The sequence below is a fragment of the Scomber scombrus genome, chromosome 2, assembly GCF_963691925.1.
Source record: "Scomber scombrus chromosome 2, fScoSco1.1, whole genome shotgun sequence".
Classification (NCBI taxonomy): Eukaryota; Metazoa; Chordata; class Actinopteri; order Scombriformes; family Scombridae; genus Scomber; species Scomber scombrus.
In genome coordinates this window covers 11,179,897-11,250,898 of record NC_084971.1, presented here as the reverse complement: position 1 = coordinate 11,250,898, position 71,002 = coordinate 11,179,897, and the positions used below count along the sequence as shown (strand labels likewise).

The 71,002-nt window shown below is 40.1% G+C and overlaps 6 protein-coding genes across 10 annotated transcripts in view; 3 read left to right on the top strand and 3 right to left on the bottom strand.

The window, feature by feature from the left end:
- LOC133988086 (adhesion G protein-coupled receptor L1-like) overlaps positions 1-3,806 on the top strand; it is a 15,327-nt gene extending 11,521 nt beyond the window's left edge. Inside the window, exons 20-25 of the mRNA XM_062427630.1 lie at positions 32-200; positions 293-442; positions 531-627; positions 725-835; positions 1,458-1,478; positions 1,819-3,806. Of these exons, the coding sequence (XP_062283614.1) occupies positions 32-200; positions 293-442; positions 531-627; positions 725-835; positions 1,458-1,478; positions 1,819-3,806 (2,536 nt within the window). The remainder of the gene's footprint in view (positions 1-31; positions 201-292; positions 443-530; positions 628-724; positions 836-1,457; positions 1,479-1,818) is intronic.
- A 2,344-nt stretch (positions 3,807-6,150) lies between these two features.
- Positions 6,151-13,316, bottom strand: LOC133994095 (phospholipid phosphatase 3-like). Its single transcript, XM_062433294.1, has 6 exons — positions 12,862-13,316; positions 10,219-10,376; positions 9,282-9,568; positions 9,126-9,183; positions 7,127-7,303; positions 6,151-7,032 (listed from the first exon to the last, which is right to left on the bottom strand). Exons 1-6 carry the CDS (start codon positions 13,067-13,069, stop codon positions 6,934-6,936), a joined length of 987 nt encoding a protein of 328 aa, XP_062289278.1. The 5' UTR covers positions 13,070-13,316; the 3' UTR covers positions 6,151-6,933.
- Positions 13,317-23,233: 9,917 nt separating this feature from the next.
- LOC134001765 (uncharacterized) lies at positions 23,234-24,815 on the top strand. The gene is made up of 3 exons (XM_062441077.1): positions 23,234-23,476; positions 23,607-23,640; positions 24,011-24,815. Exons 1-3 carry the CDS (start codon positions 23,234-23,236, stop codon positions 24,394-24,396), a joined length of 663 nt encoding a protein of 220 aa, XP_062297061.1. The 3' UTR covers positions 24,397-24,815.
- A 2,953-nt stretch (positions 24,816-27,768) lies between these two features.
- Positions 27,769-30,982, bottom strand: LOC133997556 (lymphotoxin-alpha-like). The gene is made up of 7 exons (XM_062437197.1): positions 30,867-30,982; positions 30,105-30,351; positions 29,104-29,136; positions 28,977-29,010; positions 28,680-28,730; positions 28,355-28,586; positions 27,769-28,176 (listed from the first exon to the last, which is right to left on the bottom strand). The coding sequence occupies exons 2-7, from the start codon at positions 30,300-30,302 to the stop codon at positions 27,987-27,989; spliced, it is 738 nt and encodes a 245-aa protein (XP_062293181.1). The 5' UTR covers positions 30,303-30,351; positions 30,867-30,982; the 3' UTR covers positions 27,769-27,986.
- A 5,731-nt stretch (positions 30,983-36,713) lies between these two features.
- On the top strand, positions 36,714-42,014 carry tmed1b (transmembrane p24 trafficking protein 1b). The gene is made up of 5 exons (XM_062430785.1): positions 36,714-36,973; positions 39,296-39,393; positions 39,485-39,674; positions 40,655-40,822; positions 41,001-42,014. The coding sequence occupies exons 1-5, from the start codon at positions 36,719-36,721 to the stop codon at positions 41,049-41,051; spliced, it is 762 nt and encodes a 253-aa protein (XP_062286769.1). The 5' UTR covers positions 36,714-36,718; the 3' UTR covers positions 41,052-42,014.
- An 813-nt stretch (positions 42,015-42,827) lies between these two features.
- Positions 42,828-67,725, bottom strand: LOC133988010 (dynamin-2-like). Of its 5 annotated transcripts, none has more exons than XM_062427547.1 (20): positions 67,311-67,725; positions 64,857-64,930; positions 63,810-63,959; positions 62,108-62,311; positions 60,862-60,960; positions 60,518-60,678; positions 59,459-59,601; positions 59,234-59,369; positions 53,969-54,036; positions 53,401-53,539; positions 51,135-51,221; positions 50,929-50,999; positions 49,868-49,922; positions 48,858-48,968; positions 48,256-48,365; positions 48,009-48,120; positions 47,174-47,341; positions 46,273-46,499; positions 45,083-45,331; positions 42,828-43,330 (listed from the first exon to the last, which is right to left on the bottom strand). In XM_062427547.1, the coding sequence occupies exons 1-20, from the start codon at positions 67,469-67,471 to the stop codon at positions 43,291-43,293; spliced, it is 2,565 nt and encodes an 854-aa protein (XP_062283531.1). In that variant the 5' UTR covers positions 67,472-67,725; the 3' UTR covers positions 42,828-43,290. The 5 variants fall into 5 exon arrangements, with proteins under 5 accessions (XP_062283531.1, XP_062283515.1, XP_062283523.1 ...); XM_062427531.1 differs by lacking the exon at positions 42,828-43,330 and adding an exon at positions 43,826-44,804; XM_062427539.1 differs by lacking the exon at positions 42,828-43,330 and adding an exon at positions 43,826-44,801.
- Positions 67,726-71,002: the final 3,277 nt, after the last annotated feature.

Here is a 71,002-nt window from a genome sequence, read left to right as displayed (position 1 = left end):
ATCTTTTGATCTCCTCCACTTGTGTCTCCAGAGCATGGGCGGTGGGCTCGCTGACACTGCTGTTCCTGCAGAGCGTCAACTGGTCCTCGGGCTTGATGTTCCTGTCTGCTCCATCCCTCCTCCTGGCGTATCTCTTCTCTTCCCTCAACACAGCCCAAGGCCTCCTCATCACCATACTGCACTGCACCCTCGCCAGGAAGGTCAGTCTCTGAGCACGTGTTGTTATGTAACTGCAAATGTCAGCCTGTAATCTCGCCATATGTGGCTAAACCTATGTATATATTTTGTGTAGGGCCAGAAGGACTATGGCCGATGCCTGCGTCTTTCGCAGTGCTGTGCAACCTCCTCATCCAGCTCTCCGGACTCGGTGAAGGGTGCAGCGCTGCGGTCCAACAGCCGCTACACCAGTAGCCAGAGTCGGAGGGCCACGGCTAACAGACAGGTACTCACATTATGCTGCATCTATATGTCTGTGTCTCTTTTCTTTCTTTGAGCCTGGTTTGACCTTGTTGGAAATATTTCTGCTCCAGAGTCGTATTAGGAGGATGTGGAATGACACTGTTCGCAGACAGACTGAATCATCTTTCATTGCTACAGATGTTAACAACACCCCCACTCTTAACCGAGGTGAAGATCACAGTTATTATTATTTATTTAATCATAGGGTTCTTTGTCTGTTGCTGTAAAATGTGACATTTATTTATCTCCCTCTTTCTGTCTACAGCTACTTTGGGGAACCATTTTCTTACCAATCAAGTGTTGCAGACCCACACAGGAGCCTCTCCTTATGACACAATGCTGACCCAGGGATACAATCAACCCTTCACCTCCACAGGTACACCTCATTACAGCTGATTGTGACTTTGTCTGTTCTAATCTACGCTGCTCATTTACTCTCCTCTGTTGCTATGCTTAGCTATGCTTTTATTTATGTGATCATACAAAAACATTCAAAAGTCTTACGCCACACTGAATACTTTATTTGAAGCAGCTTATTTATGCGCCAACTCCCTTTAGTTTAAAATGTGTTTTTGACGTAAAAGAAGTTTTATTATTTAGCAATTGCATTAACAGAAAACGTCCTGCAGTAAATTCCACCAGTTCTTTGTGTAAAAGATATACAGCATATGACTGGCAAGTGATGTGTTAAATTGTGACATAAATTTTGACAATTTTTAAAAACATTTTTCCATCACCCTTCTTTTGACTTTCTCTGCCTTGTTGTTGTTTCCCCTGCCTTGTAGCCCTGAATTGAATTTTCCCATGTGGCGTAAGACTTATGCACAGCACAGTTTGTCAGCTTTTGTTTCTGTAATGTATTGAGTGAATTGAGTGTTGTGAATTTGTTTTATACCCCTGTGGTGTTCTGCTTTTCATTTATGAGCTTGCAATGTTTGTTTTATAAATGCTTTTTTTGACAATTTCCCTCTCTGTCTCTCTGACTTAACGTGGACCAGTAGGAACCTTCAGAAACAAGAGTATGAGCTCTCCTTTGTTGTGCTCACTCAAATCATTTAGCGCCACTTCCTTGTGCACTGTGGTTCAATTCCTTGACTGTCTGTGCTATATTTACACACAGTAACTATGCATAGACCATGATGACATAATGTACATCTCTTCCATCTGGCAACATAACCAAACATTTCATTAAATTATACTGTTAATACCCAAATCTTTTTGTTAAAGCTAAACCCTCTTTAGGCACATGAACACTAAGCTCTGCTCATTTATTCATTCATTCATGTAAATCCCTTCATCTGAGTCTTTTATGGTATTTCTGTCCATCTGTTATATGGATTTTCCTGTTTCTTCCAACAGAGGTTGGTGTATCCCAGAGCCAGGAGTCCTGTGGGCTGGACAGTGTGTGTCTCAATGGAGGCTACACTCCCAACACCTTCACCCTGCATGGTCTAGGGGCCACGCCTGGGTCCCGAGCTGGAGTGGTAGGCAGCACTGACCTTCTGAGGGAGGGAGGGGTTGGGATAGTAGCGGATGACATTTCTCCAGCCCTCCTCACCCCCCATGGCACCACAGATCTGGGCAGTGCTGCTGGAATGCGCTGTAACCTTACTGACGCAGCAGCGCTTGAAAAGATGATCATCTCAGAGCTGGTGCAGAGCAACCTGAGGCCATCGGTCGCCATGCCCGTTCCTCCTGAGCGCTACGGAAGCTTGGCGAGACCTCACCACCACGACAGATCAGCTCTCACTCACACTGCCACACTAACTCGACATGCACAGCAGTCTCAGGACGGCTGGGCTGCCACCATGCAGCCGAACTCACGCCACAACGCCCAAGACGGCTGGGCGCACACGAGGCACCACACACAGGATACTGAGACACATTCCATAACACATGGACCAGATCACGCCACCACGCCACGCTTACAAGATGGCTGGTCACACTCACGTGTTCCTGGAGATTCTGAGTCCCGTGAACTGCTTAAAGATGGGGAGAGATCGCAGCTGCAAGGCACTCTGGGTCGTCGCGGGCTCCAGGACAGGCAGCAAGCACGTCCCCCTGATGTTCAAGCTCGACCCTACTCCACCCTCAGCCGCACCCCTGGTACTCTGTCCCGCCACCGCAGCACAGTGGAGGCGAGCCAGACAGACAGAGACAGGGACAGGGAGAGAGACCGGGATCGTTACCGGGACAGACCGCTCCCGCCTCCTCCTCCCCCTCCCCCACAGGAGTCTGAGCCACTGTACAAGGCTCTGGAGGAGCCGCTGCTGATGAAACAGAGGGAGGCAGGTGTAGAGTCATGGAGAGGCGGCCAGGACAGAGACAAGGATGAGACATTTCTCTTAAAAAGAGACGTAATGTTGGACGAATGGAGGGGAGGTGCAGACAGAGCAAGGGACGAGTCTTTTACCTCTCAGCAGAGAGATGGAGAGATGGACGAGTGGAGAGGTGGAATGGAGAGAGGGAGGGAGGAACCTCTTCTGCTGGAGAAGAGAGATGGGAGGATGGAGGTGTGGCGAGGAGGAGTGGAGACAGAGCAGGAAGAGACTTTTATAACTCAGAAGAAAGATTTTGCGATTGACGGATGGAGGGGCGGGAAGGAGAGAGAGAAGGAAGAATCCTTGTTTTTAAAGGACAGGGATGGTTGGAGAGCAGGGATTGAACGAGAGAATGAGAAGCAGAAGGATAGAGCACTGGATGTGTGGAGAGGGGGGATGGATATAGACAGGGAGGAATCTTTCCTGTTTGAGAGCAAAGATGGCGGTCTAGACGGGAGGAAAAGAGGAAAAGATAGAGGGTCTCTTCGGTATCATGGTGAACGAGAGGATTCTGACAGCTTTGCTCTGCCTTTGACCCCTGACCTTGACCTTGACCCTGACTCCTCACCTATCTACGCCCGAGATTCAAACCCTTCCCCGCTCTATCCCGGAGACCGACGCTCACCACCTCTTAGCATCTTCCCTCGAAGCTCTCCCCCAACGAATATCTTCGCTCCACGTGACACCAACTCGCCTCCCAACAATCTGTACTCCCGTCACTCCCCGCAGGTGTACAGCCGAAGCAGCTCCCCTCCTCGCTTCTACACCCGCACCTCCCCTCCGACCCTCTCTTACCCAGACAGCAGCCCTGAAGGCCAAGAGGAGGTTAGCCCCACTGGCCAGCCCCAGCGGCCTGCCCTGGAGCTGCCCTACAGCCTGGGGAGACCTCCGCTGGGCCCACGGCCCAATCACCTGCAGACCTTCTACCAGCCTCCACCGATGGCATCCAATGGAGAGGCAGCATACACATCAGAGCCCACCTCTGAGGGAGACGACGGACAGATGCAGCGAGTGACGAGCCTGTGACTAGGGCGGTGGTGATCGGGGCATAGAAACCAGGAAGGAGGAGGAAGAAGGCGACAAAAACAACATGATGATAATCGTACAGATGGAAATAATGATGATTTAGATGAGGAAGATAATCATGATGCATGATGAGGGTAGCGATGATGACAGTGACAGTGATGGCTCCTCCCTGCTTCTATCTCCCGATCACCACGAGACTTCCCCCTTTTCATGTTTTGTTACTTTTCTATAACTGTGATCCATTCATAACTCTTCCTCTCCCTCTTCTCTTTCTCCTCTCTTTCCTGAACCCTGCTGTGTCTTCCCGTCTCATCGGTGCTTATCCTTACTGGCCCATCGTCTAAGTTTCTATTGGTTCATCGGCTGGGTGTTGCCCCTCCCTGTAGCAAGCAAACAGTGTGTCAAAGAAGCACTTGTGTGTTGCCAAAAAATCCTTTCAAAGAACATGTGCATGACTTTCTAGTGGCTTTACAAGGCTACATACTGTAGGAGGAAAGTGCTCAAGTGTGTGTGTGTGTGTGTGTGTGTGTGTGTGGGAGTGTATGCGTGCGCGTGTGTGTATAGCTTGATGAGCATGCGTGTGTGTAAGGTGTGTGTGTGTGTGAGTAAGAGAGAGAGAGAATGTGCGCGTGTATATACATCATTCTTGTATAATTAATGTATCACAGTGAAGCATTTTATCAATATCAACGGGGGGCCTCTTACACATATCCCCTCCTTCTGATTTTGAACTCTTGACCAATCCCATTTCACATCAAGACCAAAACCTCTGAATCCCCTCTCCCACCACTAACTGTTGGTGATCGAATAAGTTGCCATGGAGTTTGCCATAGCAACAGAACTCTCGACTCAAGAGACGATCATGTAAAACCTCAGAACTTTTCTGCAACCCCCGAGATCCTTGTACATATCAACCTCAAGTGTTCTGATTGTCTTGTATTGCTATTGAAGTTCAAGTAAACATGTGAAATAAATGTTTCTCTTTGTGTTTGTGTGGATGTACGGAGAGATGGAGAGTTTCAGAAAAATGAGGAAATATATCTAAAAGGAGGATGTGGAAAGATTAATGACACATAATGAAAAGAAAAACTGTAATAGACAGAAAGTGTGGCTTCTGTGGTGCAACGTAACCACTGACATTTAGTCAAATACTTTATGAAAGGTACTTCCTTTGAGTATTTCCTTTTTTCTACTTTATTCTTCTATACTGCTGCATGTCAGAGAGAAATATAATATAACTAAATGCTAATGACTTTTTATATTAAAACATATTTAGCATATAAAAAAGCATTGTTGCAGACTAACTGTATATAAGGTAGCAAACTTAGTTCCACCTCACCTGGCTTCAACATTAACATGCTTCATACACATTTACGCATCAGTATTGGTGCTATGATATTACGCACAACAGACGGGCCACTCAGCTACATGATATTTTGAGTATATGTTGCTGATAGTTCTTCTTTCATTTTAGATGAATTGATAGTATGGTCTTTGTAATGATAACTAATACAAAAAACAACTTATTAATCGAAGAGCGTACACATTCAAAACAACAGAAAGTTCAGATGAGTCAACACAGGACTGAGAGATAAAAGTAAAGTCCACATATTTATTGAGTTATTAAACTTAATATTAATAAATCATTAGGAATGAACTGCAGTGTGGACAAAAACATGAGCTACATACGTAAAGTTGAACTACTCAATATGACAGCAGATAATGAGACTAAGTTGTGCAAGGGGTTACTCAGAGTTACAACCCTGCAGCGAATTATCAGCAGACTCCACATTTCCCCTCACATCTACACAGCGCTTTAATGTCAGTTGATTGTGTTTGGTTTCACTGCCCACAATTCTGCTCTTTTGGTTTTGTCTCACTTTTGTCATCAACCACTATGTTTCCAGCAGCAGCAGGCAGCTATTTATAGCAAAATAAAATCATGGTAGGCTACCAACAAACAGCAGACAGGACAAAGTTAGCTGGTAAACAAGGATTTCACGTTCAGGAGCATTTAGCAGGTTAAGAGACAAATATTTTCCTCAAGAGTTAAGGGGAAAACAAAACAGCTGAAAGAAGAGTAAAAATTGGACTTGAATTTAGTATGGTGGTCAAAGTATGTCAATAAAAGCTTGATGTTCAACCCCCAAAAGTGTCCAAGGCTTTAAAAAAAAGGTTTCAAACAGGATGTACATCTTTTAAAAGCAATAACATCTCTAATTTTTATCTTCAAAAAAATGAGAATACTAAGAATGTTAGTGTTTTTTTTTTTTTTAATTGTGACAAACTCTACTCAGATTATTATTATTTTTTTTTAAACAATGTTTTCTTTAATAATCTGTGTTCTTGGACGGGTAAGTAGTTTAGCAACATACATTGCATGCATTATAAAAAAACTAGTAACATCTCTTCTTCATGGATTATACCTACTGTATGGACATTCTCATAGTCATTCTCTGATCAATGAACTATGTATACAAAACACTGCACACAGGCAGACGGACACATTCGAACACATCTACTGGTACAACACATTAGGAAAATGAGCTGCTCTCTTGCTATTTCTTCTTTTTTCAACACCATTACAGTACATTCACTGGGTTTATGTAAAAAAAAACAAAAAAACTGCTACATGACATTTGTATAAAATATATTGCATCCTACAAGTCGTTACAAAGTGGTAATTAATAATACTAGCATGGACATCAAAAGTGCTTTTACAGTATCATTGGAGTTGTACAAAAATCTGTATATATTTACAGGTGATATATAGAGTGGTAGTGGTTTCTGTATTGTTCACAATTCAGTCGTCTCACAGGTAAGTATCACAAGCGAGGGTCAATCACAAAGGCAAAGGGTCGAGTGCACAAGCTGCTTACACAACATTCACACCGAGCAGCCAGTATCATTTTCAGCTGCCTCCCTCTTCATTTCTCTCGGTTCATTTGTTTTCTCTTTTGAGCCACATTCAGTATTACACAAGCTCTACTGCCCCCCTCCCCTCTCCCAAATACTGAGGTATGTGGTTTGACTTCACAGGAAATGGTCTCACATTGTTCAAATCTTTTGTCTATCCAAACCAGATTATAGGCAGGTGGATGCAGGCAGGGGTTGGTGGATGTGACGTTTAACAGACGGTATGGTGGGGTGACAAGGGGCTGTCCAAGGTATGAGTAGGAGACAGATCTGAGCTGGAGCTTTTAAACATGGACGAGATGTGGAAGGCCTGAGACACAGAGAGAGAAACACAGGCCCACCTTAAGATTTAAAAATACTTTGTCGTGGACATGCACAAAAAGGAGCAAGCAAGGTATACTGACCACCCAGTAGGCAGTGAGAGCTCCCTGTATGTAACCAGTTAGCACATCGGTCGGGTGGTGCCTGTAGTCTGAGATGCGGGTCAGGCCTGTGTAGACTGCCAGCAGAATCAGGAAGAACTGGATCACAGGCCTCAGCAGCCGAGCCCCACGCCATGTCAGCCGTGCCTGCAGATAAAACTACATGACAAAGACAAATATGGCATTAGACAATGCATAGATCTAAAGGGTCATCGGCGGTGAAATCATGACTAAGACATCTGCAAACAACCAAATTCATAAAATGATGATTTGAAACATTTGAGAGGAACATACTCTATCATGCACATTTCCAGGTCTATAGTTTTTAGTCTGGGTCTCTACAGGAATATCTTTTCATGATTTACACTTCAAAAAAGCTTCTCAGGCTGTTTTAGCTCCTGTCTCTTTAAGGACCCTTCCAAAAGAGCCCACTCTTTTCAGATTGGCCAGCTACAGAGTGATTTAACACCATTCAGAGGGTAATGGCTGCAACTGGTTGTGAGCTAATTGACAGTAAGTCTAGTGTTATTTAGGGACTGTAATTTCTTAAATAGTGGCTTGGACCTTTATTTAACTCTAAAATTAGATCTATTTTTATAAATACACTATATTTTATCATATTTAAAGGTGCAGTGAGTAGAATTTAGTGGCATCTAGTAGAATGGACTTGGGAGAAATGGAATATAAAATTCAAGTACAGTATGTTTTAATTAGTGTATGATCATGTGTTTTTGTTACCTTAGAATGAGGCTTTTATATCTACACAAGGAGCACTTACTCTTCCACAGAGCCTGCTATGTTGCACTACCATTTTTCTATAGTAGCCATGAATAGAAAAACCAAACACTGACTCTAGAAAGGGCTTTTCATGCTTTTCGCAGCCACCATAGGTTCTCCTAAATGCTTGGAAGATGGGATGGGAGGGGTATTCAGTTTGTTGCAATCTGCAACCTAACCACTTGATGCCACTAAATTCTACACACTGGTCCTTTAAGTAAGACATCTTTTTTAACGGTTAGATTTGTTCATGTTTTAAGTCCTACTGGTGCAAATTAAATTTATTGCATGTTTAATCATGAGTCATCTTATACTCACAACTCAGTTGCTCAGTTTATCTTTCTGACTTAAATATTGTTGACACTGAAAAATTAACTGTAGTAAGTTCAGCCAGTATTAGAATACAAACCAGGAGACTAAATGTATTAAAACTTTAAGAACTTTATATTGTAAAAGCATTACAATTCAATTACAGACACTATTTCACTTCAGATTCATTGGATCAAGTATCTCAGACATGCAGTACTCAGTACACTGATTTGCTCTTCTTTACTAATGCGGAACATGGTGACAGTTGGGAGAAGTAACAATGAAAAAGCCACGATCACACACATGCAAACACAAACATACACTGTACATATGCTGCATGCACACACACACAGGCTTTGATACACGCATAGCAATGCAGCTTACACACTCTCTCACACACACACTGTCAAACAATAGAGGAGAGCAGTGAGGCAGCAATGCGAGGTCACACTCCTCCCACAGCAGAACAAAGCTGTCTCTGTGTGTCCCACTTCTCCTTTCACTCCTTCTCTTTCTCCCCCTCTCCTTTCATTCTCTCACTTTTTGCTGCTTACAGGACTGATGATGGGTCCCTGTTTCTGCTCTCTCTGCACCTTACAGAGAGAGTGTAATTGGAAGGCAGTGGCTGTTGTTTACCAGTGTTAGTTAGATAGATAGATGGCTGGATGGATGGATGGATGGATGGATGAATAGATAGATAGATAGATAGATAGATAGATAGATAGATAGATAGATAGATAGATAGATAGATAGATAGATAGATAGATAGATAGATAGATAGATAGATAGATAGATAGATAGATAGATAGATAGATAGATAGATAGATAGATAGATAGATAGATAGATTTAGTTCATACATATATACTGTAGAGGTAATGGAAGTAATATACTCACAGCTAAATATAGCAGTGTGTACATCGCAAAGGAGGCATGGCCAGAGAAGAATGACTTCCTGAAAAATTGGAGAAGAATTTAAAACAATGGAACAAAATCCCAATACATAACGTGAATACATAACACACACACGCACGCACGCACACACACACACACCTGGCCTCCTCCTCTAACCGGTGGTCTGGCTGGCGGCAGCTCACTGTTGCAACATAGGTTCCTGGCGTGCAGTTGAGCGATGCATAAGTCACACCACACACAGAAAGGAAGTGTGGCCGCAGCCGGCCCACACTCAGCTTGGCCATGTTTGTCAATGATTGGCCGACACAGCACCCAAACAGGAAGCAGCCCAGTTCCTTGTACAGACAGGACACATACAGGTTCCTGACAAAGGACTTGGAGCTGACGGCTCGGAAACGCACCCGGTAACACTCCCCAAGGGCGATCTGGAACATAGATATGACATTACAAGCTGGAGTCAAAATGAACTTCAACTTTCAACTTTACTTGTCTCCGAAGGGCAACTGGAGTTGCAGCAAAACATAGATACAAGATGATAAAATATTGAATGTTGCAACATGGACACATAAATACAATCAACAACCTTCCATAAACAACATAGCCGACGGACAATGTCAACAATATGGATATAGTTAGCCAAGGTTGGCAGTATGGTGAAGCATGTTCACAACCATCATCATCATTGTCACCTTCACCACCAACAAAGAACAATACCATCACTACTATCTGCCATCATGGCCTGAGTTCAGAGGGGATATGGCGATGGGAATGAATGAATGCTTGCATCTATTGTTCTTGACGGGGGGAATTTGAATGGGGAGCAAGAAAGTAGCATCTGAAACTCAGAGTGAAGGGGGTGGGTGCTGACTGATAGGGTGGATTTAGGTCAGTGAGGTTACTTTGCTGGACAGCTAGGATTTCACTGATGACTTTCACTATTTTTGAATGAGCAGTTTTGGCCTTAATGCTAGGTTTGCAATATCAGCAGATTGCAGAAAATGTTAATTCAGATTTAATGTAGGAATAAAAATAGGGAAGTGAACTGACTGCTATTACAGCTATGATGAGTACTCACTGTGAGGCCGGTGATGATGATGCCACCAGCGATGAGTAGTTCGTCGGGTATGGCCTCGCTGTGCAGGTAGGGGTAGGTGATGCTGGGGTCCCCGCATATGAAGCCCCTTCTGTATGGACTCACTGCCTTTAGCTCACATGCAAAGAAAGGGATGGAAGCTGTAGGGGAGGACAAGGAGGAGAAGGAGTAGGGGGGAGATGATTGGAATTAGACCAAGAGAGAATTTATTATTTAATATTGCAGTAATCCCCAATGGAAGTATGTTATTCCTCTAGAGATGACTGGAGGTTGAGAAAGGGCAATGGGAGAGGAAAACTAAAACCTAAAACATGCTTGTCTGTGCTCCCAGCTTGTAGTCATGTGATATTTGGTGTTATATTTATGTTCAAAGAAGGACTACAAATCATTCACAATTTTCTGAAACAGTGCCAGGCATTACCTGTGGTTCTATACCAAAACGCTCACCCTAACCCAGACTTTGCCAGACTTTGCCAGAGGTGGCAAAGTTTGTTGTTTGGTTGGTCCACCACTTTGGCACAGGAAGCCAACTTTCATTGAAGAACTTTGTCTAAATAAAATACTACCTTATTACCATTACATTACAAAATAAATGTATTTTGTTGTGTTGTAAAGAAAAGACTGCTCCAAATATTAACTTTTTCCTGGATCAAACATCTTATTTTCTTCCCCTTGAGAAGTTGTCATTGAAAAACAAAAGGTGTGGACATACTGTCTATCATTTTTGGTTACCTTTATTTTTTGTATTTGATAAGCGCAATAATAAAAAATATATATGTTAAAAAAATAACAAACAAACATAAACCGAATGCTGCCAAAAAATAGCGAAAATACTCTGACCCATGACTATTTATCCCTGTCACACACCAAGAGACACAGACTAAGTGCCCCCTTAAACACAGATTAAAGTAATGAGGTGTAAACTTAAAAATTGATCAGGAGAGAACAGAAAAGAAATCTGACAGGGAATTTGACAGGGGGAACTGGAGAAAAGGTCAAACGAAGAGTAGTTCCACAGAAAAAATAAATGTGGGAACCCTGACTTTTTCTCTGGAGAACCTAACTGGTTAGACAACTGTTAGGAATGTGAGGGTCACAACACTGCTCCACAGGGACCAAAGAAACCCATGGAAGCAACAGCAGCTCGCATTTCCTGGCTGAATACGAGCTGAATCCATTGAGACTAGAAATAGAAGAGTAAAGCTAAACAGAGACCCAGTTTGAACTGCGCATGTGTGTGCCTGTGGTGTGTGTGTGTGTGTGTGTGTGTGTGTGGTTGCATTTCTGTTGATTAGGAGAGAAAGGAGGGTTGTTTGTGACTTCAGTTCAACTCTTCCCTGCAAAACAAAGAGCGAATGCCGCAGCAGACCCGAGCCAGAACCAGCCTCACACTGTCTCTGTTTGTCTCTTTCCCTCTCCCTCTCTCTGTGTCTTGCATGCCTGCACACACAAAGTAGATAGAGAGACTTCTTGAAGGGCTCCCTTCCCTTTGCACTTATCCAATATGTTGTTAATGCAGGCTACCTCTCCATCCAGCTTTTTCCAATTAGCCAGCATTACATAACCCCCCCCCCCCCCCCCCCCCCCCCCCCCCCCCCATCATAAATAAGGACAATTGGAGGAAGGGTCAACCATTACACACACACACACACACACACACACACACACACACACACAAAGTACTCATGGATCGTGCATTTATTTATTTATACCAAATACAATTCCCCCCGGCCTAGCTCTACCCTGAGAACTGGAGGTTGTCATGGAAACTGTAGAATTCCCTGGGCAATGCACGAGCCAGCTGGCACGGAGAGCTCGAGAGCGCGCATGGGTGGAGAAAGAGAGCTGGAGACACACATGCAGATGAAGACAGCAAGAACTTGAAAAACTTTCTTTTTGTTTGTTTTTTTTTCTTTCTGTTTACAAAGTTATATTACTGTAATTTGCTGAGAGAGAGCCTGAACAGGAAGGAATATGTTTGTATTGGACCTCACCAGTAATCTTGTTAGATAGATATTGTTTGAAAAAATAAACAGCTGCAATTAACAATCATTGTCAGTTAATCTGCCAATTATATTTCAATTCATAGATTAACAGTTTGGCCCATAGAATGTAAAAAGACAGTGAGAAATAGCCCTCACTTTATCATCATATTAGACAAAGAAAAGCAGCAAATCTTCACAACTAAGAAGTTATTACTATAGAGCATAGTTGGTAATTTATATATATATATAAAAACTAAAGGGTTGATTTAATAGCTGGCAATCGACTAATAGACAGTACATTTTTTTAAACTGACAGATTCATTTGTAAAAAGTACCAGAGTTACTTTTCAGGGCTGAATCAGCATCGGTAGCCCTTCAGCTACACCTCACACTATAATGAATTTGAGTGCAAACAAGGTCCTATAACACCACATGACCTCAAATTTGGCCTTTAATACTACACGAATGCAAACTTCACTGACCCCCTATTCATTTATTGCAGGGCTACTTTGCTGGATATTTTACAGGTGCTTGATTAAGTCCACTCCTCACCCACATGTCAGTAAAGTATGCATACTCTCTACAAAACAATATATTAAACAGCTGAAATAACACAATTATTGTTGATTTAGATATTCACCAAGGAAGAGGCACAGGAGGTCTAAGCCGACCAGAAGCTTTCTTTTGGATAAAGCAGGTCCAGTTATCTCTATGAATTTCTTCCCAGTGCCGTTGTCCATCCCCATCCCTGTTGCGGCCAGGCTGCTCTTGTTGTCCGTCAGTTTTAACTGAAGGTCCGCGCTGGAGACGACCACACCGGCACTCTGCGGCCCAAATGTATCCAACATGACGTTTGGCTGCGGGTGAAGGCTCGGAGAAAAGAACTTGTTGGCATCAGAAACTTGAGAGCGCCCTAGTAGTTGAGTGGTTCAACTCATGTACAGAGCTTCGGATAGACTGGAGGAACATCCACAAGTTGCCACAGTATTTAATATGTTCCCCGCGGCATGTGTTGCTCACCGTCAAAGCAAGGTGTCTTTTTTACGCATTGTAAGTGTCATCACACTGTCTGCAGGATCTGTCCTGACTGGTAGCAGAAGCTCATTCACCTGGAAGAAATGCACCACGGTGAAACGGAAAACTCCAGAGTGGTTGCGAAATATACACTGGGAATAAGAGCGCTCTCTCTCTCTCTCTCTCTCTCTCTCTCTCTCTCTCTCTCTCTCTCTCTCTCTCTCTCTCTCTCCCTCACTCACTCTCTCGCTCGCTTTCATTCACCCTCATCTGTGATTAAGGTGTAACTACAGTCTCCATAAACTTCATCATCAGACATGTGTCATGGTGACGGTGGTTGACCCGCATGGATGTAACATTTCACCATAACTGTGATTCAACTTTGACACTGTGATAACCTTTTTTTCTGTTTTAGTCATTTATTTATTTATTTTGCGTTTGGTTTGTGTCACTTTTCAATAGAATTGGATATGTGGGATATGGGAACCATTGTCCATATAGCTGTATATCTACATAGTAACCATTTTCACTTCCACCCTGGTTATCTTTGAATCATTTGTTAAACAACTTGCATAAGCATCTGGATGTAGTACCAATTTCTGATAGGCTACTGCCAGGGACCTTTTATAAAGGGTTTATATGTTGGAACTAACAGGTTTTTTTTTTACTGGTTACTGAAAATGACAAATATAAATAGCATTTACAAAACCAAATCTTAGGATGCCATGTTGTGAAAAATTCATTAGCATAATTACTTCCTTGCAAGAGTAGCTAAATGAGAAGGTCTATACCACTCTCATGCCTGTATTATAAATATGAGGCTATACAGCAAGCAGCCTGTTAACTTAGCTCAGCACAAAAGAAACAGGTTTATTGCCATGTAGGTTTGCACTAACATGCAATTTACCTTGGTGTTGTGGTGCATAACAGAACCCCCCCCCCCCCCACACACACACACACACACAAAATAACCCCCCACCATCAATAAAAATTTACTATTAAAATGTGAAATATCATAAATATACTACAAATATATTTTAATCCCCACCAAAGATGAGCACAATGAGGGTGGTGTCAGCTGTGAAGAGTCAGAGATGTGTGCTCCCAACTTCACATGTTTCTGTCAGACAGGAAGTCAATGATCTACTTGCAGGTGGCGTCAGGTACATTCAGCTGGGAGAGATGGTCCTGCAGGAGAACCGGGATGATCACGTTGAAGGTTGAGCTGAAGTCCACGAATAGGATCCTGGTATAGGTTCTTGAAGAGTCCAAGTACTGGAAGCGGAGGGCCAAGTTGAATGCATCATCTACAGACCTGTTGACACTGTAAGCTAGGGTCCAGAAGTGGGTCAGCTTTGAGGAGGGGCAGCACGAGGCCCTCAAACGACTTCATTATCACAGAGGCCAAAGTGACGGGACCGTCGTCATATAGCTCTTGGCTCTGTATTATAGTAAAAAAAACAGTGTAAATATGAGAAGGTGTGTTTTTTTACCCTTGGTTAAGTTATGTGCCAGTTTCTTATATGGGTGCAGTGACTTCAACTGGTTGCCTGTCAATCATCAATTACTATGAAATGCTCACTCCTCCTGCTCTATTTAATGCATGCTATCCAAGACTTACTCACTCAACAAGTTACCATGGAGGGAGCTGATGTAGCAATTTGCCTCACAGGAGGAGGAGAATTAAGCAAGTAGGCTATACGGCCACCTTGCTGTGATTACTTGATTACAGATTGCTGTTTAGTATGAACCTGTTGACTATAAAGATCTGTGCTTTTTCTTTTCTTTTTTCTATTCAATTAATTTCTTCCCTTGTTTTTCAATTTCTTATATGTTGAAGTTTGGAGGTGGGGAGGGATGTACAGGATAAGTAAGGGATGCTTTTGTTTATACTGTATGTTTTCATAAACAATGTGGGAAAAGAGTTTCAAAAGTAAAAGAAATGTTCACGTCATATAGGATCTGTAAATGTTTTTTTTACTCAGCAGAGCAGTGCAGTAAAACAAAGCAACATGAATAAAGGCTTTGTAATTTCACTCTTACTACAAGTGTGTTTGCTGTATTGAGGGTGGAACTGCAGTTGCAGCACAAAGCATTTAGAATAAATAGGCTCTCTGCAGTAGGTGGCAGCAAAAGCACTGCTAGGGTAGCTTTCATTTGTCTTCTCTGCTGACGGTTAGCAATTCTTGTTCTCATTTCTGCTTCTATATGAAAATAGAAAGACAGCAGCATGACAGCGAGAGACAAAGAGAGAGTGAGACAGAGAGCGAGAGAAAGAGCACATGAACTTTTCTAAATGTGAAGTGAAAACAGAGATTTCCCTTATGTGAGAAAACCCATCACACGATGGTATTTTCTTTTTTTTTTTTCTTCTTTCAAAAAGGCCACTACGTAATCATGACCACAGAAAGTCCAGTTATGCATATGAAAACTACATCCACCCACAAGAGCGTGGGTGTTGTTATGTGTGTTTGTGTTAGTAAATTTCATCATTAGAGTTGCAGTTAATAATGATAATAACATTTAGTTCATAACAAATGCTTCCGTTCAGCTTTCACCAGCATTTCATCATCTGCGGTAAGGAAGATTGAGTACCGGTGACTAATTGATATCATCCTTCCATTATGACATATTACAATACTGCTGCCGTCGTATATGTCGTATACTTCTTCTGATGAAAGGTGGAAAAGCAAAGGTCTGTTAAAACACTTACCACGTTTACCATCAGGATCATAAATTACATCAGACCGATACACATGTAAGTTATCTATACAGACAAACTAAACAGTTGTACCACAGCACGCACGCACACACACACACACACACACACACACACACACACACACACACACACACACACACACACACACACTCACACACACACACACACACACACACACACACAGAGCAGGTTTTTGTTATTACACATTACCTTAATCATTAAGACTGGAAGTACCTCCTAATAGTCAGGTAAGCTGTTGTTTTTTTTGTAAGATTACCTTTCTTGAACAAATGTGGAAACTTTTGAGGAATGTTGTGTGTGGGTGTGTGGACGTGTGTGTGTGTGGTTATGCTTATGTTTGCACAGTTTGGTTAGTTTCATTAGGGAACAGAAGACATGGGTTTTTGCTTTGCATGAGCATATGACCTTACACTGACTGACTGTCATACTCGTAACACTAAATTTCTCATTTTCTATGTTTAACACTGACTTCCCCATTAAGTTTACCACTCCCCCACAGAAACAGTCCCAGCGTTTTTCCCATCACATTTACTGTTTTTATTCTCAGTTGTCATTCCTCATGATGTTTTAATAACTGAAGTGCTTAGTTTAACATTCGTGTCACAGCGTGTCATAAAATCAGATTATGTCATATGGGAACACCAACATGTGGAGGAAGTCAGTGCAAAATTAAACACCTGCAAAAGAAAGAAGGTTCCTGATGCAGCTCAAGCTTTCTAACATATGAAAATGACAAAAAACCCCACCCCACCCCCCACCCCCAACCAAAACTGGGGAAAACATCCTTGAACCCAGAGAGGAAATTCAAAGAAGCCCCCTCTCTCCCTCAGACAGCACCAGGAGCAATACTGGAAAATGGAAATAACTCTTAACAGAATAATTAGAGAACAGATCGCAATCAAACTGTAAATACTTCAATAATAAAGTCCAACATGAGTTCTTTTCATTTTCCCAGTTCAAGGGACTAGGTAATGCAAGTGAGGTAAACACTAAGGTAAAGAGTAGTGGGTACAGGGTACCCGAGAGGTTGTATGAACGTACTATTCATGCAAACAAGGTTGAGTGATGAAGGATTGGGCTAACCTATTACTGATTTCCTTAAATGTTATGTTTGGATTGTAGATTGTAGAAGGTTGATCAAAATATGATATATTATTGTTGTCAAGCAATTTTTAAGATAAATTAATTGAACTAGAAAGTTCACCATTCACCTTGGACCGAGTAAAACACAAGTCCACAGACAAGTAAAATGGCAAGAGTGCTCTTATAGACTTATTTTTCTTTTAAAGCTTTTTAAGAGGACAAACTTCTTCTACATCACTCATCAAAAACTGGAATAGCTAGATCCTAAAATTAAAATTCTAGAAAGACAGAACTTTGGATGGGTCAGAAAACTCACATCAGGAACTACTTAGGTTTCAATACAACAGCATGCAAATAGCTTGCTGAGTCATAAACATTCCAGGGAGAAAAACAGTTTAGCAAACAGCTACAGAGTGATGTTACGGGTGATGTAACTGTGGACAATAAAGAGTAAAATGAAACCACCAGACCTCTTGACCGTGTGTGTGTGTGTGTGTGTGTGTGTGTGTGTGCATGTGTGTGTGTGTGTGTGTGTGTGTGTGTGTGTGTGTGTGTGTGTCTGTGTGTCTGTGTGTGTGTGTGTGTGTGTGTGTGTGTATGTGTGTGTGTATACAAAAAACTAAATTCATACTGCTTAATTGGGGGCAGCTTGTCCAATTGAGGACAAAAGATGTGTCCCCAATTTGGAAAAAGATGCTTTTTGGGTCAGTGGTTAAGGTTAGGTTTGGGGGAGGTGGTGCATGGGATCATGTTCGCTGTGTGCGACCACTCTACAATTGGATTTAAGTCAATACCCTTTCCTGGCATGAAACATCTAAACTTGAAAATGGATCAAATTTGACCTAAACACAACAGTAGGGTTAAAATTTCACTCTTAAACTTGGACATTAAAATTCTCCGCAAGCGATTAGCATGTAGATTGGCATCAGGCTTTCATGATGTACAACAAGTGTTGAATATATTACATGCCAGGATGGATGCACCAGATATGGCTCTGATATTGGTCGATGCCAAATAAACATATGACAGAATTAAATGCCCTTTACTGTTTGCAACACTAGACCGATTTGAATTTGCAACTGCTTTCTGTAAATGGGTAGGATACTGTTTAATCAATCTGACTAACAATAACATTGTGACTAACAATGTTATTTCTTAACCATGTAATATCTATAGGTAGATCTGACAAGGGTGTCCTTTGTCAGGCCTCATATTTACAATAGCACCAGAATCCTTCACCATAGCAGTCAGGACACATAAGACGATCTCTGCAGTCAGGTAAGGAGAGATAGATCATCGCATAACATTATTCGAAGATGACTTATCAAACTCAATTGAAAACTGGCCCTTGGGGATGTAATTAAGACTTTTGAATTATTTTCAGGTTATAAGGTAAATAATGCAAAATCCTCTTTAATATTACTGAATGAAAAAGAGAGATATAGTTCTATGAGTTGTCCTCCTTTAATTTAATAAATAGGTATATGCATAGTTCTTGAAGATGTGGGAAGAAGTGTTCAAACCAATTACAATCCTATTTTTGAATCAATTTATGAATTAATTGAAAGATGGTATTATATGATTAATCAGTCACTGAGTTTTGGAAATTATAAAATGTGATCAACTACAAATGTATTTCTGCCTAAATGCTGCAACAAGTGATGTAAAGAATATTGTGATGACAGCAGTAGTTGTTCAATGATTTTCTTCGTCACAGCAGCATTGCAACATTGATTGCAACATTGATTCTCGAAAGCATTGATATTTATACAACAGGCTAATGAAAAACAGGTTGAACTGAAGATAGGAAATAAACATGAAGAGACAACATACAGTATTTATTCACACTAAGAGGTTTAGAATGACTTATCAGCTACAGAGTTGTTAAATATAGTACGCATGTACTGGTTTTTGGGTATTTTTTCTGATTTCCAATTGAGATTTTCAATTGAGAGTTTTGAATTTAGTACCGTTAACTGACTGCCTACACATATGTTTGAACTTTTGTCAGTGACAGTCATTTCCTGTCTCATGGCTGTCTGTATATAGCACTTCTCTTTCGGTAAACAACCACAAATATTCCCTTAATAATTTCTCTCTTTGCAAACTGTGCAGATATGATCAGCTGACCATGCTTTGATTAGCAAGAGAACGTGTTTGAGTTTGATTACCAAAATCCCAGTGTAAACTCTCCTGCTGGAGATCAGATAACCACTTGGTGCTGAAGTGCTGGAGGGAAAGCCCTCATCAGTAATTACATCAGTTACATATTGACACTAATTGATAGATTCATGTTGACTTCTTAAAGCAAAAAATCACTAAGGCCTAAAAACACAGTTGATATGTACTGTAAGCCCTGCTCACCTACAACAAAGTTACAAACATAATATGCAATTATTCAGTTCTGCATTTGCAACAGGGACATTATAGGTAATTTAATGTACTCTCTATATGCTGCCTGCACTGCTCCAAACTCAGATGAATACCGGTCCACAGCCATGTGTAAAGAAATGTGGACAGGGCATAAATATGCATAAAAAAGACATTCAAACTTATTGGGACCATCGTACAGTTCATAATGGGACTACGGTATGGTTCATTGCTAAAATAATGAGTTAAAATATAAACACCCATATATTTTTTATTTAATCATGTACTAAATAGGGATAAAATGACAGTTTTTTTGTACACTACTTGCTAACATGTCAGCGCGATACTCAGTCAGGTGACTAGATGGTGTATAGCACTTCAGAGAAACCTTAAACCCCTGTGTGGCAACTGCTACAGAATACATCTTGTAGTTAAGCTGATAACTCAAGCTAAAGTTTTCTGCCTTGGATTACGTGCTGAAATAGAGATACTTAGCTATACACCACCATACTAGGCTAAGAGACCTGTTGCAAATGGGTATGGTAACATACTCAGTACAATGGAAATGGAAATTAGACACTTGGAGATTTGTTTTGTGCAATATGTAAGAATTACGTAAGAGCTTTGGTTTTCAAAAAAATTACAAAAACTATTAATAAAATGTGAAGAAATAATACAATGAGACCTCCCCTGACTTCTCTGACTGGTTTCTATGTAAATAACTCAGGAGGGTTTTTGCCTGGAAAATCCAAAGGATGTGACATTTATTTGTGCTCCCGAATGCCTTGACTCTCTCACTATACAGCACAGACAGGGTGCAACACTAGCTAAAGTTAGTTTAGAACTGGAGTTCGATTCTTGTTGCTGTCTGTCTCAGTCAAGTTCTGGAGTTCAAGTTCAAGTTCAAGTTCAAGTTCAAGATCAACTTTATTATCCCCGAGGGGCAAACCGTGGTACAGCTGAGCAGCAATCACATATAACATCAAATAAACAATGAAGATTTCCACAAATAATAGACGAAACACACAGATCACTCATTGAGGACCTTGATGGCAGCAATAACAAAAGAGTTCTTAAGTCTATTTGTCCTGCACTGAGGTAATCTGTATCTGCAGCCAGACGGGAGCAACTCAAATTCCACAGCCAGAGGGTGAGACAGCTCAGCAAGGATTGTCCAGGCCTTGCTTTAAACCCTTGTAGAGCTGAGGGAGGTCATTTAAAGTGGTACCCACCACCTTACGACACACTTTGACCATACCCAGAAGTCTGTTTTTGTTTTTAACATTAAGAAGGTCAAACCAGCTAATAAAAGTTAAAGTTAAAACAGATTCGATGAAACATGTATAAAACATCCTCATTAACACATTAAAAAGGCGAAGATTGCGTAAGAAATGCAGGCGCTGGTGGGCTTTGTTACAAACAGAATCAATGTGGTGATCAAAAGTCAGTTTGTCGTCAATGACAGAATCTGTTTTAACTTTTATTTACAGGTTTGGCCAGCTAATAATTTCTCATGCTTTTTTCACCAGCAGAATAGATTATTATGACAATCACCCTAATCACTGGTCTCCCTATAAAAAACATCTAATGGCTCCTATCTGGTAAGTAAAACTTTAAGGCTAGGTAAGATATTTTCTCCTTAGCAAGAAGCACTTAATTGTCTGGCTCCACATTATATCTTTGACATGCTTCAAGTTTATCAACCGCACAAGTGGCTCAGATCATATGACCCTGAAGAAGGCTGCAAGCCAAAAGATGTTCTAACACTAAAGTTGCTCTGTATATTACAAGTTTTGTGGGAGCTTTTACCTTTTCAGGTCATACGACTACCATTTCCTCCGAATTTCAAGAGTGCAATCAAAAGCAGGCAGCAGAATTTGGAACAACCTAACTGCTGAACTGAGGTTTGCACCAACACTGTCTTCTTTTTTTTTTTTTTTTTTTTTTTTTTTAAAGCTGAAGACGTTTTTATTTGTTTTAGTTTTTAATTAGTTTTGTGTGTATGTGCTGTCTGTCTTATTTTCCACTATTCCATCACTGAGTAAAACACTTTCAGTTGCTTATTAATATTGTCCAATACAAATAAACTTGAACTTGAAACTCCAGCTTGAAGTTCCATCCCAAATGTGTTGGATGTGATTGAGGTCGAGCCTCTGGCATGTTATTAACGACAAAAGCATCCCTCAGACTTTTCTACGAAGATGGAAGGCACTATTATCAAAAATATGCCTCCACAAAAGCAGAGGAGCAAAGAATGTTAGTTTTAGCCATATACATAAACTACATTTACATTTAAATGTGCCACTACAAAACTGCAGTGCAGTGCAAAACAATGTATTTTTTTTACATCTCACTATAAACCCCTACTCAGCACTATTAGCATTCCTATGAAATGTAAAAGGGAAATGAAACATGTTTAGCAGATAATTTACCAAAAGCCACCACTAAATTAGAGATGTCCAGTATGTTAGACTTCATTTTGCTAATCCAGAGCACAATTTCCTTCCATGCCCTAATAATGAAAGTTGATCTTTTGTCACCCATATGAACATTTACTCATTCTTCCCTCTTCTACTTTTCCTCTCAGTCTCTCTTAGCCTCTTCCGTCTCACACATGATGTGGGGAATTACCGTAACCTATTCTTTTTTAGGGAATATCTACCCTTGCAACCTGTTCCAACCCGTCCCTCTATCCCCCCAATCCACCCACCCACCCACACACACACACACACACACACACACACACACACACACACACACACACACACACACACACACACACACACACACACGCAAAATGGGGCATTCCTGTATGTTTTACATAAACTCAGAATTACACTCCGATCTGATGGTCAGCGGCACGCATCCCATATTATTATTTTTTTGGGAATATCTTTTTTTTGGCAAACTGTTCCAACCCATCTCTCTCTCTCTCTCTCTCTCTCTCTCTCTCTCTCTCTCTCTCTCTCTCTCTCTCTCTCTCTCTCTCTCTCTTTCTCTCTCTCTCTCTCTCAGTCACACACACACACACACACACACACACACACACACACACACACACACACACACACACACACACACACACACACACACAATGGGGCATTCCCGTATGTTTTTCATAACCTCAGAATCACAATCTGATCTGATGGTCAGCCGCACGTTATTGGTGTGTGTATACCTGGTGGAATGACGCTGTGAGCTTTGTTTTAGTTTGATGATGAAATATACACATCACATGCCCCACCTTATGGCTCTATGGCCCTGTTTCCTCCTCAACATTTAGCTTCCATAAATAAAAGTTTCTGAAATGTGAGCAATGAAGTCCAAAAGTGCGTTTTCAGACTATCTCCATTGTGCTGTGAGTTTCAGCTTGAAGAGGGAAAGCTCAGCCTTTGTTTGACTGTGTCGGAACGTAGTGAAGCTGGAGTACGCGCAGTGTCTTTCTCTCTTTCGTTTTCCATCGGGCACGCTGCTTCGAGCGCACTTGCGCAATTGCAGGGAGCGCCTTTCGGAAAATCTGCGCCTCTCGTTTTCGCACCTCCTGTACATGCAGTAAAGGAGGGGGGCGTTTGCGAGGAGGCGAGAGGGAAACCCATGACTTCCGTGTTTTTCCTCCGTGTCTGAAACTGACAGCACGCTATAAAAACGAATCATGGTGTTCACATTGCGACATTCATCTCAGGAGCTGGACTCTGGTATTGTGATCTCAAGAGGACTATCTTGTGGAGGTTTACTCACTTAACAACTGGAGCTGTAAAACTTCCAAAGATTGCAAGGAAGCTTTTACTTCTACTGCCGACTAATGGACCATCAAAACACAGAAATGGACACAGAGTCTCTTCAGAAACGCGAGCGACGGCGTGGAAGCTGCCTGGACGTTTTTCTCGTCGTGTCCATTATTTTCCTGTTTGCAGCAGTGGTGGCTGTGGCTGCTGGTGGAGTGGTGGTTATGATGGAGCTGAGGTCCAAAGTGGATTCATCATTTCCCTCCTCAGAGTCTATGAGTTCAACGTTAACAGGAGACACACCATCCCCAGCATACAAGGTAACAAACGACTCTTAAAAAAAAGAAGAAGCATACAATCGTAATTGTTTGCCTTTATTTTTCTTTCAACCCATGTCCCCTTCATATATCTGACTTTTAATCCACTTCATCTTTTCTGTTTTGTCAACAGATGCAGGATTGTGCCTACCTGGATTTCACCTCAAGTAAGTCTACATTTACTTTCAAATTAAACACACTTTCCTGATTCATGCTGCATGTTTTAAAAACATAGGCTATGCAAAATAATAATAGTAATAATAGTTAAATAAATAATTAGGCTACAGTAGGTAGATGATGGAGTCCTCCTTTCGGCCCATATCATTAAGGTACCATGAAGTCATGTGCCATTTACCAAATTTAAAGATAAAACTCATCATCTGTATCATCAAATCACATCTAAAAGATTTCATGTGGTTGTCAGCTGGGCCAAATCAGTACATAATGAAGGCAAAACAACAACTGAGATGAAGTCTGATAAACTTGTGATAAACTTTGTAAACAAACTAAATTAAATGTTTTTGTCTCCCCCTACAGGTGAGTTGAAGAACTACACCATGTCCTTGCGAACAGTCAAGTACGGCTCAGGGGAATCTGTTGGAAGCAAATTCATTTTTGATTCTAACAAACAATCACTGCAGGTCAAACGGACAGGGACCTACTTCATTTACATTGATCTCAAACTCACCTGCACAGGCATATGCAACACAGGCCTCCTCAGTGTGCATCTGGGCAAGGAGCTCACCTGTGAGGTGGAGCTTTCAGCAGAAGACCCAACACCTAAGAGCAGGAAGTGCTGGACAGTGAGCCAGATGGAGGAGAAGACACAGCTGCTCGCTCAGATGACAATACCAAAGGAGGGACTGAAGAACTGGAAACTGGAGAGGAACAGCTCAAAATTTGGCGTGTTCCTTGTGGACTAATATGGACACTGTAGTGCCGCTTCTGTCATCAAAATGCAGGTCTGCCCGTGACTTTCAGGTCATAACTTAAGCAAAACACCAGTTTGTGTTTTCTTTAAGTCCCAAGTGGATAGAAACGGGCATGCGCTGGCCTCATTTTCAAAACTTTTAAGGGGAGTTTCTGGCAAACTAAAGATGTAAGACCATGAAGCTTAGTGGGGTGTGATGGTGGAATCTTAAGAGAAGTTGTGTGGTAGGATAATGCAGACTGGATGTGGGATAGACAAGACACTGACATCATTCTATGTAAATATTTGTATGTGTAACTGAGTATATGATATATTTATTTGATATATGTGTGGTATATGTGAAACTATTTATATTTATATTTATGATCATGTTGTTTGATATAATTTTATTTTAATGTAGACACCACTACATTAGTGTTGATGTGCAATACACTGCAAATTCAATCAGTCTACATCAGGTTAATGTGACTTTATGGTTCTCTTATCATTTTATAAATGTGTGTGAGCATAAAGTTGAGACTTACAAAAATGTGTGATTATAATTCAGTTCAACTGCAGTTAAGCTTAGTCATTTGATCATTCCTGACAAATGATGAGTAACCGTGATGAGAAACACTCTGTGCTTAAAATAACTTTTGCAGAGACAAGGTACTGTAAAAATGATTCTACTATAGCCAAAACATGACCAGATTTGCCAAAATGCTTAATAGGTGGACTTGCGAATTGAGAAAATGTTTAACTTTTGAAAAACTATGTCCTGTGGACATACTACACATTTATGAATGTATTTTCCTTGTAATCCATATTAAATATGGACATAAACATGGATATAGTGATTGCTGAGTTCATTTTTTTGTGATAAGTAGCGAATGACGACTGTGAAAGTGATTGTGAGCGGTTCGAGTGGAATATATGAAAAGTTTAGATGTAAGGGAAACTTCCTTGCTGTGTGCAGCCCATACCGGGAACTGGATGCACATCACTTCCTGTTTACTTACCATATACTGTGGTTCAGAAAAAAAAATTATGTGGGCCATGCAAACAAACATAATTACACCTCCGGTGTAAATCCAAGATGTCGTTGTCAACTTAAAGTAAATAGGCATGCTATTAGGATTTATAAGTTATTTCATTAATTTTGTGAGTGCAGACGTGAGTCTTTACAAATCCTTACTATGGATTAGAAGTCCACATTTTATGCATGTGACAAACCTGGATCTGGTTTTTAATCGATGCATTAATATGCACTAGTCATTGTGTGTGTCAGCACCTGCTTTCTCCTGCATTTATTTTCTTTATGGACACTGAGTCTGAAAACAAACTGATTCTGAAAATGAGAAAAATATGAACTAATTACAATGTGCAGTTTAGGTTCAAAGCCACAAATCAGGGGTGGAAAATGTATTTAGATCAGACCACAATGTGAAGAAAAAGTGCCTAAATACAAATACATCCTGCATTCAAAATGCTGCTTGTGAGAGTACAGAAGAAGCCTTTTATCACCTTTTATTAAAGTACACTTAAGTATCTCAAGTAATATATTGTACACTGTAGGATGGCCTTTTTGGACTAGTTTTTGTAATATCTTTTGTAAATGTCTTTTTTAAATATATCATTTGACATTAGATTTTTCTAAATCCATATTTCCCTACCGTCCAGATCCCCTTCTCTTCTGTTTCCGAAGGTTTTTACACAAAATCTACATTATTAATAACCAATTACTCTGATTGACTGGAGGCGTGGCCCCAACCTTCAACCCCAGACATTCAAAATACTACCTAAATAATGTAAACTCTATTACACTGCAGCTGCAAGACAGTAAATAACAATTTCTGAACCGGAGTCTGATCAGTCATGAATGTGTGGGATGTGAGGAGAAGACAGAACCTGCTGTTGCACAGTTGAGATTTGAAAAAGGATATTTCAGAATGAAATAAACAATATTTACAAGTGTGCATGTTTTAAAACTTCATCAACAGTGCAGAGCACACACACAACTACTTGCTGATAACAGAGGGAAAATGCAAAAATGAATGTCAGCCATTCTTTCCACCTTAATGATGCTCACTAATTTCAAATAACTTAAAAGACAGAAGATAGAATTGAGCAATTTAACAGCACAGGACGGCCCACACCATCATCCTCATCCAGCCCAAAGCCCATTTTTCTTGTTTTCATTACCAGCCTTTAATGTGTGTGCAGCCTTTCAATGGTGCAGCTTGGTCAGGTTGGACCTAATTTTAATTAATTTATACACTGATGGAAAGTTTAATCTAGAACAATGCATCATGTTTTATAATATCAGATGTTTTGTATAGAAAATATAAATATTTCAAGTAATCATTAACTACAGTAAATTGTCAAATTAAGGAAATGTATCTCCCTTATTTTACTTAAGCACAGTATTTGATTCAGTGAATCCTCTAAGCTGCCTTCCGACAGCAACACACACAAGCTAATTTTACAACATTTGCAAAGCCTTCATGTGTTGTTGGGCTGCAGAGGTATTAGTTTGTTCTGTGTTTGTTTCAAGTAGATGCATAGATGTTAATCTGTGCCTCAAAGCAGGAAATGACCCATATATCTCATTTTCATCTGAGGCCAGTCTCCTCACTCACATACATCTCCGTTCAAGTGGTGATTTGTGTTTCGACCTATCTTTATAGTTTCCTGCGGCTTCACATTATTCTCACACATTTTTACGGTTTTGCCTTTTACGTTTCTTTTTCCACCATAATTCCCTGGCCGCAGCCTGTACTCTCCTTTACCAAACGTATCTGTACCTCTGGGTGTCCTTTTTCCGTTCCACACTGTTACTGTCTGCAAAACGCTAGCAGTGTGGAACAGAGCTGAGTCAGCGACACCAACCACAGCACCTCAGCTCTCTTTCCCCCCTTGATCCTCCCTTCAGTTCATCCTTACTCAACCACATCCTGCTCTCCACACACACACACACACACACACACACACACACACACACACACACACACACACACACACACACACACACACACACACACACACACACACACACACACACACACACACACACACACACACACACACAAGCACTGCCTTGCAGGTGTTTGTATTTACTCTGTATCTATAGATCTGTAGCTGTGTTATGTGGGTTGCATGTCTGTGGTTTGTCTCGGTGCGCTAATGTTATCTAACCTAGTTCCAAACAGTGTGAGTGTTTGCACGGTTCAGTATATGAGCAGAAATGAACCACTGATTGCCTGTTGCATTTTTTTTTTCATTGGCCAGAGATATTACCTTATCAGAAACAGATGCCACAGCTCGGTTTGGTAAAAAACAAAACAAAAAAGCAATTTATTTACACAAAAAAATGGTAACAAATTATCTAGTACGATGCTATAGCCTGAATATCAGATACTTTTTATGATGTCACAACCATTTGTTGCTTTTTCGTAAGTGGTTCAAATACATTAATTGAGTACAGTATATATTAGATTGCATATATTACATATATTATATTACACACATTTGGTGTAAATGAAAACATAAAGATAAAGACATAGAATCTGAACAGAAAGTGGGACAGAATCTATGTCAGTGCCTCTAAGGAGATATCATAAAGGCCCCCATGAAGTTTTCAGTGGGTCCTGGATGCATCTTCTTTATATTATCCAGTGTGACATAAATTTCATCTTCACTGTCCAGTTTGAAGATCCCAGCCAGGAAACTCTGCAACAGATCCTGGCCATCTGAATCCTTCCCATTTGACGGTATGGGGTTCAAGCAGTGGAAACTAGAGGAAACATATCAAAGATGTAAAGCATATCAAGGCAAACTTACCAGTCCATAATGAAGATGGCACAGATTTTAATTTGCATGTAAATATGCACAAGTGAAGCTCCAAACAGGTTGCATTGTAAGCACATGTGCAACAGCAGAGGAAGGAAGTAAGGAGTGGTGCACTGACTAACCTTTTTGATTTCATAAGTTCTAGCTCTCTGCCATATGCCTTGGTTTTTCTTATGACCTTGTGCGTGATAAGCGAACACTTCTCTACAGCATTTAATTGCAGTGTGGAGTAGAGGTAGTAGTATCCCGCATTCTTGACTATCAACTTGCTATTGTTGTAGCTCATGTTGTAGATGATGGCATCACCCTCATTTACCCACTGCACAATGTTTGTGTTCCCTACAGTGTTGGGACCTGGGACAAAAATTGGAAAGAAAAGAGATCAGTTGAAATCAAACATTAAGGTCACATATAATATTTAGGTTTGAGTGTTGAGATGGTTCTTACCCATCAGGTGAGCAAAGGCCTTCTGTTGGATATGTTGCAGATGTGGTTGCACTGCGAGAATCACATTGGAGTTTGTTCTCAACCACAATAAATCAATCAATGTAAAACCCTGCATTTGATGAAGTTTTGCATGTGTTTTATAGTACAAAATACATTTTTGAGGGTGTGTCAACTCATCTCACATGTTGAGAGATGGTAAAGATGCAAGACATACTGTATTCATACATCACATTATATTTGTAGCTTTTCTTCCCATAGAATGTGAGCCATAATAAATTATGTTAACAGACACAGTACCTTCAGGTCCCACTTGACCCATCGTAGGTCCAGCCTGAAACAGGAAAAGAGCTGAAAGTCAAAAACTGTTGCAGTGCAACACTGTAACCTGACCCAGTACACACAAGAGCTTAAAACCTACGCTTACCTGCTGGGCAGATGTTTTGGGAGGGAACAATGCCTGCAGGGGAAAGGAGAAATAACAAAAAAGTGAGGAATAAAGAGGGCACACATTGGCAAGTATCAAAATTAATTGTGTTGGCAAGAAAGACATTTCAATACCAGGATCTGACCTGCCATGTGGAAACTAACAGGAATACACATACAGTGGTGTTAAAAGGTGAAAATATCTACACATACAAACATAGATGTATGCACATTGTGACTTTTAGTCAGTAACAAGCTCACACATACAAACAAAGGCACATACTGATTTGAAACAACTTTCCCCTAAAAAAATTGCTGTGGTGTTTGTTGTTTTAATTAACTTGGTCATATAATGCTGTGATTAAGACAGATTTCATTATTGATAAAACATAAAAATAAAATCATAATTATAACTTACATGATATATGCTAACTTTAACCTTCTTCGACTTGTCAAGTTATTTTTGGCTACAGAGAAATTTAGCAGCTGGTAGAGGATAAAAGGCAGTTTTGGTCTACTATAGCAAATACTGAGCAATGACATCGTAAGGATGGTTTCTGTACTACAGTGTATATTACATAACATGAAAAATGCAAAACAAACAGGTTTAACAAACCCCATTATGAAACTGTGACAGAAAAGTGAAGTTATATTGTGGGTTTGTACTTGAGGGACAAAAGAAAGGGAAGTAAAACTAAAGAAGGAGTCCATTTGACGTATTTGACATTATTTGGCCTGTGACTTCAAGACAAAAGACAACTAGTGTACAAGTGTGTTTAGCTCTTGTTAAAGTATGCAGTCATGACGCAGAGAAAAATAGGGAAATTCTTGAGAAAACGAATTTCCATGCCCTCCATACTCTGAGTATTCTATCTACACTCATACAGACAGACAGACAGACAGACAGACAGACAGACAGACAGACAGACAGACAGACAGACAGACAGACAGACAGACAGACAGACATACAGACACACACACACATGCATGTATTTGCCTCACCTCGTTTTTCTTGTATAGTTGGTAGATGAAAAATCCCTCGACAACAAGTCCCAACAGGGTCAGTCCCACCAGCGGGAGAATGCACTTTTGACGCACTCCTGCCCACCTCGGTTTCTTTGTGCTGGGTAATGACACAAAGTTGGCGTGACTGTCCACCACAAAAACTTGGGGGCCGGTACCCACACCATCCTCTGCCATCCCACCAAGGGCTCAGGGTCAAAGGGCACAGTGTGGAGATGGTGGGATACTGAAAGAGAAAGAACATTTAAGAGACAACAGACAAAAGACAGATGTGCAGTGGAAAGACAAGATAGAGAGGTCAGGAAACATACAGAAAGAAATTAAAATAGACAGTGAGAGAGACACACGTGTGACAGACAGACATACAGACATGAAAGGCCTCCTGTTTGTAACTAGTTTCTAGGAAACAAAACGATTTCTACATATGCTGACTACTGCAAGCGCACGAGGACCGCCAGCTGCAACAAGTCCCCTGAATTAGAAAGAATGTCTTCTTACATTTTATCAAGCTAGTTCAAAAAGGGATTAGCTTGAATACAAATATGCCCAAAAGGTTCCTCCACAGCTCAGTCACCCATCCACAAATAAAAGTTCTCATTAGTTTTCACACTCCTATGAATCTCCTTTGGCATATTGAATAACACAAATATTCCTTAATACCAATTCTTTAAAATAAGAATAAAAACATAACTGTTATGTTTAAGGTACCAGTAATGTACAATGAGATGTGAAATGCCTCACCTTACAGCCACCTCCTGTGGTGTCCTGTTCACTGACTACAGATTTTTGTCCTCTCTCTGCTTGTCTGCAGTGAACTACCACCAATATTGCCTTTCAAGCAAGCTCATGTAAGGAGGAAATGAAGATGACATGATTGAGGAAGAAGCAAATAGAGAGAGAGAAAGAGAGAGAATGAGTAGTGTGCATGTGCGTGGGACACTCCCTTATGAGGTCTGAATAAAGTTATCTCCCCTAAGCTGACACTTCCTTTTCTCTCTTCAGTTTCTCACTCCTTTTGTACATTTTCTCTGTTTTTTCAGTGTTTATAGTTATTGTTTTGACAGTTTCTGGGAAACTTGCACAATCTCTCATTGTGTAGCTGAGCTTGGCAGATTTTAAATCCTAATGAGCCGTGTGAGGTGACTGTGAATACAATCTTTTTTAAGAGCAGCGTTGTCTGTGGTTGTTGATTGTGAGGGCCAGGTTGAAAGGTTGGAAATCATAATTTACACACTTTACGCACCTCTGACCACTATGGATTGACGCTACCACAACTTTGCACCCACAGTCCACTGCACACGCTCTTTGTTGCAGTGTAATAAGCTGATGGTAGAGAAGCCTCTTCTCTGATCAGGTTACAGCTTTATTACATATGAATCCCTACAAATGTCCTGTGATGCTTTGCTTTGAGGAACATGATGCTCGTTTTGCTTTTTTTTTTAGAAACTATTTGTGGTTGCATATTTTCAAACAGCTTAGCAACCACTGATTGAAGATGACAAATGTGTTGGTGAGGCAAAACTAATATGGCAACACTTTTTTAAAATTTTATATTTCTCCAAAGTTTATGGTCACAGCTTTGTGTGAAAGTTGCTTCACCTTGAACAGTTTTGCCCCCCCCCCCCAGTTAGCATTATCAGTGATTTATCAATATTTGTTTACAACATTACACAACTCTATTACGTATGTGTGGAGAGCTGAGCAGACGTATAGGTATGTTGGCAATCTTATTATACAGGTTTCAAAGTTTTTGTCTTTCAATGTATGTTCCATCTCGTATTCTTTTTCTTCATATACCTTCATAAGAGTTCTGAAAAATACTTTTCCTTTCTTTACAAAACCTTCATCACAGGTGGTGTACATGATTATTGATATTGCATGTTTTTTGTCTTTTTACATGCTGTGTCATAATGTAACTGATGAAGATGCATCAAAGTATTTGAATTACCAAAAAAGAGCTGCTTTACACTTTGTACAGAGTGAATGAGTAGGTTGAACCCAATCTGTTTTATGTTGTAGGAGGGGGCAGTTTGACATGACATAATCCATATGTTGAAACTACACTAGACTACACACACACACACACACACACACACACACACACACACACACACACACACACACACACACACACACACACACACAACACACACACACACACACACACACACACACACACACACACACACACACACACACACAAATGTTGTGTTCAGGGGAGATAAAGATGTAGGGAGGACAGACGGAAGTCTACATTTGCAGCAGCCTGTAGCTCCATGTTAGACGTACAGTTATTGAGGAAGTACAAGAGGGACCACAACATGTGTAAAGCCCCAGAGTTGAGAGTTTCTGTGTTCTTTTAAGGATTTTTTATGGAATGCAAAAATAAAAAATCAGCATATTTATAGGAGATGAAAAACAAAGCTGAAATCCCCAGCACATGTTTAATATCATCATCAACTTCCTTTTTTTCAAACAATATTTCTCATTGTACTCTCAATTCCCATTTTACACCATTTTACAAGTTTAGTTATGATTTACTGGAGCTATGTCCAACATTTCTTCACTGCTACATATTTCACTACATTAGCCCTTCCCCATTTTATTTGAGAGTAAATTCTCAGTGTGATATTTTGCCCTCAAAACTTACAAAAACACACACACTCACATTTGATGGATGACATAATAACTAACAGTCTTATGACACACTTCATGTGTCAGTGATGACCCCGTGTCCGAAATATTTATTTACTGTTCACTATAGGTCTTTTCAGAAGACATTTTGAAATATCAGAGTAGGGAAAGCACAAGTGTTAAAAATAAAATTAAAGATTGCTAAATTAGCTTCTCCTGGTACATGGTGGATCACTGTAACAGCTCGCTGAGACACTTGAATAGCAGAGCCGTTGTTAATGTTATTAGTTTGTGCATGACAAATGGATATATTTGCTGTGAAAAAGGCCTATTTAGACTATAATGTACAGGGAATAGTAAATGAGGGAACACAGATTCCAGACTTGAAATCTTAATAACATGAGAGGCTCTTTGAACTCATACAGATGATAAAAGAAAGTTGACCCAATTGACCAGCAGACAACAACTGGTACAGATCATAACTGCAACATTACTGTCCTTACTATAATATTATAGTAATATATATTGATGCAGTGTGATTGTCATGGGATGTGTTTAAGGTTATTGACTTGAGGTGTCAATACAGCTTGAGGGGTCACATACCCCATCAAGTTGGATGGCTTTAAACTTTTTAAATTCTGTTTTCTCAGTAATTTTTTAAAATAATCATTGATAATAGGATATATAAAAGTTGTGTTTTTGTTAGTTTTTTATTCAGATTTCTTTCTGCCTGCTACATAGATTCCCCCCCAAACCATCCCAATCATCTAAAAAAAGAAACAAACAAAAAAAAACAATCTCAGTGAAGGCCATAAAAAACACATTTGAATTCATTTTTACCTCAGCATCAGTGGCTTTAACAATAACCCACAAATCATTTACATACAGTAATGTTTAGCTTGTTGTCCTTGGCTCAAAGTTACGCTCTATCTTTTGCAGAAAATTCTTTTTAAAAATCTTTTAACGTACAACATGACATGAAGTCAGAAGGAGCTGCGGCAGTAAAGACTGAATGCTGGAGAGTCTGTTAATGGTGAGATGGAAGCATTGGTGCTAGCATGCCTGTTGCACATTCACCATTCAGCCTCATCTTTTCAAAATCCCAAGACTGGGAAACATTGATACAGAGGTTTAAAAGATCCCAACTGGGATCATCTTAGATGTGAAGCTAACAGAGTGAACATGTTAATCTATTGCATGAGGGATGAAGCAGATGATGTGCACTCAAGCCTTATCTGATGCAGAGAGGCTATAGTAAAGTGCAAATGTATATACTAGAGTGCAAGATTTAACCAAATACTGCAGCAAGCTAATGAGACTGTAGACTTCTTCATTACTGCATTGTATGCACTAACTGAAAACTGCACTCCACCACAAGTTTATCAGTCTGTTGTAGTAGGACTGTGAGACACTAGGACAAGACACAGATACTCTTCTGTACTAGTGTACCAATGACAGCAAAAAACATGAGGGGAAATGAAAAATGACACTGATGCAGTGATAATAAAGAAGAGAAACCAAAAGCAAACCACAAGTAAGACCTCACATCAAACTAAAAATCAGCAAAGTCAAAAGCACCACTGCATTGAAAGACAGCTTACAGATTTGGAAAACCCCCTGGCCATGGAAAATGGCAGTTCTGAGCCAGAGATGTGACCTGCAACATATAGAGAAAAAGGACATTCCACTAAAGTTGCGAGTCAGCTAAAGCAGTGTGTGTAGTAGAAATGAGCAATGTCTGTAATGACATTGACTGTGGAATACAGGGTGTATTCCACAGTCAATGCATAGTATGGAGATTTGACTCTTAGAAATCACATATTCAGCTTCAAGATAGATATAGGTGCAGACATATTACATGTAGTACCTGTTAGGGAATTTTCCATCATTAATATGCATTGGGTCAAACTAGGCTTTATGGTCATAGCAAGGCCACACCAAATGTTGGGTTTAGACACTGTCTCCCCTTGAGATATTGGTATGCAGTGAGTCTGCTCCTTTTGGGGAAAACCGGAGGCATTCTAATTGTTGCTATAGCACCCAAGGTCAGATATGTGTTTGACTGTTTTCTGATGGTAGAGGTAACTGGAGTCAGAGGTTTGATAAAGGGTTGGATGTAGGACAAAGGTCCTGAGTGTCGTCTAAGCAATGTTTTGTCTATAGACCAGTAGACTAAATTCTGTATATTGTAGATGTGTTGGATCTGCCCATATTTGGGCATGGCTCAACCTGAGGCATTATCTGTGTGGTTAAAAGTCTATCCCCGGAGGAGAGAAACTTCAGAACTGAAGGGAGCATCAGAACATAAGGTGTGCTGAGCATTCATTCATTTCTCCTTGATCAAGTAAATAAACCTTTTCAATGCAAGACATCCTGGACTACCCTCTCCACTGACGTATGGGCTGCATAATTAAAATCTCTAACAGTACCACCTTGGCCCAGATGGTACACCACTTTTGGTGTAAAGAGAGACATGTAATAAAATACATATATATTGCATTACTAAGCAGATAAGCCAGTGTCAAACTCAACCTAGTTTTCAGGGCAGCATTGACAAAACTGTGGTGGAAGAGTCATACCCAAAGCTGTGTCGGGGTTTAGGAATGCTGCAGCAGCCACACTCCATCAAGTATATGCCAAATGCCACTATCTTTTCCCTTGCAACACCAAGACTGGATCCCATCCTTTTACTAAAAGGGTAAAGTGGAGGACAAGCTGGAATGCATGGAGAGAATTGGTGTCATCTCCCGGGTCGAAGTGCTGACGGACTGGTGTTAAGCCTATATAGCTACTCCTGCTAAACTTCTTATGGGACTGAACATTTGGCAAGGCAACTATAAACAAGTCACTGATTCCAATACATCATCAGAGGAATCTTGTGATTGTTTTGTTTGTCCCTGCAGTGTCACTGCTTTCATTCACAACACATCCCAGCATTTTCCATGAAATGTTACTAGGTCTTGAGTTGGGAAATGTAGTGTCCAGCGCAGCCTTCAAAAAACGAGTTAGGTTTGGCTGAGTTGTATTCAAGAATGAAAGACGGGACTGGTGAGATTCTAAAGAAAAGAGTCAGAGTTCTATTTGTGAGCTCAAGAAATGTTTAAGCATAAATGTGCAGGAATATTTTATAGTGTGTTTTTACATGTTATCACTTTTATGTTAATTGCATGTTGTCTAGGGAGATGTGGTGGTTTCAAAAGTATTGCAGTATGCTCTGATGTGTGAAGATTGCAGTGGTTCACACAGGAAGTAGTTTGAGCAGAGCTGTTTATAATGAATGTGGGAGCAGCTTATATGTGTTTGATTTGATATTAAGACTGCTCAAAGTCATGCTCTATTTATTGCAGTGAATCATACCACTAAGAATACTGAGGTCATGACCCCACTGAGCAATTTTTGTAGAAAATTGTCAATTTTACTTATGTGAAGAGCAATTTACATTTTACATTGATGTTACTTTTACCTATATTCAACCAAATATCTACTTTTAAAGGTAAATGCATGATTTGAAATCCAACATAACATATATTTTCATATTATACTTAATTTTGCTTAGGCCTACCATGCAAGTCTTTTTTTTAACGTTTTGGCTATTTTCCCAAATTAGGTTAAAAATATTTGACTAACTTGTTGAAATAGACAGCACATTATTGACCTTAGTACATCAACACTGTTAGAGTATAATTGTACTCGTGTTGTCATGTTTACTTTTAACTTTTCATGTACATTAGTCACTGCAGAGACCCCATACATAGTTTTATTTCACGTCCACCCAGAAGGCCACAGTGGGTTAAACAGTAGCCTTACTGTATGATGGTGCTTCTGTGTGAAGCACTCAGCTCTGCAGTGATTGGAGGAGGAGGGCTACTCTTCCTTCTCTGATTGGTCCACACCATTGCCTTCGTATTACGGGTCTCCAGCCAATCACAATATCGCAAAGTTCTGCTGCGGAAGAAGGGATGCGAGGGAGATGGCTGAACTTAGATAGCCCTGTTTTGGGAAATATTTACACCATGGAGCTTCTCCGTAGGAAACAGGGGTGCGCAGGACGGCTGCTAGTCCTAGCAGTGGTGTTCGGGTGGTGTTTCGGCTGTGTACGCAGTTTCGGACATGGAGGCCAGGACAGCGAGTTTACGTTTCTGTTGCAAGCCGGAAGATCCGAGTGTTTCTTTCAAACAGCAGCAAAGAATGGTACGATGGAGGTCGAATATCAGGTAACTTTGTGTGTGGTCAGCATTCATATCCACCCAGTGTGTTCATAGTAACATGTTAAAGTAACATCAATCAGCACGTATTTCTTGAGCTAGCTGGCATGCTGGTAATATATATGCATGCATATTAAGATAAGCTGCAGCTGTAATACAAATATCAGCTCATACTCCTCCATTAACTTCATCTGGTTGGATTTAACGTGACCGCTGAGTCAACCATCTACTGTATTAACCACTTACGTGAGCTCATATCTCCCAGAAACAGTGAAAAGCTGTGCTAACATTCCCGTAACGTCAAATTACACTTTATTTATCCTGCACCCTTTTGTGCAAGATTGCAATAATAAAATAGTACTTCCTGTAAGAGATGAGCATACGAATTTGATTAAGAAAGATCAATCATAAGGAAATACAACACAGGAAATGAGATAATGCACCACATGTCCCTTAACCGCATCCACGTTTCCCTAGTAAGGCCACTATCCTCCTAGTGCCATTGGAAGGAAGTGGCACCTCACTGGCAGGTAGTGGCAGCCTGTGGCACTGTGTTGGCAGTTTTAAAGACTCACTTACAATTAGTGCGGGGCCAAATTTCCTGTGTGTTTTCAGGAAAGGTGCCACAACCTGCCACTGAAGTGCCACTACTATCTGCCAGTGCTACTAGGACGATCCTGTCCTCTCACCGTTTCCCTCACTTACATCTTTTCCTTGTGTCTTACGTCCCTCGCACTTAGGATGCATGGAGAGATACAAGGAAATCAAGCAAGGAGACAAGGAAATATGTTTTTAGAGAAAAGAGACGTCCTTTCCTCTGAAGCGTCATGTTAAATGACGTGTGTTTTCTGATGACAGGGGCAGCGGATCATAACTACTCAGCTGTCAGTCAGTTTTAACAGCTGTAGAGACTTTTAATTGAGTGTGCATCCTAACACTAATAAAGACACACACAGCAGAGTTTTCTCTCTGCAGCTTGTTACCTGTGTGAGAAACACTTGCACCAATAAAAACCTATGTTCTGTATTGATACTGTGCACTGTGTCCTGTCCTGAGGTACATGAACCATTTCCACTGGCAGAATGTGTTTATATTATGTATTCATTATTTTGCGTCTTTGTTTATTGGTATTCTGATTGTTAATTCATTGTTTAATAACCTAGAAGGTGGAGTGGGTCATCTGAACATCTTAGTCTGAATGTGTCTGGGAAGGAGGAAGGAAGGAAAGTATGTAGCTCATATCAAACCATTTTGTTGATCAGACCAACAATTAACAGTTTTAAATAGATGGTGAATCAGAAAACAAATAGAATACAGGGAGTGATACATTTGAGCTTGCAGAGGGGCCTGGCAAGAAAACAAATATGTCAAGTTGTCAAGCGAGTTCATCATGTTGGTTGACAGGATACACAGGCTCCGAGTTCATGTAACACTTGAACTCAGTGGTTTTGAGCAGCTACCTCAGAGCCATAGGCGCTCTGACTCATAAGTGAAATTTCCAGTTTTTCCTGTGCTGCAATTACCAATTGTTTTTCTTATTAATAAGTTGGTAAATCCAGGAATCTGCAAGAAAACTGTAGAAGAATGCCTCCTACGTATTCAATGAAAATACTTGGATAAAAGCGAGGAAGCTTTCAGATGCAAAGAAGTGAGAGAACAGGGACTAAATGGCCTGAAGAACACAGACGAGACTTAGCAAAGAGAGAGTTTGGCACTCTTTCTAAGCAGATAGCAGATTTTTTTTAAAGTATCTCATGATGCTGCCTGAGGCAAAGATGACTTTTCCACATAGCTTGTCATGTTCAAAGATATTCACTGTAATAGAATAGAGGACTTAGAAAACCAGCACATATTCATTATAGAGACATGGAAACCAGTGAATTTGTTTGCATTTTTAGCTTAAAAGGTGATTTAAACAATTAATTATTAGAAGTGGTGCACATTAATGTTCTGTCCTTTCAGCTCTTACCCAGCACTTCTTTACACAAGAGCACCTCTTTAACAGTTCTAGTCAGCAGTGTGTTTATTTAGTGGGAGAGGCTTGATATAAGAAACGACAGTATGCTCTGTCTTGCCACACACACGTCATTTCACCTGAAAATGTGTAGCCTGGGGCGTCTTGGTGGCTTAGTGGTTAAGACTCAAACCTTTAAACTGCAGTGTGAGTGGCAGGGAAGCCCCCCTACATATCTGTCACCCCATATTTCCTGTCTGTGTCCCCGCTTTCAACATCTGATTGCCAAGAATAGTCTTTAAAGAAAAAAAAAGAAAGAACATGTTTGCACTTTCAAGCCTGTTGCTCAGTTTGTGTAACTGTGTGTGTGCATCCAGGTGATAGCAGGTGCTGGCATGGATGTAGACTTCACCATCATCTCTCCAGCGAACATCCAGCTCATCAGTGAGTCTCGACGCTCAGACGGAGTGCACGTGTAAGCGCAACCTCGCAGCAGCCCTTGATCATGTCGCATACTACTGAGCCGACTGTCTATTTGTCTTTGACCTTTTTCACTGTTGTATCAGGGTGGATGCCACAGAGGAGGGAGACTACCAGATCTGCTTTGACAACACCTTCAGCCGCTTCTCGGAGAAGATGGTGTTCTTTGAGATCATCCTCGAGGGTCATGGGGGAGATGTGGGGGGAGACGAAGAGTGGGCGGGTTTAGAGGAGCCTGATGGGAGCCTGCTGGAGTACAAGCTGGAAGACATCCGGGTGAGATGCAGCTTCTGTTAACGTCATTATATCGATGCATTAGAAGGAAAGTATCATTCCACCTGATGTCATATTAGAGAAAATGTAATAGTAGGCAATATCTTTTATATATATATTTTACTTATTGTCAACAAATCCTACCAAAATACCAAAACCAGCCATGAGATGATCCAATGAACAAGTATTGTCTGTGTATGTAAAGCCTGAAACGTATTCCTTTTTGCTGCAGACTCCTATTGATCTCCAAAACCTATGAAAGACATATCGTTGAGCCACAAACTTTAAATGTTCCTTCATTTTGAACATGGACTCTGTAGTTCAGTTGGAGTCAATCCCACATAAACTGCCCTGCTGCAGAAAAATGTCTCTTGAGTGTAATAATCCACATCTAAAAACTACAGTGCGCAGCTACATGAAATTATTTAGACTTTTTTTTTCTAAAAATGAAACTTTATATCACTGACCCACTTTTCTTTTGTCTTTATTATGAACAAGTTCAGTTTGGGGTGTGCTGCAGACAGGCTGGGGAAGTGGGAAAGTACTGAAAGAGAGGCTAGCACACTGAAGGTTTCAGTCTCTTTTAATTTGCTGACAGTATGGAAATTATAGAGTGATGTCAGTCCCCTCCTTTAAGTAGTTGACTATGTATGTTTCAACTAGAAGACTCTTACCTATAACTATTAGCACTAGCTGGAAGCATTAGCTACTCTGTGAATCAGTCTAGTGAAACCAAACCACAGCAATGGTTGCATGACCAAGAATTATTGTTTGCCAGTTGATGTTAAACATTATAAAAACAGTGAAAAAAACACACAGGAAATACATGTGTTAGGGATTTTCTGTTAAAAGTTCTGTGTACTTAGCTATATAAGCTATATATACATTTTGGATTTGATTCAGAAGGTATACCCAATCATCTTGTCCCTTAGGCCCACCTACCTTTCTACAAATCTTTAAAACTTGACTTCTAATTCCCTCAGGAGTCCATGGACTCTCTGCACAGACGCTTGGAGCGCAGCCGGCAAATGCAGACGGTGTTGCGGGCCTTTGAGGCACGGGACCGAAACCTTCTGGAGGACAACCTATGGAGGGTTTCTTTCTGGTCCTGTGCCAGCGTGCTGGTGATGCTGTGTGTGGCCCTTACCCAGGTATAAACAGAGCACCGACACACCATAGATACAGTAATTAACGTGCTATCTAGTTTGAGATAATCACATTTTACAAGCTCAAAAAGGAGGGAGGATTATCTTCATGCTACACTTTGTCATACAGTTTGAGTCACAGAAGCCAACAACATGTTATCTCCGTCTGTCTCTTCACTCACAGGTCTACACTGTCCGCAAACTGTTTGACGATAAGCGGAGGGTCTGCACATAGAGGGATCATTTTGCTGATACGTGACAGGCTGGGAAGGAAATCCCACTCCAAAACAAACTGTTCAGCTGGTTACCCATTCATATTGTTCTTTATTATTTTTCATTTGGTTTACATCAGCAGGCAACACGGATTCTGGTGGGTCTTTTTTACTTTAAAATCTTGTTGGTGAGCAATAATAATATTATCCGTTCATAAAGGGTAACCAGATGAGGAAGAGATTTAGAAAGTTGAAGTTGGTCATTTGCTGTCATTAGTGCCTTTTTAATGTCAAATCCTACCACAAACCAGTGAGGAAATACAGTTTGAAGGGTACTGCTTACATAAAGAGAACAATACATAGTTTATATATGTATATGTAACTGCTGTCGTATGTTTCTGAAACTGCTTTGAGGTTTTTGGAATTTTTCTGCTAAAGGTGAGATTACCATCGTTAAAGGTAAAAAAGTCAGTTATATGACATAACTGAATAACATATCTGACCCACAGAACTCCTACGTTTGCCAGTTTACAGGTGATAACAATGTGCAATAGTGTCCTTGGCGTTGCTAGTTCTTCCTGACAGTGTAACATCCTGCCATTATATTGATGATTGGTTTCAGCCGTATCAATGGTTAGCTTCTTTTTGAGTGTGTTATTGATTTCTTTACACGTGCCAGTACAATTTCATACTGATGTGTTGACATAAGAATGTAGGGGAAGAAAAGAGAGATGATTTCTGCTATGAATGCCAATATTGTATATGTGTCAGTACTCTTCAAGACAAATATGTACATTTTGCATGTGTCAGTTCAAACATGTACCAGGATAACTCAGTGTGAATATATGAATAGGGAGATGTGTGTTTCTGTTCTGTCATCTAAATGATCACTTTCTTTTTTTTTTGGTCCGACATGTGTTTATGTGATATTTTGATTTTAATCAACAAGTCACTGATCTTAATAAAAGGGTTTTTTACACAGTAAATTGATGTGAGTGAATGATTGAATTAATAAAAACTAGCAACCAGTTCCACAGACAAATGAGTGATCGTTCTGTAATGACTTGTGTATTCGTTGAATTTCTATGAAAAAAATATTTAATGATTAATTCCCACAAATTCAGAACATAAAGTTGAACTCATTGATACAATAAAAAAAGATTTCTCAAAAGTAGCTTCCTACTTTGCACTTTAAACTTTAATTAGCCAGTAAAATTAGTACATTACTTCCTTTTTTCCGAATCTTTTAACCTTGGCACAATTTGTAACAAAAAGGGAACATGTTTCTTTTTTTATTTTGGTCATTTGATAGTTTTTATATATTTAAATATGGTTTTGTTGCATAACACAGGAAGCAAGCAAGTCTTAGACGCACACATATGGACACACTTTATTTTTGCTGGTGTGGCTCCCTCTACCGGCTGACCTTATACAAGAAAGTTGTCATAAAATCATTTACAAAAACGACTGTGACAGGATCTGACATTAAGTGGAAGTTGGTAAAATGGAGAAATATCACCTAATATTTCTTCAGAGACTCAAAAAATCTGTGCAAATTAGACGCTGTGTCATGATGAGTAAGACATCGTTGAAAGAGTAATAATTAACCTTACAGTAGTTGGTACATTGAGGCTTTTTTTTGCTTATCAAGCAGGGAGAAGTGATAAAAGTGGTTTAGAGGAACTCAAGAGTTTTATTTACAGTTGTTACCGTTATGTGCAAACACTTCATGCTGTGCATACTACACAGTATCCAACTATTTAAAAAAGAAGATTCTACTTGTCTGTAAATCATGTTATTCTGCAGCCTTGAAGGAAGATATAACTCTCTCCATATATAACTGTCTATATATATATATTGTTTTCAAATCATACATAGAGATGACTCCTCAATGCTCACTTTTAGTCAGGATCCATCGCAGTATTTATAGGCAAAAAGAATAGCAAATGATCATTGGTACATACTAAATACTGGAGATACTGTATAAGCTTCATAACATACCTTTATGTACAGAGGCTATTGTGCTTATTCATTTGCATGAATATAATTATGTTGTGGACTGAGATCCAAAATGCATGATTGTCCAGCTGCAACCTTTGCCACATTCTATTTCCTACTTTGTACTTTCTTAAATGTCTAATAAAAATAATGCATCATTATACTATTTCAGTGGCTCTTGACAACTTGTAATGCTTTATGCAACAACTGGAGCAGACCGTGTGGCTACAGTCCAAGTCGGAGTGGGAAACATTTGAGTTTCCTTCACCAGTGGTTAGGACGAGCAGGGACATGTGGAGGTCGCCTGTGGGAAAAAGACGATGAGAAGACCATAACATTGTCAGTCAGTTTCTGAATTTAAGTGCATGAGTAATACACAGAGTGGGGCTGCATACCTTTATTCACTCCTCCCCAACTCTGAACACTTCAAAAGTAATGTGTAACACTACTCTGTGTTGCCACTGGCAACTGTGGTAACCATGGTAATTCACAGCTCTATCATAGCTGGCCGCACCCAGAAAAGTAAAATGTTCCTGTTCTGCGCTGCTGTCTCCATTTGAACATCATGCAAATCAAATGGCCATGACATGAACTGCATAGTGTCAGACTCACTGACGTTGGCTGTTATATCAAAGTGACAGGCAGCAGCTGTGTGGTTACTGTCTGTGCATGCAAACTGTATACTGAATGACAGATGCAACAAGAGATGAGTTGTAAAAAACGAAAAAAAACAAAGAAAGGCTTGTGCATGAGAATTCAAGAAAAGAAATGAAGCGAAGAACAAGCATCAGCCACCACACCTTTTTCTATTCCTTTATTGAGTCCATCACTTCTGAAAGACCCTTTTCCATACATGATCCTTTTTTTCCCACTATGGCTTTGTAAGGTGATGATTTATGAAATGATTACTAAATAACTTTTGCTCAAGGCACTTGGATACAAATTTCTCAGAGGATGCTCTGTGGTGGGAGATAACTGTCAGAGGTCACTCTTACCTCAACTATTCATTATCACTAAGACACCAAAAGACACAGCACACTCACATCTGCAGTGCTTTCCACATCACATTTTCCTCCTCTGTCTCATATCTGTAATTGGTCCATGTAAAAGAAATACTAAAATCTAACTATACGATACTTGAGAAAAACTGGTCATTAAAGTAATTAGCCAGAATGTTGAAGCATACAAATCTCACTGGTCAGTCTAATTTTAACACGCTCAGATCTACCAACAATGAAGAAAACTTGATTTTTATCAAAAAGTGCTGCTGACTTATTGAGGTGCTTAGTGTGTAAGGTTACGACAGAACAGTAGCAAGTATTCAACACACGAAAAAATGACTTCTAAAAGTGTTTTCTTACCATTATAAAAAGTCATGAATCATACACTGTTTTAAGACACGTTTCATTTCAAATGAAATAAGCAGAATTCAAGATGACTTGATGGTTCAGAACCTTTAAGTCAATAAAATCATCAGATTGATCCCTTTTTATAATACTTAATGCAGAAAATGTCATCATATACTTTGTTAAAAAGGCTACCTACGCATACAGTCAAAATTACATACATAATGCTTCTGAAATGCACAGACTGAAACAGCATCAGATAATCAAACACAGGAGGAGAGTTTGTAGTTAAAAGGAATTTACATGAAAAACATGTAATGAGAAATATAAAAGTGTAAACAAAAAAGGAATGCGTCTGTTTTCTAGTCAAGCAGGGAGGGCTCTGAAGGACGCATGACAGCGGATCGGTTGGGAGCAGCCGGGGGTCTTCTGCTGCAGGAAGAGAGAGAGGAGGTATTGGGGGAGGGGGGGGGGGGGGGGAGAGAGGAAACATGCAAGGCAAAATATTATCAGATAGTCATGCACTATGATACCCAAACCACCAGAAAGCCAGAACATAAAATCCTCCACCAGCTACTTCCAACTCTCCCACCAGCTTCCCAGCAAAGACACAAAAAGGCCTGAGAGAAAATGTGTGTGTGTGTGTGTGTGTGTGTGTGTGTGTGTGTGTGTGTGTGTGTGTGTGTGTGTGTGTGTGTGTGTTTTTTTACCTAGGGATGCCCGGTGGCAGCGCAGGAGGCACACGAGCTGGCCTGGAAGGGACGAGAGGCACAGAGTTGGGATCGCCTGCATAAGCCGTTTGGGCCTGTGGGGGGCCGGGGCGAGAAGGCACAGGTGGCGCTCCAAATGCTGGTGAGGGGTTAAGAGGGGGAGGAGGACCCGGGGTGGGGCCCCTCACTGCTGGGGGTCGGCTGGGAGGGGGTGCTGTTGCGGAGGCAGGGCGGGACGCTTGGGTGAGACTGAGACGGACGGACACAATGTACTAGAGTTAGTAATGTGTGATGCCATCAACGTTACATACTGCTGACATGTAAGGAAAAACTGAATGATAAGTAATGTCATTATAATGACCTGTAAAAGCCAATTAAGCACATATTTGTATATTGCTTAATATTATTATTGATATTATTATTATCTACATGTAGGTATCTACAAGGATGTTTCTCTGAGCTCATCAAAAGTTTGAGTTTTAGGCGTGTCTCTACCAGCAGGATCTGTGAAATCATAAAATCACGTGGAGTGTGATAAATGAGAAGTGTAATGAGGAAACTAGAAGCTTCCAGTGCACTGGGACAGGACTTTTCTGTAAAGCAGAAAACATCTTGTGTCCAGCAGTTCAATTCTAAAATTAACAATGTTTCTATATTTATAAATTCTGGATTTTTCATTGAGGGAGTACTAGATGTAATTTTATGGATTTTTAAAGGTGGTAATTGAACTTTTATGTTGCGGAAAAGACATTGTTATTATTATAATCACAAATTATTATTGAAATCAGAGTATTTTATATATCTTCAGAGATGACAGGATCTTTAAACGACATAAACCAACATTTTCCTGCCACAAGCTAACTTTACTTAAAAAGCCCAAAAGTCAAAACTAAGCTGTATTACTGTCAGTCAAAGGTGTCTTATAACTTGGAACCACCACTACAAGACCTTTGATCAGTGAGCAACAGGCAACACTCCTGTTTTTCCAGAACATATTATTTCTTACTAAAATACCTTAAAGTAATTTATTTTATTTCATTATTTTGATTCTCTTCATCACTTGCTGATACAGTGTGACACAATATTATCATCAACCTATACCCACTTCTTCTATTCATTTCTATACTGTATATGTCAATAACTGCTGTATAGTAAGTAATCCACTGTTTAATGTTTTTCATGTATGTTACTTTTGTTCCTTGGCGATCCAGGTGTCGTCTACTGGTGGAGGCACTGGAACAGAAATAGTGGTGGTGCTGATGTCTCCAATGATGACCAGGGCCTCTTTCAGAGCGTGGTACATCCTCAGCATCTCATCTCTCCTCTGGGCCTGCTCGGCAGACTCCTCCATCAGGCTGCCCTGGTCCCCGGCTGAGTACAGGTAGGCCAGCAGCTCTGAGTGGATGAAGTCCTTCGCCTGGAGGTGATTCATCAACATTCTTTGTTTAATATTTTGAAACACTTTAAGGAATCTATCATTTTCTTAATTTCAAAAGTCTCAACTTTTATGAGATCATAACTTAATGACACTTCAGCATCGGCCTTTACGGCTATGGCCGACTCTTTACCATAATGTACACATTTCAATATATCTACTAACAGTGAGTCAGCTAAATATCTTCCATACTTTTCCATGGGATCAAAATACTTTAAGTAATAGGAATTATTACATAAATGTTTTCCATACTTTTCTAGACTTGGGAAACACAACATTGACACATTATAATAAAGTTGATACAGTGGATGTGTTTGCAGACAGTTGACTATTTACACATCTAGCAGGCACAGATCAACATAAGCATTTGAAATCATGTTTCTGAGGGAATTATCTGGCTCTAGTTGTTAAATGCTCCACTGTGTTCACCAGCTAGATGATTATTTTGTCTGTAAAATTTCTGGCTGTAAAAACAAAACTATGAGCTAAAAGGTGCTAAAACGCTTGGTAAAGCTGAGCAGAACTATAGAGTCAGTTAAACATTCTCTGTGGGTTCATCACTTTTCACATTTCACATCTGACCCACTGTTTGTATAAAAATACTGACTGATGAGGACTAGTGGCAAAAAGAGACAAACAGAGCAGGAAAAACGTACACTGTTGATCATGAGGTGCATGATGGTCTTGGGCATGAGGTCTCTGATGGACTTGTTGACGATGCCGATGTAGGAGTCCACGAGGTTGCGGATGGTCTCCACCTGCCGCTCCAGCTGAGGGTCCATGGACACGGTGTCGCTAGGATTCATCGCATCTTCGTTCTCAGGCTGGAGACCAGAACAGAGACACACAGACGGAGTAGAAGATGTCATTTTGCTTGTGTATGTAAGTGTGAGCCTTTAAGTACTCTTTTACCTGACAGTGGTTTTAAGTTCATGTCCACACTGATGCAAATACATTTAAAAGTGCTTCTAATCCACAGTTACATCAGTATTCTTGACCACCAAAACAGATTCAGAAAAGCAAATACATTTATACACAAATGGCAGCTTACATGTAAAAAAATATGTATTTTAAAAATGACTAGCGTGGAAGGTAAACAGTGGACAGCAGTGGCCTTGAGACTGCATCTCCAGTTTGTTTGTTGGATCAGTGGGGCAGGTCATGAAATCAGCAATTGTCACCTAAACTGCTTAGTTTGACAGTTCAGTGACTGACAAATATGACTGTGGTTGTACTGTGCTTATAACTCTTAAGTGTCTCTTTGTAACTGTGTGTATGAAGCAGACAGTTGCTGAAAAAAAGAGCCTTTATGCTCTGCAAACATGGAATGAAAACATTTAAAATGAATGTCAAAGAAACTGGAGGACATGTTTAATTGAGTTTCAAACCTGTTCACAAACCTTCTGGCAGTTCTTCAAACGACCACATTTATAAAAATACTGGAATCCTTTGTAAATATAATTAGTGAATGAACTATTTCAAATGTAAAACCTGGTCTTTCTCTGGGTAAACACCAGCTCTGAGGAAAGAGGCTTTCCAGCTGTCCACATCCTCCTGGGTGTCACACGCCAGCTCGATCTGACGCAGGTCTTTATACACGTTCCTGTAAAACACACACACACACACACACACACACACACAAATATACAACACATGAGCAGTCATTATCTTATGATTGGAACAGATGAACATAGAGTTTAAAAAAAATCACAGTTTCAGGTGTTCGTAGTGTATGCACCTCTGTTCAGTGTTGAAGATGGCAAAGACGTGTTTGCTGGACATAAAGCCCTTCTCCACGTCTCTCAGCTTCAGGTTGTCAAGAGGCAGCATGTACTTCTTCTCTTTTTCCTGATACATAACAAACACAAGCACTCAGTGAATATCCTATTTAACTTTTAAAAAAAGCATTTAAAGTTTTCTGAGAACGTCCAACAAGAAATATTTGAATGTCCCAAAGTATGACCATAGTAGGCTTAGCGCTGGGTCAATATACTGATATTGTATTGATATTGTGATATGGAACTATGTATCGTCTTGGATTTTGGATGTTTTAATATTGTGATGTTGCGTAAGTGTTGTCTTTTCCTGGATTTAAATGCTGCATTACAGTAAAATTAAGTAATTTTCTAAACTTACCAGACTGTTCTAGCTCTTCTATTATTTGTCTTCATGTCCACATTACTGATGATTATTTATTAAAAATATTATTATTAACTTAATTTAATTGTAAATATTTTGTGAAAGCACCAAGAGTCATTCCTGCAATATGGTCAGCCCAAAGATAAAAAGAGGCTTAATACGTAATTTTAGACCTATTTTTCCCCCTGTTCGTAGCCTTACCTCTTCATCTTTGTACCAGGAAAGAGACTCAGCAGTGAGGACAAACCAGTAGTCCTTCGACCCTCCCTTCATGATACTGATGTTGATGGTGAGCCAACCTCTGCGGATCACCTGCACATGACAACAGATGACTGAAATACACACCCCACCAGGAAGCAAAAATATCATTAAAAAACAAATGAAACCCAAAACTATTTACAAAAAAACAACAACACAAAAGCCATGCGAGTTTAACTGTGTTCTTCATTAAAAAAAGATCAAATGCCTGCTTGTACCAACTAAAAAAAAACACCACAAACGCAGAGACTAAAAAAGAAAAACATGACAGGTTTCAATGAAAAGTCACCTGCTTTGCATCCCTTTCTGTGTCAGACTGATGGACAAGAAGACAGAGGGAACAGACACACAGGGAAAATAAGCTCACAAATACCCTAGTTTCGGTAGCGTAAATCTGAATATATTTTATCTGTAAATCAAATTTGATTTTGTTGTTTCTCAGAGTCTAGAAAAGCTGTTTTTGTGTAAGAAATCACCCCAGTCTAAAGCAAATAGGACTGGGAAAGAGACACTAGTTGCCAGTAAGAGAGCGACTACTTTTTTTAGTACGATATCCAGTTCATTCGTCAGTGTAATTCTTTCACTTCCCGCTTCTTCGTCGATGACAGCAAACCTAGATTTCTCAGAAAGGCTTTAATGACCGTTGACTCCCCCCCACCCACCCAAAGAGGAAGTGCAGTGGCATAGGGTACTTACAAGAATCTCTCCCTGCGCCATGAAAAGGAGGAACGGTACAGGAGAAAGAGGAAAGGGAAATAAAGAGAAAAAGACAGAAGGGGCACAGACAATAGTATGTAAATGTGAAGCAACAAAGGGGCAACAATGACAGGAGAGATGGGCTGAGACAACAACAGAAAGACAAGGAAATTAAAAAAAAACAGCAGGAGAAAGCAGCTGCTGTGATGCTACAGTGGTGTGAGGGCTTCGTGTGTCTGTTTGAAGCAGGGATTTACCTGATTCGGCATGACTCTCTTCTTGGTAGCGTTAGCTGCCGTCCTCTGCTGGGCACTGCGGGACAGACAGTCAGGAACATAAACTCAGGCAGAACATACAGCACAAATCAAAAACAGGCTACAGAGGAGGAAAACAAACACACCCTCAATTTTTAAACCCCCAAGGACTCCTGATGATAAAACAGTGCACGCGTCCACTCAAAAGTAGGGAAACTTTAATCTGAGGATGATGGGATAGTCTAACAAAATCACATATTACCTATAAACAGGCATCATGGGCTTCATAATCATTGGGTGTTGCCCTAGATAATAATTATAACATACATCCGTTTCTCAAATGTCTGCCATTCCTCTGAGAAGAACTGTGGGGGAGGACAAAGCTCTCATAGAGTGGGCACGAATACCAGGTGTACCCCTTTGCAAAATACATTATGCCTGACTATAAAAAAAAAAATACAGGTATAACTGACATTATACCAGCCAGTGAGCTAAGTGCTTTTTAATCACTGAGCAGAGGACACATTTTTGATGCTAAAAACTTTTGATTCCCATGTCCTGTTGTCTTACTACATACACTTAGGTAAAAGTCATCTTATAGATATTTCATTTCTCTGGTCTTTATTTGCATATTTGGTAATGAGGTCATCCAAAAGTAACAGAAAGTAATCAAGTTATGTTACTTCATTATTGTGATACCTGGATTGGGTTACTGACTACATTTTAAACAGGTAATAAGTAATTGTAAGGGAATACATTTAATTTTTTGGACATATGATATCAACCAGATTAATGCGTATAAACTCTACATCTGTATTAGACTGAATAAGACCATCCCTGGGTGGCATTCCTCCTGACACCTGCCTCATAAATAACCAATAGAGGGTGCTAAAACAAAAGCATGGGCCCCATACATAAATATCCTGGATTTTGTTTTGTTCTGAAACTCCCAACCCTGTTCTGTCTACGCAGTGACTCACTGGATGTTGAAGAGAGTAAGACAGACCTCCATCTTTGCTCATCTTAATGAACCTCATTAATCAATATCTGAAGTAACGTCTTACTTGGCAAATCCAATGAAGTCCTCATGGTTAGTGTTGATGTAGGAGAGCTCAATGTCAATTAACAGCAGCACCTGAAGGGCAAGACATGAAACGTTTTGTACACAGACAAGCGAAGCGAAACAATCTTATAGGTACACTGGACGGTGTCTGTCTTTCTCTCACCGTCTCACTCACACACACACACACACACACACACACACACTCACCTGGCCTTTAGTCTTGCTGTCCCTCTCTCTGACGTAGGTGGTGACGATTCTCTCTGTTTCTTCTCTCAGTCGAGGGTACGATCCCAGCTGTAGACGCACACACACACACACACACAGAAAACACATACACTGCTGCAGGTGCCGTGATTACAGGATACACACCTATGCAGGTTTACACATTACTGTAAACACAACTATGTCTAACCACTGACAGCAAATATACAGTATAAACAAAAATATAAGGGAATACATGGAGATGAGGCATGCATTGATGAGTTCCCTATCAGCTTGAGATTTCTTGTCAAATTGTGATAATAATTTGTCTTTTTCAGCTCAGTGGTAAGAAAAAAGTGAATTAAAAATCAGCATTAGCACAATTTGATCTCAGGCTGATGGTGAGTCTCAACAAATCAGGGAGTAATTAGGAAAAAATATGTCCAGAAAGAGATGAAGGATAGGGAAGGGTCTGGTGAGGTGTTGTGGGGTATTATGGGTGTAAAAAGTGCAGAAAATGGCATATTATTATAGGAAAAATACATCAAAATTTCCCTTGACAGGACAGGGTGATAAACAGCCACAGTTGTGCTATTTTTAAGCAGCCAAATTTCTTAGTGTGAGATTCTGGATCTGATTTTATAAGTGAGGGAGGGTGAGGGGTTGTTAAATCACTGATTTGAGTGCTGATGGGGTAAGCGGGTGGGTTGGTGGGGGTCTGGGATCAGAATGGGGCTCTTAGGTTTGTCATTAAAGTGGGAATCACAGGGTGGGGTAAGTGCTGAGTGAAGCCTTCAAGCAGCGGTGAGAAGTAACGATTGACAACACTAGACAGTGACAAGTTAGTTAATTTATCTCATGTTTTTCTTTATTTCTTTGACTTCCTCATATCATTTTTTTTTCTATCTTTGCATTTGATTTTCTTCCCTTCAGTCTCTTCTCTTCAGTCTGCATTTATCACTTTCTAAATCTGTCTGTCCTGTTTACCTTTTCAGTGCACTTCCTGACCAGGGTGACAAGCTCGGTGACGACGAGGTCAACGCATTTCAGACAGGGGTCTTTCAGCTTAATGATCTGCTTTTTCACTATAGCCTCAAACGCCAAGTCTGGGGTGAAAAGGCCTGTCCTGTGGTGAGGCAGCACGGGAGTCAGAGGTGTAATGTCAGGGGAAAGAGGAGGTGGTGTTGCATGGGCCATAGTGAGGGAAAAAGGGGACGATGACAGAAAAATGAAAGCCCAAGTCGGATGGAAGAGTTTGCAAGAGTGAGAGAAAAATACAGTTTTAAGAAGGAAAAGAAAGATTGAGGAATATGACAAAAAAAGAAAACAGACATTTAGTTAGTTCTACTTCATGTTCAGAACAAAAACAAGCTGCAGGTTCTCCAAAAGTGTTAAATAAGAAACAAACAAACAAAAAAATCACCTGAAGTCTAGGTCAGTGGTGGAAGAAGTACTCAGATTCTTCTTTTAAGTGCCAAAACAATGTGAAAAATACTCCATTACAAGTAAAAGCCAAGTATTAGATGGTTAATACTGCTGCGGCTGGTCAAAGTGAAGCCAACTTTCTACCAACTCTCTAGAGTATACACTACTGTAGTGTAGTCCAGTTGTACCTCACAGGGTCACAAGATCAATAGGCAAGAATAAGTTCTGTTTAACAATTGTGTATTCATTTTCTGGACTTTTCTCTGATATTTGAAGTTTCTATGAAATAGACAATACAAATACAAGTAGACAACTCATAGACATCAGAAATGTGACAAGTTGTTTGGGGTCAAAAGCCAAAACAGCTGGGATCTGTAAGTTTAATCTTTGCTTTTGGTAGACAATACATTTCCTACTGAAATGTAGTGCACTAAAAGTGAAGAGTATCTCATTATTGTACTTAGGTTAATATACTTAGTTACTTTCCACCACTGGTCTATACTGATAGCCAGCCTACACTGTAGCTTAAAACCAAGCCTGCAGCTTGTTTTGTAATGAACCTGCACATTACAGCCCATCTGTTTCTGACCACACAGCCTCTCAGAGACACCACTTCAGAGTACAGCCAGGATATTAAAAATATATCCACTAAACTTTAAAGTGAAATTGTAGAGATACAACCCAAGATGCCAAAATGATGCCCAAAAGCACGATGCTATAAACTAATATGGCTGCTTCATAAAAAGGGGTTGGCACCAAAATGGCTCCAGGTGGCACTAAAGTTGGCCGGTCTCTGTGGTGTGTATGTACGGGTGTGGCAGCCAGGCAGGGGACCATGCAGTGATACCTTATTGGTGCACTGTCTGACTGTGTTGATGAGCTCCTGGATGACCAGGTCGATGCATTTCAGACAGGGCTCTTTCAGCTTAATGATCTGCTTTTTCACTATGGCCTCAAACGCCAAGTCTGGGGTGAACAGGCCTGTCCTGAAGACATACAGATAAGACAGACATGGAGACACGGAGCAGGAGAAGGGTAGACAGACACATGGGAAGGAGTGTGAGACAGGCACACACTCAGGGAAGACATGAGCTGTAAGAAACTGAAGGAAGACCAAATGAGGAGTAGTGAAATTTAAAATAGGAAGAAGTGGAGTGGAAGACAGACATATGGCCGACAAGCATCCAGGGAGACTATATAAACACTGGGCACAGATAAAGGCAAACAAAGACAGCAAAATACCAGACAGATGGGGTATCACATTTACTGGAGACATGAAAAACAGGACAAACGCTGTACTGTAGGTCTTTATAAAGCTGAATAGAACAAACAAACAAGGGAAATAGCTGACAGATAGGCAAACATGACAAATGAGAGGAATAGTATATGTGCGTTTACAGGCTGTCTCAACTTGCCTGACTCCATGAATGTTCTTGATGGCGTAACTGATCTCTTTCCTCAGCTCCTTCTCATCAAACTCCATCTAGACAGTGCAAGAAAAGCTGAGATGTATTTCATGCTATGCAAAATTAATGCAACTTCTAATTATACTGACTCAGTAATACTTGAAAGCAGACAGGAGGAAAAGTCTGTGACACTTCCAATTACTGGATTTATGAATACTTAGGAAACACATGAAGACATCAGCATTTAGAAAGATGCTACATCAGTATAAAACTACTTAGTTATGCTTTCTGCTTTAGCAGCTTGGTTACCCTTAAAAGCAAACCTTGAAAAAGGTTTTATGGTTGAAAATCAACAGGAATTACTCCTTGCTGTATAGTTACAGGTACTCATATTTTTGTACTGGTTCCAAAATATCCAGTTGGCCACATAATGTGTGAACATACAGGTTATCATGTACTGGGAGGAAGTGAGATCTTTTTGTTGTGAGGGTACAGGAAGGGGTATAATTGCTGTTGAGTTTGTTATCAACATGGCAGTCGCTAATAAAGCAGTGATCAAATAACTTCAAACGCTTGTTTTCCTGCCAGGTAACATTGGTAGCAGGGGATGGTTAGCAATTACAGAGTCCTACCAGGATGTCATATGAAAGTCATGTGAAAGTTGGAAGCATGAAGGTGCACTTTGGACCAGAGTTACAGAACTTGACAAAAATAAGCAAGCTCTCCCTTTGGTGTTGGCGCTGTTGAGAAGAGGTGATGGAAATGGTGATGGAAACACCAGTAGATTATATGAATAAAGAGACCAGAGTGAACACTTCATTTGCAGAAATAAACAGACTGAACCTGTGAAGCTTACTCAAGCTTCAAACGGATTATGAGAGACTCTAGTGTATCTATGGCAGACCATATCATTAATTTTGAACAATGGTAGTATCTGAGGCCCAAGTATAAGATGGAGCTTCCTGATGCAGTGTTAGCTTTCAGACTGCTGCATACTACATGCTTGGACACAAGATGACCAGTTAACTCTCAACACGTCCATGTGACTCTTACATCCATGAAGTCACCATTGATGAGATTGTAAGGAAACGTTTCTGATTCCAGCATGGGAATTAACCAAGAAACTGCATATGCAAAAGAGCAGAGATGACAGAGGGGCAAGTCATGGCCCCAAAAGGATCAACAGAAGAGACCATTGCCTGTCACAAATCCACTTGACAGGTAGGGTTGCAGATCAGAATGTGCTGTTTGTCAATCCACATTTCACTGATCTAAGGACTGTGCACACAAAGGTGAGCAAGTCAAGCTGACTGAAGGTAGTAACGCAGGTGAGGTAGAGTATGCAATGTGTGTACTCTGTACACAAAAGAGTCGCCCACTGAAGCAGAAATCTTTAAGAGGTGTTTCGGTTCAGAAATGATCAACACTGCATGCAGAGAGACTGAGTGGTTAGGAATGGCTAGATAGCTATATGACTGGACTAAGGCAGAACAAGTTGAATGACTTGAGGAAAACAGAAACATTCAGATGTAGACCCTTTACATTTGGAGATTGAAAAGAGGTAAATTCCACTACAAAGTTGAAAATTCCTGAAAGAATTGGACAGACTAAGTGTCATATTACAAAGCCTCCATGCTAAGAGTAGGGACAGCACTGGATATGGAAAATAACAGGGCAGTGATGATCAACAAACCTGTAAAACTTGACTTTACAAGCTCTAGTCATTACTCCATAAACATTATGAACAACAAAAACAAGAACATTAAATGGGAGGATCAGGTCTTGGCAACTGCAGAAGATGGCACTCCAAAAGGAAAAAGGAATGAGCATGAAGAAAGTCAGTATGACGATAAAATACTGACAATCTCAGAAAATCTTGTTAAAACTTCAGAAATAATTGGCCATGCTTCCACTGACAGAGGCTTCTAAAGGGTTCAGGCAATAAAGATACAGAATGTCACACCATCCTGCAGAAAACTGTGAGTGAATGTGAAATATGTCAAAGATACAGTAAAACTACAGCAAATCCTACTGTTGACCTTCCACTGACATCTCAGCACAATGAGACTGTGGCTGTAGATCTGCATGAACTTGAACCAGGTGTGTGATATCTCCATATTATTGACCAGTTCATACAGTTTAGTGCAGGCAGCATTCTGACCACAAAGAAATCTTCTGAGATAGTAAAACACTTTGTCCATGCCTGGATAGGAGTGCATGGTCCACCTCAGAAAAAGTTCAGTGACAATGAAGGAGAGTTTAACGATGATGAGAGATACAGCTGAAAACTTGTTTTGAGGAGTTAGAAGTGTCAGAGCTGCAAAACCCACATGTGCTACAGTCTTTTAGCTATTTATGGTAGTCATCTTTCAAAGACAATGGACACTTCATTCTATGAATATAAAACCTGCATTTCTACAGGCAATGAAACTATCACAGGACATTTGCTTCAGGCTCACCCCTGAGAGTGAAGGAACATTATGGAAGCTCAGAAAGTGTGTGCATGGTCTGGCAGACGCTTCTCTGTACTGGTACAACAGAGTAAAGGAAATAGCACTGACTGCAGAAGGAAAAATGTCTCAAGTTGATCCAGCTGTTTTCTATTGACTGTGCGTAACGGGTTCCTGCCTGCCATGTAGATGACTTCATATATGAGGGGGGCACAAAAATTTTCACCACAACAGTGAAAATACCACAGCTCAGGTCTCCATTCCAAGTTGGATGTGAGGAACATGAAAACCTGTTACTGAATAAACTTTGTGAGTGTTGACAGAAAATAGCAAATACACCAGGAATACTATATTCAGCATATGCATACATATGGATCCTTCATGAGCTGTAGGACAAGACCAGGAAGGGAGTTCCGGTCCTCTGAAATGATGCCAATGCGGAAGTAACTTAAAACTGCATTCTATCAAAAGGCCACCAGGGGACGACCGTTTTGGTGTCAAAAGGACTTCCGTCTCTATATAAGTCAATGGAGAATTCACCAACTTCTCACTTGATTTATAACCTCAGTAAACGTTTTCAAAATGTGAAACGCTAGTTTAAAGCCTTCTTCAATGCAGTATGATGTTCATTTGTGAAATTTTGGCCTCCCTGATTTTATATTTGACGATAAAGCGGGGTATGCATTAGGGCGTGGCTACGTCGTGATTGACAGGTTGATTGGTTCACAGGTTCAGGAGGGCGCCTCTTGCTCCTCCTGATGCCCATATAAGTAGAATCCGTGTTTTTTTTTTACCCGGCATGCACCGGAAATTTTCAAGATGGCGCTGCCCAGATCCGAAACTATTCGCTTCCAAGCATGTCACTGCCCGATTTCCGGAGCTGCCCGATTTGCTGTACAGACCGTCTGCGCATGCGCGAACGAGCCGCCATCTTGTATGGTACCTCCACTTGGACAAACTTCATTTCGTCTCTGCCCGATTTCCGTACGGCCAGTTCGCTCGCTTTTGGACACTTCATTACATATATTAAAACCTCCATTTTAATAGCTTTGTTGTGAATCGTTTATATATATACACACAGTACCACCAGTTATTAAATATAATTATGTAAAGTCCCTGCTATGCTCTAGTGCAAATAAGGTCCTTTCTTTCCTTTTAGTTTTTAATTGTATTGTTGTGTATAGCCTACTATATGTTATAACTGCAGTTTAAGGTCCTTTTTTAGTTTTAATTTTATTGTAGTATACATTTGTTTTGTTTTTTTCTCATATCACTATCTTTTTGAGCTGCTGTAGTGGTGAATTGTCCCCACTGTGGGATCAATAAAAGTTTTATCTTATCTTATCTTTATACTTTACACCACTTTAAACTATTTTCTGGTTGTATTCTAATTGAGAGACTGATATATAGTTATAAATATATGTATAAGAATCACAACAAAGCTAGAAATCGGGCAGAGACGGAATGAAGTTTGTCCAAGTGGAGTTACCATACAAGATGGCGGCTCGTTCGCGCATGCGCAGACGGTCCGTACAGCAAATCGGGCAGCTCCGGAAATCGGGCAGTGACAAAGCAGCAGTCCACAAACCAATGGGTGACGTCACGGATGTTACGTCCGTTTTATATACAGTCTATGGACAAGACTCATGTCTTTGTGTGAAGGAAAAGGATCAACTCAGGCCCAAGATAGGCCATATTGTCTGGGTTGCAAGACAGGGCAGGCCAGATGTAATGTCTGACCAGCAACTTGGTGTCAGCCGTTTAAAAATGCAACTTTTGCAAACTATTCATGAAACAGCCAGAATAGTATGTAAACTTAAGTCCAAGAAGGTAGTTCTGAACCTCCAGTACTTGGTTGGAGATAGTGCCTTGAAGAGGATCGTGTTTGGTGATGCCTCAGTTGGTATTCTTACCAACAGAGTCATTCAAGGTGGACATTTTATTGTTCTGCTTGGGGAAAATGGAAAGTTTCCACCCGTTTCTTGACAGTCAAAGGGAATCAAGAGGATTGTGTCTAACACACTTGCAGGTAAATCATTGGCAGTGTCAAATGGTATCGATAATACCACCATCCTGGCGACATTCTTTTCAACTAAATGATGATGCTGAACATGATACACCAATAACCTGTGTCACAGACATCATTCACTGGTTGATGCTCTGAAGTCCACAACGCCAGTCACTGAGAAAAAGCTCCATTTAGAATAAAGCAGCATCGTAGAACTTATCCAAGCATAAAAGGTTGAGCGAGTCCTTCGTTACAACACAAAAAAACTACTTCCAGACTGCCTTACCAAAAAGCAGGCTTGAGCTCTCCAGTTACTTAAGGCACTTAGTGAAGGATAATGCAAACTTGATCAAGAACCAAGTCTCTCTCTGAGTCACATGCTATGACTTATGTTGAGTTTTTTTTAATGTTTTACTTATGTTCTAAGTGTTTGTTGTTTGCAAAAGGAGGTCAAAAGGGACAAAAAATGGTGTGTAATTATTGTTGCAGATGGAGGTCGTTGTGAACGTGGTGGGCGTTAATAAAGCAGTTATCGAATGACTTCAAAGATGTTTTCTTGTCAATTGTCACTAACTGAGCATTATTAGAAATACTCACTCACTCCACAATGAATAGTAGTTGCCACTCCCTTCTTTAATGATTGAAAAGTCCTGTTGCTTGTTTTACTGTAATATAACCTTCTGTTTCATTTCATTTCAAATATTCACTTTTTGTTCATTGTCATATGGACTGTTCTTATGGATCCCAGGAGACGTAACAATCAGCTAATATCAATCTTAATGCCTTAACAAGAATAGACATGATAACACTGATCACCTTCACCAGCTCGAAGGGGAAGCGCTCATGAAAGATGCGGTTGATCTTCGCTCCACCAGACAGGTTGGAGGTGTCCACCTGATCCCCAGATCCCTCGATGCACTTCTCAAAGTCCACGCCAAACTGCTGCACCATCCTGCCGATTGTGTGTTGCACAAAGGAATGTGTTAACTTCTTGAATTAATATGTATGTATGGGTGTGTCTGTATTTGTGTGTGTACTGACTGAAGCAAGGCCTTGGTCTTGCGTGTGGGGTCATCAGGGCGGAAGTTCTTGTACTCATCCACCTCCTTTTCCAGTGATAGCAGTTGGCTTTGCAGCTTACTGCGTAACCCTGGTAAGGTGTCACGGATGTGGTTTGTAAGTTGCTGGAAAGAAGCGGGAAAAAATCGTATTTTACCCAAAGTTATATGATAAGTCACCCTACCTATTCTTATTCTGAATAGTTAGGAATTTTAAAGGCTGTGTTTTATCAACATGTGTTCTTACTTGGTATCAACATTATGTTCAGTGGGATGACAAAGAATCAAATCAGGTAGTTGATATTGATCTAAGACATGTATATAGACGATTACAATGAATTTAAGTAATTCAAGTTGCAATACACAACATTCAGCCACTAGATGTCACACTATAGCACCAACATCTCAGACCAAAACAAATGTGTTTGTTGTTTACTCAATAAAGTTGGGAAGAAAAAGAAAGCTGACAAGTCACCAAACTCAGATCGAATTGTCAAACTAGGCAGTCATCAAATATAGATTAAGATTATTTTCTTTCCTTAAATGCTTTCAGAAATATATTTTAGTGTACTGTTAAACTTGTAATATGTTTGTGACGTGGCCGCCATCTTGGAAAAGGATGTGGAGGACACGGAGGGACTCACACCCATTAATATATACACTCAGCGGGTGCGGCTACCAAAACAAAAAACAGAGAAGCTGGGACAACAACACACACAGAGGGAGTGTGACTTCATTCACTGAGCAGTGAATGAAGGTCATCATTATTCCACTAAGTCTTCAGAAAGAAAATAGTTGTTTGCTGTCATCCAGTGAGGCTGAATGTTATTTATTGCACCTTTAAGTTCATAAGACAGCATTGTGAGGCACTAAATATGTAACTTCCTGAGAGAATATTTCCAGCCTTGGATCTGAATAAAAAAATTAAGCTTACTGTATGTCCTTGTGATTGTTACCACATAAAGTGGATGTAAATTCAATACGATACATGTTAATTATTCTGTTGTATGTGTGTGTAAACATGATCAGGTGTGTGTCTGACCTGATTAAGCGTCTTCTGCAGGTGTGGTGTGCCCATGCGTTCTGCAATGTGTCTGTATGCAGGATGGGACAGGAAGAACTTCCTCTCAGCAGCCAAAGCAGCTCGAATGTCTTTCTTCCCATCAATGTCCTTTTGACTGCGATTGACCACTCCGATGTAACCTAAAGAAATATACAGACAACACACCCAAACAGAAAAATGTACTTGACCTCTCACCCAAATCTAAATGTATCTCAACTGCTGAAGACAAGAATGAAGACAAAAACTAGAGCATCACCTCAATCAATCTGCTGAATTATTCTTCGTGTGTATGTGTGTGTTCGCGTGTGTGTATGTAGTCTCACCCCTGCGAAGAGGCAACAGTTTGTTTTCCAGGATGTCTCGTGCGTCCGTCCCCTCATCCATCAGGTCGAGCTTGGTGATCACACCAATGGTCCGCAGACCTGAAAACAAAGGTGTCATTGTTTTAGTATTTAATCTAAGGTGCAACAGTGTTTTCCGGATTTACACAGACCTTCAACATCATTTAGGCCATTGAAACACTTAATGGAAAAGTGTTTCAGCAGTCTATTTGTAGTTTCACAAACCTAAAAGCAAACTTAATGCAGCACACATTGCTTAAAAGATATAGTCTACAGCCAAGCTGGCAGCTATGTGAACTTTGACCTAAATGCTAATGTCAACAAGCCAACATCCAAAGGAGACTAGTAAACAGTGATTAATGTTTACTGTGTTCACCATCTTAGTTTAGCATGTTAGCATGCTAACATTTCATTATTAACAGTCAACACAAAATAGAGCTAATGGGAATGTCATTATTTGTGTAAGTATTTGATCATAAATGCAGTGGACCAAATAAAATGTTAAGCTGTATAGTGCTAGATGAAAAGTGAAGAAATAACTAAAGTTATTAGGAACATGAATATCTGCTCTGTAATTTCCAGTTATGAGACATTTCAGCATGGACCAAAGTGCCCAGCTGTAGCTAAAAAGAGAATGTATATACCAGCAATAAAGTAAAAAAAGTGAAGTAGTAAGCAATATGTACTGTATAAGTCACTAACGTAAAGCATATTATGAATACAAGTAAAACTCTAAAAAACCCTTAAGTAGAGCAAATTAACTTCATCCTAAAAAATATTCAGTGATCATGTTGCTGCTTTACTTTATGCCTTCATGAACATACTGTAGTCACAGGCCTGTACCTTGAAGTGGTTAATAACATCCTCTGGATTAAATGAAAGATGGCTAAGGTAAAGATAATTCAATTAATTACAGTATATCTCAACTCATTTTATTTAATACATCTAACTGCCAGGAAGTCTTTTAATAACGGAACCATTAATTATTGTGACGAGCTGTCTCCTGCACTGAGGCAAAGATTAATAGAAAGAAGATGAGTGCTAATGGCTGCAAGACACAGCAAAAGTAATTACATTTGTATTAAATTAGAGTGCAAAATGGTTACATTTAGGGAAATATCGAGAAAAAGGGTAACATATAGAAGACTTAGAAGAAGACAGATTAATGTGGTCATATCAAACAAACACATCCTGAAATACAAAGAAACACAACAAAGCTTTTCCTTACCCTGAGGGTCCACTTCCTTCGCAATCTTGAGGGCGTCAGAGTTGGCCAAATCAGTGTTAGCCGGGGTGACGGCCAGGATCAGACAGCTCTCCTTGGTGATGAACTGCATCAGCATGTCTCTGATCTGGTGCTCGATGTCCACAGGCTGGTCTCCCACAGCCACTTTGGTCATCCCCGGCAGGTCAATCAGGGTCAGGTTCAGCACTGAGAGACGTTGATGGAGGAAGGGATGGAAAGGAATCAGTCAGACAAAGGTTGGAAAGCCTTGTGACTGTGTGTATGTGCATTATGTGTGTGTGTGTGTGTGTGTGTGTGTGTGTGTGTGTGTGTGTGTGTGTGTGTGTGTGTGTGTGTGTGTGTGTGTGTGTGTGTGTGTGTCAGAGCTGTTCACAAGTCATTTTTTACAAGTCCAAGTCAAGTCTCAAGTCTTTGAGCTAGAGTCCAAGTCAAGTCTCAAGTCTTTGAGGGTCAAGTCCAAGTCAAGTCTCAAGTCTCTGGTCAAGAGTCCGAGTCAAGTCTCAAGTCTCTCGCCAACACTAAATCAAATTCAAATTCTGACCTTAGAGCTGTACAATCCTTCATCCTGATCAGTTAGCCTTGCGAGCACCTGCCCATGTCTGTTTTTGTGGTGTTTTAACTGTCTGCTGTCACTGAAGTTTGTATGTATGTATCTGTTTGTATGTTGAGATGCCCTCTCCTGAAACTGTAACCAAATCTACCTTCGGCTATTACCTTGACCTAGACCTTGATATAGGACAGTATGAAAATGTATCAATTGTAGGTTCACTATAGAGAATCTACTGCAATGTGATGTGAACAAACATACACTAAGAATTATTTCAATTCCATAACTGTATTTTCTTCAACCATAAAATAATTATTTTAACAATGTTGTAAAATACAACAAAATGAACAAAACATGAACATCACAGAAACACTGCAGTTTAGCACTGTGGTACAAACAGATGTTCATTATTTTTTTCTCCAAGCTGCCTTTTATCTGCTGCTTAACACAACACACAGCAGGGAATGTGTGGGGATATTATAATATATATATATATAAAATGACCATAGTTAACGCAACGTTGTGTTTTTTAATAATTAGTAGCGGAGCCACTAAGTTAGTGGCACTAAATAACGGAGTTGCGGTGGTTTCCTGTCTGAGCTTTCAAAATAAAACCTTTGCTATTGTGCGCTTCTTATTATTATTAACAAACAAATTTGGGGCTTGTCAATTACAGGAGAAATGACGGGAGGGCGGCGGGAGATGGGTTCGAAATATGGGAGAACCAGGGAAAAACGGGAGTGTGAAGGCATTGTATCCAAACGTAATGATCTGAGGCACTCCTGCTGAACTTGTCGCACTCGCCATTGTCAATGTCTGATACTGAAGATGCGCGCTTCACACATGGCGCATGCGCGTGGCATGACGTTGGTGTGTACATCTAGCTCAGAGCCAGAGATCATACAAAAAGATGAATGACAGATAAATAATGAGAATAATAATAATAACATGAAATAAAAGTTGTTCGCGAGTCTCAAGCCTCGAGTCGAAGTCAAGTCTGAAGTCTTTTGAGGTCGAGTCCAAGTCGAGTCTGAAGTCACAGTTTAGTGAGACTTAAGTGCAACTCGAGTCAGAGTCGCGAGTCCGAGTCCCCAGCTCTGGTGTGTGTGTGTGTGTGTGTGTGTGTGTGTGTGTTACCATTTGGGGAGTAGACACGGAGGTTGATGGGGATGGGGGAGATGCCCTTGTTGGATCCGGTGAGTCTTTCGGTCTCTGCTTCAATCTCCAGACGAACCTCATCAAAGTCCACAAACTTGCGGCCCTTACAGTGCAGGAACTCTGCATGCTCTACATGGAGAAAATGAGAGTTTTAGACCAAAGATAGGGTGAAAGATTGATAAGACATGAATATAGAGACAAAGGGAAACTTTGAGGGAGTAAAACATGTTGTTATAGGATGTCAATTTTATAGTGGGTTATTCCATGTGAAATAAAACATAGGCCTCCATCTTGGATTTGCTTCATAATTAATGTAAATAATGTAAACTACTAGGGTGCAAAATTTTAGGCTTGTATCTCTTTTCATTTCTAAGATATGGATCAGATCATTTTCATTGCTCTACATTATCATGTCTTTGACTTGTAGAATAGTTGTCCCACAGTTGCATATTTGTCAAGTCATGGCTTGCTGAAAGTTGTAGTTAAATAAAACTGTGCTTTAGACTGCTATATATCAACACAGAACAAAACAGATCTTTAAATTTTGATATATAATAGTCCTGTTATAGTACAAGATGCATGTCTGAAAAAAAATCTTAATTTCCGATTTGCAAGGCATTAAGAATTGAAAAACTGAATTCATACCTACATTCCAAATGCATATTGCCCACATATAACAAAGCGTACCATAAAACTAATCATGCCAATGGAAAAAACACGTGGAACTTGGTACCTTGAACCAAAACTATATTAATTAACATGTCATACATGCAATGTTTTACTACAGGCCATGACTCATTTTTAAAGCTTCATATCTAAGAAACAAAAGAACGTACAAGCCAAAGAGCTGCACATTAAGTGTTGGGTACAATAACAAAGATGGTCTGTTGGGACATTTTCTAAAATCTGTTAATTTGACCTGGAATGACCCTAGTAGTGAGACAGCATGCTTGTTAGTGTGTGCTTACAGCTGTGCATGTGTTTATATTTGTGTCTATATGTACACAGCAGACATTAACAACTTGCCTGTAATGCTGTTGACCAGTTGCAGGATGAGAGGACGACGGGTGACGATGCCAGATCCTCTGGGCAGAAAGTCCCTGTGGGAGAGAAAGAGATCAAGTTTAACACACCAACAATAAGTATAAATCAAATGTTAAAGTGAGAGCATTTAATATTCTGCTAAACTACTGTATGCGTCTAGCAACTTAAGACAAATGAACTAGAAAAAAACAGCACTTCATTTTCAAACGATGTCAATAAAATAGACCAAACTAACAGTTCAAGCAGTTAAATTGATCCCAGTCTGGTCTTTATTAACATATGCAGGCCCCTGCCTGAGCGAGTGCATTATTCATGCGAGGCAGAGATTGACTTACAACCCTATTCATAATACATACTGCAACGACAACGAAACATGTCTCTCTGTTTCCTCTCCTTGTTACATACACATTCATCAGAATGGAAACTGCTGTTCAATAGAATTGTGATCATTTCCAGGTCACTGACTACACATCTCTCCGGGCCACGACGATATGTGTGTGTGTCTGTCTATCTGTCTGTGAGTTTGCCAGGTCAGCAGCAAAAATTGAGTTCAGTTTTACGGTGACACACGAGCACATTAAGACATACTCATTTGAACACACACGCAAACACACACATACCGCTGTGCCTGTTATCCTCTGCTGACAGAGCATTCAGGAAGTTACACAACAATCATTCCCATCCTCTTTCCTCATCTCTTCCTGTCACTTATGAAAGAGAGACATGAATACTACGATTAGTAGGTAAGGTAAGTGCTAAAACAATTAGACGCTTCATCAATAAGCAGACAGAAGATATATATATATCAGTAAAGATCACAAACATTTGGTCAAATGTGAGGAACTGCTCCCTTATTTGTGTTTTACATCTTTGTATTTTAAGCACTGTTGCTGTTCTTCTTTTTTTGTTTGTTTGTTCGTTTGTTTGAATATTTTATAGTCCAAACCAGTGGTTTTCAACTACAGCCGAAACAATAAGCCAATAACAACAACAAGAACAGAAAAATAATCTGACAATTTTGATTATTATTTAATTGTTTTAGTCATTTAAATCAATCAAGATTTTTTTTCTGATTTTTCTTAGACTAAATAATTAATTGATTAACTTCTCAGTACAGAAATAGATGAATTAACACTGAGGATGAGCTCTGACAGACTAACAGCCACTCAAACTGCATAAAAATGAATAAATAAACTGATCTCACACACTAGTAGCTGCATGTCAGCAGCATCAATAGCAGGCTAATTAACAAACATGAAAACATCTAAGTGCCCATGGTGGTTATCTGGTACCCAGTGTGTCATATACACATGACATTGCAGCTGGTGACATCACTGATGACCCCTGCACAAACACATCAATGCCCCTACTGTCTCCCCCAGCCGCTGCTTGGGACTCGGAGACAAAAGGCAACAGGAAAAAAAGGAGACATGGCTGCCTAATCAACATTCCCTATCTATTGGACAACAAATGAAATCATTCTGAGATGTGGGAGAGTCAAGTGTTCCCATTTCTGGCACCTTCACTAAGAGATAAACACATAAAGCTGCCACAGTTATCTTCAGGAGATTACTACTGCAGCAACAGCACCATCTTCTTCCCCTTTCCCTTCCCTTCTGAAGTGTTTCTATCAACGTTGTATGTTGCTATTTGACTATTTGATGGCGAAACAAACTGCCAAAGGGATTCTTTCCCACTTGGTTACAAAGTGAGCAGACTGATCGGATCATAAGGTATTAATGTAACAGTTGGTTTGTTGCTATTTGTCATCATCTGCTCATTCAGATTCCTTCAAACTCATTCATCAGCCTCACAAAGAAATGAAGCATGGCTGGCATGCAGAGAGCGCCGACTCCTGCAACTTTCAGCTGTATACTCTCTGTTATCTGGCAATGACCTCATCAAACCTGCCAACAACAGTTTGGTACATTCACCCTTGAAGGTAAAATATTGACTTGACATATATAATGTGAAGGCTGTAAAGAGATATTTATAACCTTGTCAATCTCAAGGAGCAACCTTTGTAAATGTTTGACAGATGGGCCTAATATGAAGCAATGAGCTGACAGAACACGGTTTGTATTTCGTTCTACAAAGTGATTTGTTTGAGCTGTATACATTTAGAATATGAATCTGTAGATTAAAGTCACTTTCAAACACTTTTTAAATCAAATTCCTCCTCAGTTTTTTCCCCCCTCAACCAACAGCTGTTTGCTTGCGTAAAATGCGCAATTATTGCTCGTGAATAGCTCAGCTCCAAAATGGAAAGAATCCGTTGGAAAAACGAGAGGCACAGACACTGGAGCGCGTAACCAAGTGCTTAGTTGGCGACTTTTACGCAAAGGCTCGGCTCAGTTTTAACTAGAACAGTCACAGTGAAAAAGTCGACATCCACATTAACAGTGCCAGATTAATCCAAGATTTAAAAGGTACAACCTCCCGACGAAATTCTCCAACACCGAGCTCTTCCCTGCGCTCTGGCCGCCGACGACCGCTATCTGTGGCAGGTCCAAGTTGCAGCTTTGTCCGATGGAGCTGAAGGCGTCCTGGAGCTTGTTGATGAGGGGAATGAGGTCTTCCATCCCCCGGTTTCCCATTGCGGCACTTTGGTTAGCCCACCGGGCTCTATCCTGCTCCCCTCCCGGTCAAATAAGAGGCAAAGGGTCGCTCTCCCAGCAAAGCAAAAGTTGCCAGATGGCACTGCAGTCTGTTGAGAGTTTATTTCATTAAAAACAAGGCAGTCACGAGACGAGATTTTCCTGCAACGGTCAGTGCACAGACGAGATTAATAACTGGTTTATTGCATGACTAAAGTAGCCACATTAGACAGAAAACTTCTGTCATCATCCGGTCAGGCGACACCCAGCCTCCGCCGGAGATTAAAGCTCCGCCTCCAGCATCACAGTCCTCTGTCATTGGTCAGCTGGGACGTCTGTCAGTGCACGACCGTGTCAACATTTTTATATTACCATAGTTTATAGACTTTGTCATAAGACCCTCTTTACATTTGGAGAAGGATATTTTCTAATTTTAGTATATTTTGTCATATTTTAGTAACAATCCTCCACACTTTCAGATATGTTTGCTTTCATAATTGCTGTTACTTGTACATTGTAAAATGTAAGTTCACTCATGCTGTAAAAAAGATTTGTCTTCTCAGCATGTTTTTTTTTCATCGTTTCATGTGACATGTGATATCTGCTCTGTGCAGTCAGTGATGAAGTCCCAGTGAGCAGCAGGATCTCCTGATCTCAACTAATCTTAACTGTCCACCTCAGGCTCATATATCATTTGCTTTGACTGCTTCTTCTGTAGATCTATTTTTGCACCAGCAGCATTTCCAATTGTTGTGTTTTCACTCGGTCGCTCCCTTCTTTCGGGAAAAAAGAAGAAAAATTGAATGAAAATAAGTCAAAAAACACACATGAGATGTAAAGGTTTAATGACATACCAATCACTGGCTGATCACTAGTTCAACCACAAGGGGGCGCTGCAGAACAAAACAAGGTAAAGAAGAAATACTGGACACTGTAACACTGAAGAACCTCCATACAGGCTATTCATATAACCTGGCTTAATAAAACATGTCGTGAGCTGGAAGTGGTAACCTTAGTTTTCTGTGATTAAAACTATATGCAGACACTCAATTGTGTTTATTTACTGAACACTCAAAGCAGCAGAAACCACAAGAAATAGTTTTGTAACTGAATTGAATGGAAAATGATGTTTGCCTGCATGGTCCACCACCTTTTGGTCTGATTTTTACCTTCTTAGATATTGTAATATTGAAAACATTTAAATCTATAGCCAGTAATCAGCTGTGTTTTACAATTGTAATTAGTTACTAATGAATAAATCAGGAATTCTTTTTTATTGCATGTTTTCTAAATATCTTTCAATCAAGGATTACATCATAGATAAAGATATGCTGTAAATGACCCAATATCGAATAAGTCCCTTATATCTGCAAATCTACATATTGGTGAATGAATCAATCAGCCAACTGTAACCAATTATTTCCCTCTTTATAGTTCCCCCTTGATATTTTTTGTGACATCTCTGCTAAAGTGATGCATCAGAGTTTCTGCACGATTACTGCGGAAGTAAAGAAGAGCAAATGTCTTTCACTGGGAATGACTGACCAAATCCAGACACATCAGGACTCTTTAAATCAGGTTTTATTCATCACATTCAGAGTGCATGTACATTAATATTCAATATATATTTATATGCCATATTATTAGCCACACTAAATTCTAACTATACTACTGATAAACTGATGTACTTTATACTATGCCAAACTATGCCAGAAACAAACACATGAAACTATAACTATAACCATGGCTCAAAAGTGTTACCAAATTACTTGATGAACAGAAAGCAGATAAAAACTTCTCCATATATTTTGGGTGTAGGGACAATATTTACATATGAAAAAAGAAAATCCTTCAGGGTGTATTACCCTGAAAAATTACAGTAGAATAGAGAGGCTGCACTGCAGCTGGAGGATTGGTGGTAGTCTGGGTCTTACTGATAGAAGAGTACTCACAAGATGTTTTTGCATCGGGAAGTGTGTTTCCGTCTGTTGAGATGCTTACAGAGTCTGTCTGGAAATTGATGTTGTTATAGTGGAGCTGGTCTGCAGGATGGCTGACAGTGACATAAATGGACGGCAGTGTATTTCCTAAGTTTGCCTGTATGTCCTCATAGTAGTGATCTCCATCATGTCCCTGCAGAAGAGAAAGGGAGCAGTGTGACAGATGCATCTATTATATACATCTACAAACTCACAAACAGAGAAACACATGCACACCTCTGTGTCGTTTCCAGTGTTTGTCCTCTGCTCTGATGATCCTCCTACAGTGCAACACACCAGGGCAGAGAACATTTAAATATGTAGAGTCAAAATCACGCAATGTGGAAGTCAAACTTTTCAATAGATAGATAGATAGATAGATAGATAGATAGATAGGTAGATAGGTAGATAGATAGATAGATAGATAGATAGATAGATAGATAGATAGATAGATAGATAGATAGATAGATAGATAGATAGATAGATAGATAGATAGATAGATAGATAGATTCCCATGCCTCACCTTGTGTCATGGTGAGTTTGTGTCTACACAGTAGTATAAGTGCAAACACAGCTATCAGCAACAATGCCAGACTCACCACCACACCAACAATCACACCTGAAAGTGAAACCAAGAAACATGGGTAGAAACTGCTTGAGAATACAACAAAAGGTCATTGTCCTCAGGATTTGCATATACAACAAGAAGAGTGTATCAGGGGAGGAAGTTTTAGTGTGTGACTGTGCGGCACAAGTGGTTGTATATTTTAAGGAAGTATGAACAACAGCTGTCACCCTTCTCTGAAGCGTTAGCTGGGTGTGAAGATGTTGTGGGTGACTGGTCCTTCTGCATTGACCCCGCTGTTCCCGGCATAGCTGGAGGGCCTGATTTTTTTTTCTTTTGGTGTTTCTCAGCTGAGAGGTTTTTGTTTTTTTCTAAAGACAAAAGAATAGAGTTGTGATTTAAGGCATGCATAAGTGAATTTACTCCATGCAAAACATACAGTCACATCAGTACCATCACTTTCATTTTGGGTCTTTCTCTTGTCATTTTTCTCACAATTAGTCAGAGGTGGAAGATCATTTACTGAAGTGAAAGTAGCGATAAAGAAATATGAAAATACAAGTAACAGTTCTGCATTCAAGCCCAAGTGAAATGAAGTGACAAAGTAAAAGTATTCACTGTACAACAGATTCAATATCAATCAATACATCAAAAAATATGACGAATTTTGGGTCAGCCCAGTAGCCCAGTAGTCATATTTAATGACTACTGGGACGACACAAAATCTGTTGGACAAAGTATGTCCAAACTTTGGACTGGTACTGTATATTGTTTATATTGTTGTAGTCACATGTAAGCATCATTTATATGTTGTTGCTGGTCAAACTTTGAACCGCTCTACTGGTTATTTTGATCTGCAGTATAACCAAACTGATCATATTCATTCTTTATCTGTACTTGAGTGCAACACTTTAGAAAAAAAGTAGTTTCACCACTGAAAATAGTTGTGGTGTATTTTCTGATGTTAGTCATTATACTGGATTAGTC

What these genes read in the sequence shown, in the direction of transcription:
- LOC133994095 (XM_062433294.1), bottom strand. Translation starts at nt 13,069, where the DNA reads ATGTTGGATACATTTGGGCCGCAGAGTGCCGGTGTGGTCGTCTCCAGC. An exon ending in TCATCATCACCGGCCTCACA is followed by an intron (nt 9,569 to 10,218) that starts GTGAGTACTCAT and finishes TCTATGTTCCAG; the next exon opens with ATCGCCCTTGGGGAGTGTTA. An exon ending in ACACACTGCTATATTTAGCT is followed by an intron (nt 7,304 to 9,125) that starts GTGAGTATATTA and finishes TTTGTCATGTAG; the next exon opens with TTTTATCTGCAGGCACGGCT.
- LOC134001765 (XM_062441077.1), top strand. Translation starts at nt 23,234, where the DNA reads ATGGACCATCAAAACACAGAAATGGACACAGAGTCTCTTCAGAAACGC. An exon ending in CACCATCCCCAGCATACAAG is followed by an intron (nt 23,477 to 23,606) that starts GTAACAAACGAC and finishes TTTTGTCAACAG; the next exon opens with ATGCAGGATTGTGCCTACCT. An exon ending in CTACCTGGATTTCACCTCAA is followed by an intron (nt 23,641 to 24,010) that starts GTAAGTCTACAT and finishes CTCCCCCTACAG; the next exon opens with GTGAGTTGAAGAACTACACC.
- LOC133997556 (XM_062437197.1), bottom strand. Translation starts at nt 30,302, where the DNA reads ATGGCAGAGGATGGTGTGGGTACCGGCCCCCAAGTTTTTGTGGTGGAC. An exon ending in CCAAAACATCTGCCCAGCAG is followed by an intron (nt 29,011 to 29,103) that starts GTAAGCGTAGGT and finishes TTCCTGTTTCAG; the next exon opens with GCTGGACCTACGATGGGTCA. An exon ending in GAACTTATGAAATCAAAAAG is followed by an intron (nt 28,177 to 28,354) that starts GTTAGTCAGTGC and finishes TGTTTCCTCTAG; the next exon opens with TTTCCACTGCTTGAACCCCA.
- tmed1b (XM_062430785.1), top strand. Translation starts at nt 36,719, where the DNA reads ATGCGAGGGAGATGGCTGAACTTAGATAGCCCTGTTTTGGGAAATATT. An exon ending in CGATGGAGGTCGAATATCAG is followed by an intron (nt 36,974 to 39,295) that starts GTAACTTTGTGT and finishes GTGTGCATCCAG; the next exon opens with GTGATAGCAGGTGCTGGCAT. An exon ending in ACAAGCTGGAAGACATCCGG is followed by an intron (nt 39,675 to 40,654) that starts GTGAGATGCAGC and finishes TAATTCCCTCAG; the next exon opens with GAGTCCATGGACTCTCTGCA.
- LOC133988010 (XM_062427531.1), bottom strand. Translation starts at nt 67,471, where the DNA reads ATGGGAAACCGGGGGATGGAAGACCTCATTCCCCTCATCAACAAGCTC. An exon ending in GACTTCATTGGATTTGCCAA is followed by an intron (nt 49,923 to 50,928) that starts GTAAGACGTTAC and finishes TCTGTCCCGCAG; the next exon opens with TGCCCAGCAGAGGACGGCAG. An exon ending in TGCACCTCATGATCAACAGT is followed by an intron (nt 46,500 to 47,173) that starts GTACGTTTTTCC and finishes AATCACCTCCAG; the next exon opens with GCGAAGGACTTCATCCACTC.